This window comes from Lutra lutra, chromosome 8 (genome assembly GCF_902655055.1).
Source record: "Lutra lutra chromosome 8, mLutLut1.2, whole genome shotgun sequence".
In the NCBI taxonomy this organism is placed as follows: domain Eukaryota; kingdom Metazoa; phylum Chordata; class Mammalia; order Carnivora; family Mustelidae; genus Lutra; species Lutra lutra.
In genome coordinates this window covers 42,893,089-42,945,981 of record NC_062285.1, presented here as the reverse complement: position 1 = coordinate 42,945,981, position 52,893 = coordinate 42,893,089, and the positions used below count along the sequence as shown (strand labels likewise).

Here is a 52,893-nt window from a genome sequence, read left to right as displayed (position 1 = left end):
CATGATCCGGGAAGACCGAGAGTCAGGCCAAGGTTGGGCAGATGTTAAGAGAAAGACTCTATGTCACCACTTGCTCTGCAGGCTGTAGGAGTCTGTACGTCAAGGGCGGGGATGGTGGGGGGGCGGAGTTCACAACAAGGTTACCCTCTCCTCCACCTGCTCCCTAGCGCCATGGCTTGAGCCAGCGGTGAATAAAGATCCCAAGCCTCAGCCACTGGGGGGGACTCCAAGGACCAACACAAGAAAAAGGGGACCCACTGCGTGGGAAGCAGTAGTCCCCAAGACCAGGGCCAGGGGAGGACTGGAAGGAGGCAACAAGGAGGAGAGGGAGGTAACTCACTAAAACTCTCTCTCCTACCCCTTTGAGAGCGAAGGTTCTCAGATGTCTGAAGGCTCTACCTATGGAACCACCACCTGAGCTTCTGAGGGCCTCTCGGCTGACCAGGTCCAGCTGCCTCCCACTTGGTATTCCCACAGACCTCGAACCATCAGCTTGGCATCCAGGAGGCTGCTGGGGAGCATCTGCTGGGTGCTCTATGCACGGACCCCCCGAGGCCAGAGGCCACCAGAGCCCCTCCTCCTGCTAATAAAGTCCTCTCTCAGTCTGAGAGCCACACATTATCCCTTGCTCCATATTCATGGAGCTCCTGCCCCTGCGCCGGGCACTGCGCAAGGTGCTGAGGATACAGCAGAAGCTGGCAGGGGAGGCAGATGGGTGCCACAGTGCAGAAGAGAGTGCCATGATGAAGTCGTGATCAAGGGGCACCAGAGCACAGATGTCCTGGAAGGGAGCACAGATGTCCTGGAAGAGTCGACATCTGAATGGAGTCTCCAGGGATAGGTGGAAGACTGTGAGGCGCGTAAAGGGGAAAGGGCACACTGGGCACCAGGAACAGAACATGCAAAGACAAGATGGCACCGGCAGAGCAGGGCGAGCTGGGAGAAGCGCCAGTGGTTCCTGCGACCAGAGCCCAGGGGTAGGGGGTGGGGGAGGCCCTACAAGGCAGGGCTGGAGCCCCAGCATTAGAGGACCTCCCAAGGTTTCAGGACTTGACCCTAGCAGTGACAGGGTCACTCAACAGGAGAGCGGTGTAACCAGAGTTGCACTCTAGAAAGGTCACTCAGACCCAGAGTTGGGCTGGACTAGATCAAGACACCCCGGGACCAGGAGAACAGGTAGGAGGGAGGCTCTTTCAACAGAGAGGCAACATGTATATCTTGAAGAAGTAGGATTTGAGACAGCAGCAGCAATAGAGGAAAGAGAAAGAAAGACACATCTGAGAGATTTTAAGGGGTAAAATTGACAGGGTCTAGTCACATTTGGACAGGAGGTTAAGGGAGAGGGAGGAATAGAGATGGACTCCTAGGCTTCCCACTTCCCCGGTACTCCGCAAAAGGGGAAAGGGATAGGCCACAGGAAGTAAGGAGAGCAGAAATCAGGAAAGGGTGGCTTTGAGGCCCCAGCTGCCTGGTGTGGGGGGGGGGCAGGGAGACAACAATGTGTAGTTGCACACAGGGGTGGGGAAAGGGTTTGGGAGGGAGACACACAGGTTGGAGGCATCAACACAGCTGGTGGAGGAAGCCATAGATAAGATCAGGGCACCCGGCAGGGGGCAGACCAGGCCTGGATGGAGCCTGAGCTGGGACAGTGAGCTCCATCTCCACCCAAACTATGTTCCTGAGAACCATAGAGAATCGCTGTTGCTTAAAGTTCCTCATGGGACAGGAAGGAATTAAGATGTGGATCCCTGGTATTTCCTGGGACAGGGAGGGGACCAGAAGGATGCTCCCAATACAGTTCCCTCTTCTGAAACAAGCCCATCTTGTTCCTGTTCCCCACTACCTGGGAACATGAACCAGAGCCTGTTCTCTTATACAGATAGTGGGGTCGCCCGCCCTCTCGCCCTGGGCTCCTGGGCTACAAGCTACAGGCAGAACCTCCAAACGATGGGGAGGGGCTGACAATATCTCCCCTGAAGCCCAGGCTTCTGGGGCATTCCCTGACTTGTCTATGCTTTTCTAGGGGGTGCTGGAGGAAGAAGGCAGTAGGGCCAATCATGTCACATCCCAGTGTCCTGGATTCTGGAGATTTACCTGGGGGGTGCTCTGATACCCTGTCCCCTCACTTTGGCCCTGCTCAGAAACCCGAGCAGGCCCTGGGACCAGAGAGCCTGCCACCAAGCAGCGCCCACACAGGATGAGGCAGGAGGCAGCTCGAAGAGTTTTTTCTGGTTGTTTTATTTGAAAACCCTAGGGTGTATCCCCTCCCTCACCACACCCATCTCCCTACCCCCACCCCAGGACATGACGATGCCACGCACACACACACAAGGCTGTGAGCTGCACACGGAACACAGGGGCTGCGCTCACAGCAACATGAAAAAATATACATTATATATAATACCTGGGCCCCCCCACCACTCTCCCTCTGCCATCCCCACAACCTGGCCATGGCCGGGTCACTCAGGAAGGGGCAGGGGCTATAGGACCTCAGGCAAGGGGAATAGAGGAAAGAGGACAGAGAAGGGAGGAGAGTGGGCGAGATGAAGAAGAAGGGGTCCCCAGAGTGACGTGGAAAGACAGAGAGAGGAGGGAACAGAAGAGAAGCCATAAAGGCCCCACTGAGGGAGCCCCAGGGAAGGAAGGCCTCCATGGACAGGAGAGTAGGGAAGGGTTCCCTTCGATCCCACCCCTGGCCACTAGTGACGTCCCCAGCCCCCATACAGAGCATGGTTGGTAGGGGAGAGACAGAGACCTGGGCAAGCTAGGGCGTCACTGTCTTGGGGGCAGAGAAGGCACCCAGAGTCTTCCGGGGAACAGGAGCCCAGAGGTGCAGGAGGGAGGTGGACTGGGGGCACAAGGGGAGGCAGATCCCAGCGGGGCCACTGGGATTTGGGGATTAAAGGACGACTCATTCTGAAGAGCTCTCTCCCTCTTGGTCTCTTCTCTCAGAATGTCCTTGTTTCTTTTCTGGGGGTGTCTCTGTCTCACCGGGGCAGAATTCTCTATTCTGGGATAGGTGCAGCCTTAGTAGCGGTGTGGAGGGGTCTCAATGATGCGTCTCTCGTTGCTGCTGGGGGTGTCCGCCACCTCTGAGTCACTGCTGTCCTCATCTTCCTGCTGGCCACCGGCAGCCCCCGCCACACAGGCCTGCCGATTCTGGTAGGACTGGACAAGGTGGGAGCAGAGAGCACGGAGCTCGGGGATCTGCACATAGCCCAGAGCCTCTCCTGCGAGGATCGCACTCCCTCGGGCCCTCTACTCCGCCCCCTCTACACCTTCCTCCTTCTCACCCAGGGCAGCTCAGCCTAGAGCTTTCTGCCCAGGGCCTGGCCATGCAGATGCTCTAGCCACGTCCTGACTGTGGACTTGCCCACTTCCCAGTGCCACTCACCTCCATGGGGTTCACAATAATGGTGAGCGCTGAGTCATCCCAGAAGAGGTCAGGGTCCTTGGGGTCGCTGGAGGCCTCTGGAGGCCCGCCAGCCCCGGAGACACGGCGGTGGAGGGAGTGGATGCGCACGAGGCCCAAGATGACCATGAGCACCAGGAAGCCCACACATACCACGATGATGAGAGTCGCCGCACTAGGGACCACTGCAGGGAAAACATTCGGTGAGGGCACAGGCCAGGCACACCTGCAGGAACTTGGCACAGCAGGGAGTGGGCGATGGTGGGGGGGGGCACCCGGGGGAAGAGGGAGTCCTAGAGTAAGAGAAGACAGGAAACCTGATGGCCCAGAAGGGGGGAATCCCCTGTGCAAGCTGGAGGAGAAATAGAGCCCTACTGAGAAGAGCAGGAGATAGGGAGGAGAGGGGGTCGAAGAGCTGCTGAGGCCAGAGGGACAGAGACAGAGGGAGGGAGGTGTCTAAAGCGGGACACAGGCCAAGGGAGGAGAGCTCCAGGCCCAATGCTCTCATGAGCAGCCCTATTCTCCACAGACAGGGAGCAAGGATTGGCACCTACCCAGGTCATTCTGCCTCTGCCTTCCCCAGGGGTCACACAGACACTCAGCTTAGAGAAGAGGTACCTGGTGCCCAGTGGGGAAAGGAGAGAGGCAGCCACACACGCCCAGTGGTGCAAGAGGAGCGAAAGTCCTCCTGCATCATAAGAGGAGAAGCAGAACCCTAGGCTGGGGGACAGGTCCCAGGGGCAAAGAGCAGACCCTTCACTTACCCACCTGGACTGAGCTCATTCCTGCTCTGTGACACCTCTCTTCTTCTTGTGGGCTCAGGGCTCCTGGGCATCTGGGGCTCCTGCTCTTCCCAAATCTCCCCCCGAGGGATACCCACCTCCCCCTGGGCCCTGTCACGCCTCTGGCCAGGCAGCCTCACTTTGACGCCTAGGCTCAGGGGAGCATGAACCCTGAAAGGCAGTGAGATGGGGAGAGGCGCGTGCACCCACACGCGGACCTTAGAGCTGATGGCGGCAAAGCAGATGTGGAGGCACAAGCACACACCCAGGAAGAGCGTGTGGGCACACAGCTGGACCAGAGCCGCCACACCCTGCACCTGAGCCAGGACTCCGCCGGCCCATACCCCCATGTGCACCAGCCACCTGGCAGCCTGCGCGCACAGTGGGAGCAAAGGGATGCATCTGAGGGTCTCCAGCAGGGCAGAGCAGAGCCATAGGTGCAGCGCCACCCAGCCCCCCACCAGCTGGGCAATCCACGCCACCCCCTGAAGGCAGGTGTAAACAGCACAGACACGGGCTGTGACCGCCACAGTGCTAGCAGCCGAGAGCACAGCCCTAGCCCCCTCCCACACACACACCCGGAGCGGCAGGAGAGCCCACAGCCCCTCAGACAGCACGTGAAGGTGGCGAGCCCCCACACGTGTCCCCAGGCGGAGGGCCCGCATGGGCTGCTGAGTCACTGCACCCCACATGGCACACACCCCCTGCTCACGGTTCATGCGCCCAGAAGCCCAGCCCACCGCAGAGGGCTCCGTGAGGCCCAGAATCTGGACTGTCCCGTGGCTACAGGGATGATTACATGTAAGCGTCCCATACACACATACAGCCAGCAGGTAGATCTCCCAGTCCCAAATTTACCCACAGCCTTTAAGACTCACATGTTGAGAGACAAAGCAGAACACAAAGCACAGGGCAGAGGGGCCGCGCACACCGACTGTTGCAAAACCCCTCCTTCCCAGCCACCAGCACCTGCAGACTGCCACGAGCTCCAGGGCCAGCCAGGAGTGTGGAGAATGTCCCGCCTGAGCAGACACGCCAGCCTCACACCTCCGGGAGGCCACCCTGATGGCCCTCTGCCAAGCTGGTCCCCATTCTGACCCGACCCATAACTCACTTGGGGCCACTTGCCAATGAGAGCCGATCCTGCTAAACAGGGCAGGCAGGCTCCCTGGGTACTGGCTCTAGGGCAGAGATGGCCAGCTCAGCATTTCTCAACTGCCTAGGGGTGGGGTAGGAGGGAAGAAGGGGACAGAGGTGCTTTTTCTGGCCATCTGCAGGAAATGGGAGACCTGGGAGGCCAGGTCTCCACATCAGTGGGCAAGACCCAGGAGCAGTAATCCTGCCAAGAGATGGCCCCTGTGGCTAAGCCCAGGCTCCAGAAGAAGCAGAGAATGCTCCCCTGACTCAGAGAGGAGGCCATCGCAGGCAAAGTTGCTCTAGGCGCCCAATGATGACAAGCCAAAGATTCTGGTTTGTGCCTTAATCAAATGCATTTGTTCTTCTGAGCCCAAAGCCCGGTTAAGAAAACGACAAGTTGATTGCCAGGAATAAAAAATGGCCCCATGAAAGACAAAACGCAGACCCTGTGTCTGCGGGCAAACAAGTAGAGTTAATTAATTTAAAATGAGCCTGGAAGCCAGCGGGATGGCAGGATTTTTAAATTAGCAACAGACAAAAATCAAGAGTTTATAAAAAGTGCAATCAACCTTCCTTGCTGCCTTAGATCCAAGCAGTTAATTCTGGCCTTGAATGACCCGCACAGCCAGCAGGAAGAGCTGTTTTATCAAACAGCCCTTGTGAAATTTCTGGTTTCAGTTGGTTGTGAGGACACTGTTGAAAGCCCTGTCCACAGCCCCGCTTGGTGCCCTCTTTCTGAAGATCCTTGGTAGAAACTTCTCTCTGCTCTCAGTCCCAGAACTTCCCTTGAGATACTGGTCGGCTTATATCATATGACTTTCATAACTGCTCAGGCTTCCTTTTGCTTAAGCTCAGAGACCAAATTCTAGCCCACTCTAGCAACCACATACATCTCAGGGTATGTATTTTTGTGAACGGACTGCACTCCCCCCGGCACCTTATTCTTCTTTCAGAACTGTCCTTAGTTCACTCCCTAGTTCATTTTCTATGCTTCCCTTATTTCCTTTTTTTTTAATGTAGGCCCCATGTCCAGCACAGAGCCCGACATGGGGTTTGAACTCACAACCCTGAGATCAAGACCTGAACTGAGATCAAGAGTCGGGCACTTAACTGACTGAGCCACCCAGGTGTCCCTACACTTACCCTACTTCATTGCGTGTCTTCCTGCAAAGCTTCAGATACTTGTAGGAAACAAAGCAGGGAAACAGTTCCCAAACTTGCTGCACATTGGAATCCCCTGGGGATTTTTAAAACCCACTGATGCCTGGCTCCCACCTCCATTCTGATTTAAATAGTATGGGGCGTAAAGTAACCTAGGCACCAAGCACTTTTACAGCTCCCCAGCCAATCTGATGTGTATCAAATCCAGGATAACTAGATAAATACTGTCTTCATCATCTTGCCTCACCCTTCAGAGACAACCTTATTCTCCCTAACCATGAACACCCCAAACCAGCTGCCCGCCCCCAGTTCTCAAATTCTCATTCTCTCTCCTGCCCAGCCAAAATCCCTTCTACACTTCAGGGTCCAAGCTTAAACTCTACCTGTGCCCCAAAACCTTCCCAGACTGGCCCAATTCACGCCGATCTTAGGAGCTTCAGAGAAATGAACCCCCATCCCATGGGAAGGCACTACTATGTCTCCTTCACTTTCCCCCTGGCTAGTGCAACTGGAAATGGCAAAGCTACGACTCCGTAACCCCACACTTGCAGCTGGGAGGGTTCGGGGACAGTCAGGAGGTGAGGGGAAGGAACACCGTGAAGAGTCAGAGAAGGCGTGTGGAACGGGTACACTCAGGAGATGTCTGTCACCAGTGGCTTTAGGTGAGCTATGAACTCGGCATCCTACTCAGACCAAAATAAAGGGAAAAGCAAAAGCAAGCTGCCTCTCTCAATTGAAATCTCATAAGGAAGTGTGGTTGGCCTAGACATCAGCTCAGAAGAGCGGAGAGGGAAGCTGGATTTCACTCACACCCTGGAGCACCCCCAGGCAGCTTCAGGGGATAAGGGGTAAGAAACACGGCCTGCCAGGCCAGCCAGTGTGGGGCAGCTGGCTGCTCAGGGCACAAAGTTCTGTGGTGGTTACGAAAGGATTCCCTCCTCGAAGAAAATGAGGATTGAGAATCTCAGCCAGCCAGCAGCCATGCCAATCCTTATCTACTCTGAGCCTAAACTGAGTAGCAGGACCCAGTATCCAACCCAGATGAGGTTGAGTGGGACAATTCCCAAGGAAAGAACTGGAGAAAGAGCTAGGGGATCATAATGGGGGAGAGGAGTGGAGAAGCTGACCCCAAGGGTCTTTTTTTTTTTTTTTTTAAAGATTGTATTTATTTATTTGACAGACAGAGATCACAAGTAGGCAGAGAGGCAGGCAGAGAGAGAGGAGGAAGCAGGCTCCCTGCTGAGCAGAGAGCCCAATACGGGGCTCGATCCCAGGACCCTGGGATCATGACCTGAGCCGAAAGCAGAGGCCTTAACCCACTGAGCCACCCAGGTGCCCCCACCAAGTGTCTTTTTAACAAAAATGGGTTTAACTTGCTCACAGGTCTCTAAAGATTTTGTGAAGTTTCTAGGAACCTTTGCAACTTGGTTATGCATCAAGCTCCCTCTTCACCCCTGCTTCCCTTCTCCCTCCACCCCTACCTCCAATTGTTTTGTTATAGTGATTAAGAACACTTAGAGAGGCCCCTGCAGTTGTTTTCAGAAAGAGCAAGGAAGAAGGGAGCCAGTCCCAGGGAAGGGAACACAAGAGACTCTAGTGGTGGCCACCACTTAAGGGAGAAACAAGACAGAATCCCTGGGGGTACGAGGGAGTTAGTCAAAAAAGCCCTAGGAAGCCCTTGGAGCTCCTCCAAATTAGATTAAACTATAAAGTAATGAGAAAAGAAGGGAAGAAAGGAAGGAAGGAAGGAAAAAAGGAGGAAGGAGGGAAGGGAAGGAAAGGGAAGGGAAAGAAGGAAGAAAGAGGAAGGGAGGGAGAGAGGGAGGGGAAAGGAGAAGGCAAGGAAAAAGAAAAGAGAAGAGAAGAGAAAAAAAGAAAAAAGGAAAAGGAAAAGCAAGTAAGCATCAAACATAACTGGAAAAAATATGGAAGTCAATGGTTGGTACACAGGCTCAGGATTCCTCCTACCTGGATCTGAATCCTGGCTCTTACTACTCTCTAGCTGTGTGATCTTGGATAAAGTGCTTAATCTCTCTGGGCTTCCATTTCCTTGCCTTTTTATTATTATTATTTATTTATTTGATAGAGAGGGAGATCACAAATAAGCAGAAACACAAGAGAGGAAGAGGGGGAAGCAGGCTCCCTGCTGCTCAGAGAGCCAGATGCAGGGCTTGATCCCAGGACCCAGAGATCATGACCTGAGCCAAAAGCAGAGGACTTAACCCATTGAGCCATCCAGGTGCCCCTCCCTTGCCTTTTTTAAAAGGGATATCTCTAGTACTTATTTCATTTGTTGTTTGTGAGGATAAAGTTAATGTGTGTAAAAGTCCGTGATCATGGTACCTGGTACACATCGATGTGTTCACTATTCTTATTAAACGTATTGCTAGGGGCGCCTGGGTGGCTCAGTGGGTTAAGCCGCTGCCTTCGGCTCAGGTCATGATCTCAGGGTCCTGGGATCGAGTCCCACATCGGGCTCTCTGCTCAGCAGGAAGCCTGCTTCCCTCTCTCTCTCTCTCTCTCTCTGCCTTCCTCTCCGTCTACTTGTGATCTCTCTCTGTCAAAAAAAGAAAAAAAAAAAAATCTTTAAAAAAAAAAAAAAAAACGTATTGCTAGGAGCTCTGTAACTTTCAAAGTCATGTTTGGTGACCATGGACTTCTTCCAAGGAAATATTTTCAGAATTCCTTAGGGAATTGCCTTCAGAGTCCATGATACACCTTTTGACTTTCTTCAGAAGTGACAAATCTGGGCCCTCTGAGAGTAGGTTGTATGCTTAAAAACTTCAAATGACATCCAGAGCAACTCTGACAAAAGTGTTTGATGAAACTGGGCAAAACGGAAATGGGTCAAAAGCAAAGTGTATCTAAGAGGGAATAAAAATAAATGCAGCGGCACTGGGTGGCTCAGTGGGTTAAGCCTCTGCCTTCAGCTCAGGTCATGATCTCAGGGTCCTGGGATCGAGCCCTGCATCGGGCTCTCTGCTCAGTGGGGAGCCTGCTTCCTCCTCTCTCTCCATCTACCTCTCTGCCTACTTGTGATCTCTCTCTCTGTGTCAAATAAATAAATAAAATCTTTAAAAAATAAACAAATAAAATAAATGCATCACATAAATTGGCTTTGAAAGCAATTCTAAAAGGGATTCCAAAAATCATTTTCAGCATCGTCAGAATCATTTTGCAGCTTTTAATAATGTGGAAGAAAATCATTTTATATTAGGTGTAAGTACCAGGTTATAAAATAGTTTGATCTCACCTTTGTAAACAGAAAAAAAAAAAAATAGGCATGGAAAAAAACTGGAACATTAACAATGACTTCTTCTCTGCGATGGAATTATGGCTGATTTTTCATCTTTATACTTGTAGTTTCCAGTTTATCTACAATTAAGCAACTCTTAAATTTGTAATTAAACTTTGCCTCACTGGTAAAGGACGAGAGCCAGGAAACAAGATTGTTTGGAAGGGCAGTTGTCCATCTAGATTTAGTACTTTGCTGAGCCGCACTTTGGTTTAGAAAGACTTGTGACTTTCCAGATAGCACATAATAATACATGTAATAGCACCAACCTTCTCCTTGAGGATAGAAACTGTATCCAGCATATAATTCTTTTATGTTCCTAATAGCACTTTAAGACCATGCTAGTACACGGTAGGTGCTTCATAAATACTTGATAGCTTCACTGCAGAAGGTCCCTAGGTGCAAGGCTACTTTGACATTGCTGGGGGGAGGCAGCAGGAACAACAAAGGCACCTAAACCTCACACCAACTTTATGATTCTGGGCATGAGAGGCCCCCTTCCGAACCCTGCCATGAATGACGCAGGCTCATAGTCTCCCTGGTGGAAAGTTAGCGGACCACAGAGTGGTCAGTAAAGTCAGGCAGCACAGGGAACAGAACCATAGCTCCGCTAGCCTCCTCCCCTCCCAGTGGTGAAGATGCCCGAGCCCAGCCCATTCCCCACCACCACCCCACCCTGCCTGGCCAGGCTCGGGCTTACGTACTGGAGTTTCGATGGGAGCTGGCCAAGCTATGTCCGGCCATCTCAGGGGGAGGCTGGTGACCACGGTGCAGTAACTGCTGGGAGCTGAGCATGTGGCTGGGGTGTGCCACTCGGTTCATGCTGTGCAGGACGTTGACCTGGGGAGGGAGAGCTCAGTGGGCACCTGCTTCTCTGCTCACCCCACTCCACTTTCTAGAGCCCATCGCTAAGCCTGCCCCACAGCATCTTCTTCTCCGCCACTGCCGGGGGGCTCCTCCATGCTTCGAAGCCCACTCCCATCCCACCACCTCTGGGTCTCGGTCCACTACACCCAGGCTGCTCCTCAACAGCAGGGCAGGGAGCTGTGGAGGGAAGGAGACTCTCTCAATACCTCCACGATGAATTCGTTGCTGGAGTAACGACCGTTCATTTCTGAGCAAGACAGCCGGAATTTCCTGGCGTAGAGGGCAGCTCCGTGTCTTAGCCGGTAATGAGCCTGCCTCAGGATCTCTTCGTACACAGTGATGCTCTCCACCCCTGAGGGAGGAGGAAGCAGCTCAGGGCAGGACCCATTCCCTCAGACCAGCTGACAGCACACACAGCCACAGCATGGGTCTGTCCCATCTCCTCCACAACGGTATGACTTGAGTTCTCCCAAGAGATGTCCCCCTCTGCCCCCACCCCGGCTCTGCCTGACTAGGATAGAGTGACTGGGGTCCATTTCCTGCCCTGCTCTTCTCCAAAAGCTCTGAGGCTTCTGGGTAGGGCAGAAGAGACGGCAATAAGGACACCCTGCAAGACAGAGGGAGGAGGCAAGCAGGAGGGAAATGGAGAGAGTAGAAAATACAGAAGTCCTCCGCAAGGCTCTGGAAGGGGATGGAAATGGGAGGGAACCAGTTATGACAATCTTCTCGCATCCTCCCTCTTAGGGGAAGTCCTGCAGAGAGGAACAGGCTTCCTTTCAAAGCTACCAAGTCATTGCTACTATTCACAAAGATGTGAGCACGTAAGTTAAAGCTCTGGTGTGCGCAAGAGATAGAGAGGTGGAAGACATAGAGAAAGTAGCTAGGACTGAACAGCTGGAGGATTGGAAGCTCATCAGGGAAGACTGAGCCACAGGAGAGGGAAACCAGGAAGAGAGGGGAGCCAAGGTGTGGGGAGAAGCAGGGAGAGAGAACCACCTCCAGGGTGGTTCCAGGGTACCTCCAGAGGCAGTCTGGAAGCCAGAGGAGCTTCCAAGCTGGAAAGGTGCAAGATAGCACTTGGCCATGTCCCTAGGCCTGGAAGGAGGACCCCCTGGACTTGATCATGGGGAGGGGCACCCACAGAAAAAGAAGACAAACTCTCAGTCCCCACTGACCAGCAATGGTGAGGTAGGCGGACGTGTTGGTGAGCTCCAGCCCTCGCTGCTGCAAGGATGCCATGTCCAGGAGCAGGCTTTCCCGCTCGGGGTCTAGGTCATCCCCCACCAGGGAAATCTCACAGCCATCCAGGTTGTGCACGATCTCATCTGACATGCGTGTGTCTGTCACTGGATGGGAGAGAGTCAGCATATAAGTCACAGCCAAAGGGCCCACCTCGTGGCCATTCTTCCTCCCCTTCCAGGCTCAGCCCCGAGAGCAGTCAGCATCATGTTCAAAAATGCCATTACCCCCTCTTCCTCACACCCACAGGTCTCTTCCTGGCTCTCTGTCCTCGTGTAAATGGTTCTCGGCAAGCAAAATGCAGGATGAAGTCATTCACATTTTCTAGCCCCAGATTTTCTCCCTCCCTCTGGTTCCAGACATGGGCCACTTCTCGGGATGACATCATTCCCTTGAGTCATCCTTACCTGTGCCCTGCCAACTCTCATCCTTTTTGGCCTCCACCTGGTGAGAAATGGAGCAAGTGATTTGAAGATCGGGGAACAGAGGGATCCCCTCAGGTCCCTCAAAGTCCACAGCTGGGTGGGCAAAATGAGTAGTGCCACTTAGCAAGATCTGGGGGGCATCAGGCTGAAGAACCACCACATAGCCCTCCACTTCGGGGATGGAGACACAGGATTCCTCACTGAAGCACCTGTATGACAAGAGGGAAGAGAGGCAGCTTGTGACCCCAATATCTCATCCCCTATGATCCAGATTCTGTTTCATCCTTCTGGGCCTCCATCCTACAACAGAGTCCCCCACGTCAGGGAGAGCGAGGGAAGAGAGAGAGACAATGTCTATGCAGCAGCATCACTAGCCCTCCATAGCAGAGCTGGAGGGAGGACAGCCTTCCTGGGAGGATGCCACTGCGGGAAAGGGTCAGGGACAGATCAGGCAACCCCGACCTGCAAGGATGAGCCCATCGTCAATGCCCTCACCCAAGATTATGGAACATCTATCAAACTTCATTCTACAAGCTGAACCTACAAAAATGTTTACACATACACAGTGCTTTACTCAGGAGATTTAAATTAAAACCTGTGTTCAGTAAAATATGTGGCAGATACATGTCCAAAAATATTCAACAGGGGCACCTTGGTGGCTCAGTTGTTTAAGCATTTGCTTTCAGCTCAAGTCATGGTCCCAGAGTCCTGGGATCGAGCCCCACGTTGGGCTCCCTGCTTGGCGGGGAGTCTGCTTCTCCCTCTGCCCCTCACCCCGCTCGTGATCATGCGTGCTCTCGCTCTCTCTCTCAAATAAAATAAATAAAATTTTTTAAAGAAATACTCAATAACAAAAGTGGAGGGCAGGGATATGGTGGGGGAGCATCTCCAAGGATGTCCTCCTCCCTTGGTGCGCCTTCCATCCATTCCCTTCAATATCAGAGAAACCTACTCTGGTAGGTGAGCTAATGTGACTATCTTGGACCAGCGTCCATGGTCCCATGAAGCCTCACTGACCTTGGTGTCAGGAGAGACTTCCTAAAGCACTCGGCCAGGACAACCAACCCACAGGACAGCTCCTCGGGAAGGTGTTCCCAGGGTCACCTCTAGCCCCATGCTTTGCCAATCAGTAAGAATGACACCACACATTCTCATCACACTCACTGGTTTCTGAAGCATTTTTACACATTATTTCATTCACCTTATTGCAACATGGTGGACTCAGGGTAAGAAACCAGAGAAGATTGAGCATCTTGGCCACACGAGAAATACGTGTCAGAGCCAAGGCTTAAACCTACTCTTCTTATTCCAAGGTCACACTCCTTTCACTGAACCACAGCCCACTATTTGGGGTCTGCGTTTGCACCAAATTTGTTTATAAAGAAGCACCCCTTGAACAAGCAGCCTTCACAAGGGAGCTGGTAATTCGAAGTAGGACCAATGGTCCGTATGCTTGTGCGAACTGAGGGAGTGCTACTGAGCGTGCCTGGCTCAACGGCGGGAGCCAAAAGGGGAAGGGAAAAGGGCAACCCCAGCAGATAGATGAACTCAGAGCCCATGATGTCACCAGTGTCCACAGCCTGCTGAGTTCCTGCGCCACAAGGAGTGGGGCCTAAGAATCTACATGGTCATCCCAAGGGGCCCAGATCAGAGCCTCTTGGAAAACATCAGCTGACCCTGAAAGCTCGGACTCCAACAGACATGTCCACCTCGTAATGAGCAATCCAAAGGAGACCCAAAGGGCAACAGGGGGCCGGCCCTGACCCGAAGGCACTAATGATCTGGTCAAGAGCTCAGCTATGGCACACAACCTCAAAGCAATGGCAAATATCGTCATCATCAGGGAAGTGGAACAAACAAAAACCCCTGAGAGTTTAGAGAAGCAGACGTGATTTCTGGCTAGGACGGCACTGGGGCATTTGGCAAGGGAGCGGTGAAGAGTCAAAAGAAGTAGCGGCTGAGCTGCCTTGGAGGGAGGGTAGGACTTCACCAGAAAGAAGGTAGACCCTCGAGTGGATGGTGAGGAGTGTACCAAGGGGAATAGAGGAACATGTGGCAGGAAAGCTGGGGTCAGATGGTTGAGGGCTTTGAGTGCAGTTTCTGAGCACTGGCCGACAAGAGGCCATAGATATCTTCTATGTCAGGGAAATAGAAGGATGAAAATTCTCATGCGTGACCACTACTAACCCAGCCTCCAGGGGAGGGTGACCTGAAGTTAGAATACTAGAGATGGGTCAACTTGTGAGGAGGTTATGGCAATAGGGCAGGTGAGAGACAATCAGAGTCGGGGCTGGAGTCTTAACAGCAGGAATGGGGAAAAAAGGAGAAAGATTCCCTGACACCCAGCACAGGCAGGATCAGGGTGACCTGGCCAACTGATGGGGCGTGGAGGACAGACAGGGAGAAGTCCAAGATGACTCAGAGGTCTCCAGCCTGAGTGATTGCAAAGGCGGAGACACCATCACAGAAATAGAGAATTCAGGGAGAGGGCCTAGTTTGGGTATCAGAGGTCATTATTCCACCTTCCATCTGTTGGAGGGGCTGGCAGAACTTCTAGATAGAGGTTATAGCAAGATATAGGCAGAGTCAAGGGCTAAGAGAAAAGGACAAAGTTAGACCAAAAAATGTGATAACCATTTATTCAGTGGTTAATGTCACAAACTAGATGGGTTTTCCAAGAAAAAGAGGTTAAAAAACCTTAGGGAAAATCTGCATTGACCAAACAGTTGCAAATATCCAGCTCTAAATGGACAGAGATCCAAGAACTGAACTCTAGAACCCAGGGAAGCCACACAGACTAGGGCGAGGTGATGTATCAGAGAAAGGGAGGTAGTGTTAGGCCCCTGCCTCTCCCTCTTTCACAGGAGCATGAACACACACACACAGAGACACACAGACACACACACACACATCCCTCTATTTTCTCCATTGACCTCAAAGAAGTATTAGGCTAGCACTAACCCCATGGTAGCCTCATAAATGCAAAAATGTGAGCTCTCTTTCTCAACCTCCTACAGAAAACAAGGCCTCTTCCCTCTACTAAAAGACCAAAGTCAGGTTCCCAGCCCTTGGATAAGCCTCTCCCTAAGGCACGAACGAAAGAGGTAGGAGGAATTCAGATGAGTCCGTGAACACAGGAGGATGTCAACCCCTCCCGCGATGGGACCCTCCCCTTGCAGAGCCCCACCCTGAGCCAGAGGACAGTGCCCTCCCTTCCGACAGGGTTCCTGAGTCTAGCAAAGAGCATGAGCGAATTGCTTGATCTCTGGTGCGTTAAACCTTATATAACCACGTGACTGCCCTTGAACAGCTAGAGTTCCAGCTAGAACATGGGGAGGGGGAGCGGTGGGGAGAGAACACTCAGCTCTGGCCTATGCCCTCGTGACTCCAACTACCTGCTGCCTTCAACTTCACACCGTGACCACACCACAGGCCCACAGCACAATTCCCAAAAGCTGCTGCCCCTGCCTTCCAAGAGCTCTAATTGTGAGACCTGATAAGCATGCCCAGTCACTCTGCAGGGCTCAGAGTTCTCTCCTCTCTCCTCTCTCAACCCACCCTTCCCAGCACAGGGACAAGTCAGAGATGTTTATCTTTGTATCGCTTATGGAGAAACTGAGGCAGAGCTGGGGAGAAGGGACTGCTTGTTCAGGAATCCTGACTCCTGCACTGTGTAATCCACCCACTAGATGGCAGTATGTCCTAAAAACTGCCCCACAGGGGCGCGTGGGTGGCTCAGCGGGTTAAAGCCTCTGCCTTGGGCTCAGGTCATGATCCCAGCCTCCTGGGATCAACCCACCATCAGGGCTCTCTGCTCAGCGGGGAGCCTGTTCGCCCCCCCTCCGCCCCCCGCCCCGCCTGCCTCTTTGCCTACTTGTGATCTCTGTCGAATAAATAAATAATATCTTAAAAAAAAAAAAAAAACTGCCCCACAAACATTCGGTGTTGTGGGGGGGTGAGAATGCTTGCATATAATCACCCCCATTGGTGGAATAGACGCTCTGCCAGGCGCTGGATCTGGATTATATCATTTAGCTCTGGTAACAATTTTGTGACTTAGATTCTATTGTCATCGCTGCTTTACAGCATTTGCTCAATGTGAATAGACTCTATGTCCATAACTATTATGCCTTCATTATCTCTCAATCTGTATTTTAAACACCTACTATACTTAAACTGGAAATAATGTACAATTTTTATTTTAAAGAATTAAAATTATTTACTTAGATTTCAAAGGTCGGCAAACTTTCTGTGAAGGGCCAGACAGTAAATATTTTTGGCATTTGGGCCTGTACAGACTTTGTCCCAATTACTCAGCTTGGCCATGTTGGTGTGAAATAATATGCAAATGAATGAAGATGGCTGTATTCTAATAAAACTTTATTTACAAAATCAGGCCATAGGCCAGATTTGGCCCCAGGGCCATAGGTTGCCAACACCCAGATTTAGATCATCTTATTTGACCTTGCAAAAACTCGATGAATCAAGACTAAACTAGGTGAAACAGCCCTAGCTATTTGATCAAGTTCATCCAGGCAATTAGTATTGAGTCAGAATTAATGTCAGATCTCCCAGCTCCCAATCCAGAACCCTGTCTGTCCCACTTTATATATCAGCACAGAGGCATAGGGAAAATTAAAACCCCAAAGTCCCGGAAGGGTGGTTGGCAGAAGGAGTAATGAATCCGTTGTTTAACTCTGAGTGTAGTCCAGGCTCTTCCACAAATATTGCTATGTCAACTGAGCAGGTAGGTCCGTTGAACCTGGGGGCCCCAATTTCTCCCCATCCATACAGTGAGGGAGGGGTGTCTAGCCCTGGGGGACCTCGAAGGCCAAGGAGTTCGGACACTATCTGACTCTGCTCTGAGATTTACCCTCCCCACCCAACACTCACTTGACGGCAGTGGTGAGGCGCAGGGGCCTGACGCCGGGCGTGGCAAAGCGCAGAGTGTTCATGTAAGCCACGTGCTGCAGGGCATGGTTGAAGGTCTCCACATCATCCCCCTCCAGGGTGAGCAGGGACTGCGAGGGGTTCACGTGGACCTGGGCCCCAGACACAGACAGCTGAGAGCAGGACCCGGCGGGCCGTGGGAGAGGAAGGGTGCAGAGGAGGAGAGGTGGGCAGGGCTCGGGGGCTGGGGGCATGCCTGGAAGGGCAGGGCTAGAGGAAGGGGCTATACCTTCATGCCTTTGCCCAGGCTCTCGAAATCCCTATAGTCCAGCCCCTCCCGGCATGCATAGAGGCACTCGATGACCTCGCGGCTCTCCAGGCGGCCTGAGCGCACGCTGAAACCAGCCAGGTAGCCGTGGAAGTAGTGGTGGATCGGCAAGGGGTCTCCTAGGGCAGGAACACAGGGGCGGACGGGAGGTGAGAGTGGGTGAGGGGAGAGGTGGCTGGAGCAGGAAAGGGGACAGAGAGAAAGGGCAGAAGGCTGGAGGAAGAGCATGAGAAGAAGAAATATGGAAATGAAAAGAAGTGACCAGGAAGTGAGGCTGGGAAACCGGAGAAAGGAGAAAGGAAGACCGAGAGGAGAGGAGAAGGGTGAAAAACAAGAAGCCACAGAAATGAGAAAATCTCCCAGAAGAGGCAGAAAGGGAAGGACAGGAGTGGAACCAAAAGGAGGAAAGAGGAGCCAGTGGAGGAAAAGGCAGAGAAGGTGAGAGGGCGTGGTCATAGGGCATGCAAGGGGACCCAGGGGGACGTGTGGAGCTTCACAGTTGCCCAGATCTCCCTGCCTGGGACCTCCTCCTGCCTCCCACAGTCTGATACACTATGTGGAAAGCCAGCAAGAGAACTCCTCCACTTCCTTCTGTGGGCAGGAACGGACACCCAGGATGCCACCAAGCTCCATCTGGCCTTACCTCGCCAAGGGAGCCCTGCCTTGCAGTAGTTCGTGCAGGCTCTGCCCCCTGGAGGCCTGGGCAGTAATAACTATGAGACTGACTGGGATTTAGGGTTGGGATGGAATTAGAAGCACAGCACAGAAAGTTAAGGTGAGAACTCTCTGGTCTCCAGTTCTTAATCACAAAGTACCTTGTGTGGTGTCTGTACTGTTGTCTCCTCCCTTTTCCTTCTCTTTGTTCTTTTCCTCTGGAGGAAAAACAAAGTGGCAATGAGTTTAGGGTTGCGGGGACAGATTGGCAGTGAGGAAGAAGAGGTCTTCCCTGCTCTGTCCCCGTCTGCATAGGACTGGCAACCTGTCCACTGATGTTACATCTAATCTCTCCCACCTCCGCTAGAGACCAACCCCCAAGTATGTTGCTGAGAAAACACGAGGTCTCTGGTAAGACACACACACATACACACACACACACACACACACATATATGCACACATGCTCCCATAAGGAAAAAAAGAATGAAAGAAATAATTTAAGGAAAACTGGTGACTCTCTTAATTATTACTGACCTCCAGCAAGGGAATGTACTGCGGAAGTCATCCCTTTGATGAAACAACATGGGCACTGCCCAAAGTTACACAAAGAGAGATTCCAGTGCTGCCTGAGGTGATGACTAGTTGAATAGGTTACAGATTGGGGAGAGGGGGTTCAGGGGAGTCTGTGGTCTCCTCCCCTGGAGATCTCTCTGAATCATCCTGACCAACTGCAAGTCAAGCTGCCCTTGCTCCTTCACCGATAATTCTAAGCCATTAGAGGCTCCAACCTTCAGTGTCTTCACTGAGAAGCTCGAGGGGACTTACCAGTCCAGCAGGCCCCAATCATGAGAGCAGGTTCTCTTCGGGGTGGGTGGATGAGACCATTGTCATGGATGAGGGCAGGGTCAAATGAGATGCCATCGGCATAAAGTGTGACTGTGGGGAACTCCAGGTTCAAAGCATAGTGGTGCCACTCATCATCACAGACCTGGGGGAAGGGCAGCATAAGGGCAAGAACCCTCAGTTACTTTATCTTCAGGGAGCCAATACAAGGTATTGCCCCTTCTCCTGGGAGACAAGGTACAGTCCCTCACATTCCCCGCTCTATCAGCAAGGCTTACTAGTGAATTGCTGCCTACCCAGTTCCAGAAATAACATCCCTACCCAAAATCTATCAGCACCAACCAAGTAAGTATCTAAAATTCCATTCTTCAGGCAAATCTCTAATGCTATAAACATTCCTAAGAGGAGGACCACACTATTTTGTGAATAAATTTTTCCCCAAAAATGTATGTATGTATGTATGCATGCACTGGAAGGTCTAGAGAAGCTTGTAACCCAACAGTAAAACAAAGAGGCTCCCCTTGGAAGTTTCTCCTAAGGTCAGTCAAGATGAAGGTGGGGGATAGAGGAATCAGGCGTAGAGAGTTCTCTGCCTTATCAGCCTCTAAGTGCTGGAATGTCTTATGATTCAACCTAGACTCTTCTCCCTTTTCTTTCTACATGCTCTTCCTAGGAGTTACTAGGAAGTAACTGTTTCCCATGGGCTCAGATACCATAGTTATGCCAATCACTCCAGAATCTACATCCCGAGCCCAGAGCTCTCCTATGAATGCCGGGCTTTCCACTTGATGTCTCACAGGTCTCTCAGATTTAACACATGCAAGATGGAAGTCCACACCCCTTCCCAGTCCCCTCACTTCTCCCTGAGGCAGCATAAACGCTCCATAGTCCATCTAGTTTCTCAAATGGATGACCTGCAGGATAGCTTTGATCCTTCTCTTTCCCTTGCCTCCCACACCCAATCCATCAGTGGCGCTGTTGATCCTAGGTGCAAACAGAGCTAAAAGCTCTAGGTTTCTGTGCAGTTCTCTACACTGCCACGCATCAGTCAAGTCCTCAACCTTTACTGTGGCCACAGCCTTATCTGGGTCCTTCCACTTTTGTCTCTTCAATATATTCCTCCCATAGTTGTCAAGGGTACCATCTTAAAATGTAAATCTGATCAGATCACCTCCCTGCTTCAGATCCTTCAAAAGGCTTCCTGCCTCTCATAGGGCAATATCTAAACAAACTCCAGCTGTCAAAGTCCACTGTACAACCTGATCACTGCTTATCTCTCCAACCTCATATCCAGTCTTTCCCCCTTGTTCACTGTATTCTAACCCCAGTGGCCTTCTTGCCATGCTTGGAACATGCTGAGTGCTTTCCTGCCTCAGGACCTTTGCATCAGTTCTTCTCCCTGCCTAAAGCACTTTCTTCTCACCCATTTCTCATCCTTTAGAGCAAAACTTAAATTTCATCTCTATCAGGTCTTCCCTGAACATCTGATCTAAGGTGAATTCCCCTCTCTTTGCCTTTCCCTCATTCTCTACTTCAGTCCCCTGCTTTCAGAAAGTCCCTTTCTTTCAGAAAATGTATTACAATTTACCATTTGTATATGACTTCTTACTTTTCAAAAATCTACCTCTCCAGCTAAAATGTAAGCTCAAAGAAGGCAAAGATTTTGTTCTATCTTATACTCCATTGTATCCCCAGAATGAAGCAGAATGATAGAGCCTTAATCGATATTTAACAAATATTTGTTGAATAAATAAGGGAAGAGAAAAGAAAAGCAGAGTCATGTTACTAATATTAGCAACAAGGGGGAAAGATCAAGGAGCAGCAAATGGCGGACTCTCTTTCAAAGAGTGCCACAGAAAGCGAAAGCCTTTGTAGACAGCCCTCAATTATCCAATTTGTGGATTTTCTAGACCCTTCCTTTCCTCTTCTCTTTCTCCCACTTCCTGCCTTCTCTCAGCTATTTGCTTACTTGGTGCTCCACTGGGGCTTACAAGAAAAAAAGGAGATGGGAACTCAAATTAGTTCCACTGTTTCTCGTGGTCAGCTTAGAGAATGAATAAAGCACAGACGGCAACTGTCAGCTGAAGAGAGGATTTTACATATTTTTTGCCTGTTTTTATTTATCCTTCATAATCGCAGAGAATAGTAATGAAGATTAACATCCCTTCTGACTTATAAGGCCTATCACATCCTTTAATCCTACAACAATCCTGCAACAACAATTCCTATTATTCCCATTTCATAGGCCAAGAAACTGAGATGTAGACATACCAAGGAAGATTTCGTGGCTAGTTAGTTGCCCTGGCCAGACTCAAACCCAATCTGCATACGCCAGAATTACTTACTTTCTGGTTTACAACATGCTAACTGCTTGAGAGTCAGGGATATGTATTGTGAAGTTTCTAGGTAAGAAAGGGATGAAACAAAACAAGGGAGAAAAGATGTTTGGTTGGGTATGATGTTAGTAGTAATGTGTTCCCAATTTCCTTTTAACCCGGAGTGCTTTCTGCAGGAGACAAGCCTTGGAAAAGGAGAACAAGAGAACCTGGGGGTAGAATGGTCAGGAACTGAAAATGCAGCATGAAGGGGGCACAGGGCAACCCAGAAAATGTCAACCCCTGCCCCATGACCCTCCTTCCCTGGAAGTAAGATACACCTACCCAGCTCTCCCAGGAACCTGGCACTGGCCTCACCTGCTCCAGCTTCCAGAGGAACTTGACTGGGCGGGCACTCTCAAGCAGAGGCCAATAGAGGAAGGCAATTCTACAGCCATGGACGGTCAGTGAGTAGTGAGAGAAGCCATCCTCTGAGGGGAGAGGATGGAGACGGGGTCAAAAACAGGGCCTGAGGCAAGAACAGGTTCCAAGCCCCAGAGGGAGAGGACCCAGGATTCTCATCACTCTCTCAGGTGCTCTCCCTCCTGTATTCCCTGAAGTCTTCTCTCTTTCTCCCCCTCTGACACACACATACAGAGTCCAATCCAATGGATCACTAGGGCTTCTCAAGCATTCTTATTGGCCAAGGTGGAACACTGGCCAGCCTGCTCCCACCCAGATGTCTATAGGTCCTTTGGTTGATGCAAACTCCATGTGTGACAACCCTTTTCAGGTCAAGAGAAGTAAGCTTAGAGAAGTAGCAGAAATAAAAGGTCAGGACAAGATGGAGCCGAGAGGGACTGACTGTGCCACTGCAGTTGAGGGAAGAGGGGAACTTTGAGATGGAGCCAACTAGCCCCTCTAAGAGGAGGACGGGATGGTGGTGGGAGCGAAAGAATGGGGTACACCACTATCCAAGCTTTTCCATTGCAGTGGACAGGCTTAATGAGAGTAGACTAGGGGACAGCCTACCACATGGTGGGATGCAGGGAGACTCAGTGATTGCAGGTGAGAAGGTCAGCGAGTAGTTCCATTGTACTTGGAGAGCAGTAGGGTCTCAACCAGTTACGCAGGCAGTAAGCCACCCAATATTAGGGATCGTCAAACCTAGCACTGCCAAGTTGCAGAGGAAGAGAGAGGAAGTGACCTGTCCACAGTCACAAACTGGGCAGTGACAGAGGCAGGATAAGAAGCCAGTTTCCTCACTCTCAGACCAGTGCCCTGGGGAAGGCTCACCATTCTGGACGGTGTTACACACGATGGTTTCCTCTTCCTTCTTGCCCTTGTTGGGAGTGACACCATGTTTCATCCAAAAGGACAGAGTAAAATGGTCACTGAGGCTGTCCTGGGGTCCAGAGCCTAGCCCAGCCGTGCCACCCAGGGGCACCTGCACAGCTTGGGTGCCATTGAACCAGTAGATAAGACTGCTGTCCTGGCTGTAGTGTACCGAGAGTCCCGCCGTCCAGTTGGCATTGGGGCCAGGCATGGGCAACAGATCTACCTCCCCAGGGGCAGCACCTGCAAAAGCCCCAGAAGGCACAAATGTCAGAGCTGAGAGGCAGCAAATGGGAAGACAGAAAGCAGCCAGGGCAACAGGGACTGAAGGAGAGAGATAGCCCCCAGTTAGTTCCATGGCCTCTTCTGGCCTTTCAAAGACCCCAGAGGGTGGACCCCTCTTCTAGGAATGGCTCTCCAATTCATTCTGCACCTCTTCCTCTCTCCCTACCATTGCTCCACAAGGGACCTGGTGATGGTCCTGTGCTAGAATCACACGTCTTTGCAAATGACATATTGATTTGCTTTGGAGGCCACAGAGTTAACCATATGCTATAACCTCTGCAGATAGCTACCCCTGCGGGTGGGCAAGGGAAGGAGTAAGGCAAGAGTCTTAGGAAGGAGGCAGAGGAGGGTCAGGGAGAGGTCTGGAAAGGGGGAGGGCACACCCACCACAGAGTTTCCGCAGGGCCCGCTCTGAGTAGTTGTCACGGTCACAGCCCTTGGCCACGTGGCTGGTCTGTAGCTCTATGGTCGCCTGAATATTCCAGAGAGGTTCATCACAGGTCTCCAGGCGGATGCCAGGGAACAAAGCCAAGCTCCCTGCACCTGGTGCATATTCAATCCTTTTGTTCCAGCCTGCATAGGGGAAAGGGAGAGGGAAGTGGAGAGAGAGGCAAGGAAGGCAGCCCCTCTTATCCATTCTGCCCTTGTCGTGTCCCCTGACGCTCTTGGATAGACAGCTGCAAGCCTGCCCCTAAATACCTCTGCCCTGGCTCCTAAGCTAGCCCTCTGACTATCAGAAGGGACAAGAAGGGAAACCCAGGGGAAGAGGATTCACAAGGAGAGCCACAGAGTGGAGGTCCTCACCTTGCCAGCTTGGTTTACAGGTAGGCTTCACCTGGATCTCCACCTCGGCGTCATCCGCTGCCCGCTTCTTCCCGCAGTCATAAGCCGTCACCGTGAACTTGTAGAGCCTCTCGCCACTGTACTGCAGCTTCTCCGTGTTCTCAATGTTTCCTGGGATGGGTGTGGGGGGAAGACAAAGAGGGTAAGGAACACTAGAGGAAAGCCTAGGGAGGCAAGGTGAGGGTTTACGAGTCAATTGGGCAGCAGGTGAATTAGGCAGCAGGAAGTTGGGAAGGGGGTGTCTGGGGGGAAGAGGACTCTATACTGGGAAGGAGGTTCTGGAATGAGGATCTGAGGGGCACAAGTGGAGAGCTCAGCGCCAGGGCGTTCTGATGGATGTGGGGTGTACCGGACAGGGCAGCTGGGGCGGCAGGGGATGGACTCACCATCATTGTCGATGAGGAAGGGGGTGTTGGGGGTGAGGATCTCATAGTAGCAGATCTGGCTGTACTGGGGGGAGCAGTCGCCATCGATGGCTTCCACCCTCAGGATGCGGTCATACAGCTTCCCCTCAGTTATGGCAGCCCGGTACAGCCTCTCCACAAACACGGGGGCAAACTCATTGACGTCGTTGACCCGCACATGCACCGTCGCCCTGCGTGTACCAGAGCCGGCGGAGGGACAGGGAAGAGTCAGCCAGCCCCGAAATGCAAAGAGAGGCACAAGTAGGAATGCAGACTGGAGTCAGAGCTGGCAGGAACCAGTGTGCCCTGAGCCTAGGGCCACGGGCGTGCCCATCCCACCCCCCAGGACTCCAGGCCCCACGAGGGAAGGGGTGACTGATGTAAGGGGTAAGGAAGGGGACACCAGGGAACACCAGCAGCTGACTTGGAGGACTCCTGTACAGAATGCTATAGGTTGGATGCTAAGACACAGGGTAAAACAGAATTTTACATCCAGTTGGTTTTTCCTCCACAATAATCAAATCCAATGGGATGATCAAGGAAGACACAGAATAAAAGCCAAGTTAAAACCAACCAGGGTATGGGGTGCCTGGCTGGCTCAGTCAGGGGAGTACCCACTCTTGGTCTCAGAGTTGTGAGTTCAAGCCCCCATTGGGTGTAGAAATTCCTTAAAAATAAAAATCCTTCTGCGGCACCAGGATGGCGCCATCAGTTGAGTGGCTGACTCTTGGTTTTGGCTCAGGTCCTGATCTCAGGTCCTGAGATCGAGCCCCACACTGGGTGCCCCACTTAGCACGGAGTCTGCCTGAGTTTCTCTCTCCCTCCCCCTCTGCCCCTCCCAGCCGCATGCTGTGCGCACCCATGCTCGCTCTCTCTCTCTAAATAAATAAATCCTTATAAAAATTAATTAATTAAAATAAAATAAAATCTTTAAGACCAACCAGGAAAAGGGAAGTGGTATTTATATAAAAGCCATAAATCATCTGACATGAGCACAAGAGGAGTGCTGCCTTCTGTGTATCCGTGTGCAAGGTGCATATCCAGTGTGCCTCCCCGCAACCTGGGCCCCATGGGGCGAGCAGCCTTCTGCCCTTCATGCTGAGCCCTGCCTCTTGCCGAGATCTAGGTGCTCAGGTCTCAGAGGCAGGGTCCTATCTCCAAATGGGAAACTGAATCCCAAGGAGCCCTTTATCACCAATGCCTCTTAGCAGCCCAGGAACCCTGACTACCAATCTTTTTCCCATTCTCAGATGAGAAGTTAGCCGGGCACAGTCATAGGATTCTCAGGCCCCGGCTTCATTCATGCCGGAGCCCTCTCCTGCCCACCCTCGCCTAGCACTATGCATGAGTTTCCCATGCGTGTGAGTATATGGTGAGGCAGGTGGAAGGAATCAGGATGTGGACCGAGGTGCTTATCGTCCTTCTCCTTACCCTCCTCATCATCATACCTCCCATGTGCTGAGCCTTTCTCATGTATCAGTGCTGTTACACGCTTTTTACATAAACCATCTCCTTTACCCTTCACAGCAACCTAGGGAAATAGGGATCATCACGTTCCCCATTTTACAGAGAAGTAAAAGCAGATCCAGAAGGGCTAAGTAAGTCGCCCAAGGTCATAAGAGGCAGAACCAGAATTAGATCCCATGAGCCTACTACATGTTTCTGTCACCTTGAGTGAGGGCTCCTGGAGGACATGGCCCCTGTCCCTGACCCGATGAACAGACAAGGGAGGGGGTAGGTATCAATGAGAGCATGGGCAGAGGACAGTGAGGGGCTTGGGACAAGAGAAGGGGCCCAGCAGCAGGGAGGAGGAGACAAGGGCTTCCTCACTTGTGGGACTTCTTGGTGTTGGCCCCGTCTGGGCCCTCGCCGCAGTCGTATGCCTGGATGGTGAAGGTGTGCTCCTTCTGGGCCTCACAGTCCACTGGCTCCTTGGCCCGGATCAGCCCTTCTCCAGTTGCTTTGTCCAGAATCACGGCCTCAAAAGGCACCCCGGACCCATGGAGCCGGAAGCCACAGATCTCACCTGGCCCAGGGTGGGGAGGGAGGATGAGGCTCTTTCTCCTTTGCCACTTCCAGCATCTTCTTCCCAGCCTCAACCTCCCTGCCTTGGGTTCGGCTTCACCTCTCCCTCCAAACCCAGCCCTTCTCTTGTACATGTGAAAGTGTTAACCATCAGACGTACAGCTCCAACACCAGCTTCCCCCGAGCTGCAACCTCTCAGAGCTACCCAGTCTGAGATCTGACAAAATCTTAGTGTGCTTAACCCCTGCCTTCCCACCTCCTTCTCTCTGGCTCCCTTTACTCAGCCACCACCCTTAAGCCTACTGCTACCACTTTGCCAAGGCCTCTTCCCCGCTTCCACTGCTCTCCCTCCAGGGACTTCCTCCCCTCTCCTACTTTGCCCTCTGCCTTCCCAACCATTTTTCTCTGCCCTACCCGCCTTGCCATCCCCCAACCCCAATCACCTGCATAGCGCAAGGGGGCATCCTTGTCCAAGGCAAAGAGTGGTGGGTTCAGCAGGACGGTGTTGTCATTCTCCATGACGATGCCTTGGTATTCTGCCTCGATCCATGGCTTGTGCTTGTTGGCTGACCCCCACCCAGGATGAGGACAGAAAGCACCTGTGAGCTGACCCTCCACTCCCACGCAAGCCAGACACACTTACACCTGTGAGCTGACCCTCCACTCCCAAGCAACTCAGACACACTCCAGCATTATCACCCTTTCTACCCGCTGCAGAAGCACCTGCAGAAGGAAGGGCTGAGGACAAGAAATCAGCATTAAAGGAGTCAGAGTCTGTGAGAGGTCACAGCCACCTTCTGTGGCAGAATAGGTAGTTTCCGTGGCAACGGCCTGCCCTGGGGGAGGTGGGGGACCACTATCTCCCCTGGGAAATGTGGTCAGAGGGTGGAGAATTTTCTTTAGGGATTTCAAGTGCTAGAGAGTGGAGACTGGAGATTCAGGGAGCAGTGGTGAGCCATCGGAAGGCCCCGGGAAAGGGAAGGCATAGATTAAGGGCAGAGTTGTGATTACAAAAAGATCTAGATGTTTCCTGAGATCATGAGTGTTTATGGTCTCCATGGCCACCATCATCCCATTTCAGTCCTGATCCCTCCACTCTGCACTTCTCCCAGCCAAGCCCCAACCTAAGTCCATTCAACCTAAGAGAAGGGAAAATATAGGACAGAAGGAGGGGGACAGAGAGGGGCAGGGATGGAGCAGGGGAATCAATGCCAAATGACTAGACCCAGCACAGCCGACATCCTAAGGGATTATTGAGCTGGCCTAGAAACAGGACAGATCCCCTCCCCCCTTCTCATCCCTATACCCGAGAGAGCACACTCACAGCCAGCACAACTCTGTGTCCCCCCCAACCCCACACTCCCTAAACCCCACTTCCTATACAGACTCATGACTTCATTTTACTTCTTGCCTACCCCACCCCTCTTCCCTTCAACCACCAGCCAACCAGGAGGGATGCGGGACCCACTCAGCCTCTAGATTTCCCCATCTCCTGCCACACTCAGCTTGCACAATTGTGTCTCCTCCCCAGGACCCAATTCCCACTAGCCTGGTGAGGGGCTACGGGGAAGGCACAGTGTGTTCCCTTCCCCTCTAATCCCCACCAACCCAACTGCCACTGCTTGCTCTATCTAATCCCACCATGCCAACCACCAGGCTCCCAAAGCACATTCATGATGGCCTATCCGTGGAACATGGGTGGAGGAAGACATATCATCAGAGGGAAACTGAGTCATGAAAAGGAAACATGCCCAGTGTGTGACGGTGAATAAAAAAGCCTGATTTCCACTCTTTCCTCCAACCACACCACAGAAAAGCCTTCTGGTACCGGAATGCCTGCCCCTTTCTTACAGATGACCACCAAAACCCCCTTGTCTAATGGCAGAGGAGAAAGCCACAAGATGGTGCTCAGAAAGCAAGCACAGGAAGTGGCAGGAGGCTAAGAAGCTGGGCTGAGGTCGGAGACTGAGGCGAGGAGCCTCAAGATGAAAGGCCTGCAGAGCAGCAAGGCCCTTGTTGGGCACCCTCTCCACAGCTCGCCCCCAGACTGGGCACCCTCTCCACAGCTCGCCCCCAGGTCTCCCTGCTCCTCTTGTCTGGGCCACAGACTCTCCTGGTTTTCATTTCCTTCACTCACTCCTGGCTCCCTGCCCTTCCTTCTTTGACTTTCCCTTCCCCCTCTCCTCACCTGTTCTTCTTGCCTCCCCTTTCAGTCTTCTCTCTTTTTTTTGCCTCCACATTTACTCTCTTCACCCTCTGTCTCACCACCTCCCACGCCCCATCTCCCTCGTCCTTCTCAGCTTTCCCTCTCACCACTCATTAAGCGTCCCCCCCACACACCCACTTCTGCCCTTACTTGCCTTTCTCCACCTACCTGAGCCCTCTTCCCCCAACCCCTCTCTCCCTGCCCTCCTCCGCCTTCGTCCATCTGAATGGCCTCACCCAGCTGAATTTCTCTGCTGTCTGCCAGAGAGGGCAGCTCTGGTAACCCTCAGCCCAGCTGTATGCAGGGTACGGATCCGGAGCAACACGCCAAAACATACGTGCTCCGAATCGCTGAGCTGCAAGGAACTGTTTCTCTCCAGGATGGGATGGAGATGAACCAGATGGATCTGTCACACACCCTGAGTGCGGGCACACCCCAGTGAACACGGAGAACCATCCAGAGATGTGTCTCACCCTTCGGGGCAAGTCCTTCTGACCTGAGATATCTCCCGCAGGCAGAAATTGGAGGGGGAGATGGAGACCCCAGGATGGAAATGAGGACCAAATGGGAGCCAGAGAAGCACATGGGTAGAAACAGCCCAGAGAGGACGATGTGGAGAAGCGGATGTGAGGGAGAGAAGGGGCAGCTCTCAGAAAACGGATGGGAAGGGGAATGGTCCGAAGAACACACACCTGTCATTTGCCAGAGAGCTCAACAGCCCCTGCTCACCCCTACCCCCACATGGCTCTGCCGGATACCCCTCTTTCAGTGCCCCCCTTCCCCCACCTCACTCACCTTTGTTACAGGAGCTGGAGGGGAGCAGGGAGGCCAGCAAGAGGGGCAACAGCAAGAGGGTCATGGTGTGGTGTGGGCAGGGCTGGGCAGGGCCAGGCGATCGCTCGCCCCCAGGAGCCTGCAGCCGGCTGATTCCACCTTGGGGGAGGGATGCAGAGGCTCTCCAAGGAGAGGAGGGAAGACAGCGGGCCGCAGGGCAGGGACAGAAAAGAGCCTGCCGCCCACACTAGTCCATAGAGCAGACCTAGACAGACCCCAACCTGTGTGGCTGAGGTGGGGGGACTTGCAGAGGCTTCCCGTTCGCTCTCCAGCCGGGCGTCCTCACTCTCTCCCTCTTTCCCACCCCATCCCGGCTACTGCAGGATGACGTCAGCACGGCCAGGCGAGGACTGATGGGGCCGCTGGCCAATCGGATGGCTGGGAGGGGCCAGGTGCTGCAGTGGGGGAGGCAACCAATGGGACTGGGGAGCAGGGGCGGGAGACTGTGGTAGGGCTTTTTCCCTAGACTGCAATTTGGGGGAGCAAGGAAACTGCGGGGGCTGGGGCGGAAGCTGGAAAACCGTAGAGGGGGTGGGAAATAAGAGGGGCATCAGGAAAATAGAGAAGCTCTATAAGCCCCGGGGGAGGGAAATGGAGACGTCAACGGAGACCTGAGGGAGGCAAGGAGGGGCAGTATCACGTCACACCCCCACCACCACCACCACAACCAACTCTGCATTAACCTCTTTTCACAGCTCAGCCCATCAGCAGGTCCCTGCTGCGTGCCTCCTAGAAGCAACACCCACAGCCTGAACCCAAGAGATCCTAGAGTTTCCGTTCCCAGCCCCAGGTGTCTGAGAAAGCCATGGGATGGTCAGCAGAGAGGTGGAAAGTGTTCTGGGACTGGAGGAAGAGTGAGAGATTTGTGTACACACACACACACACACACACACACACACACCTGTCCAGACGATTCACTCCTAGATGGGATTTTTTCCACTGCCTAGGGTCCCTGCCTCCCTCTCCCCGAATTTCCCATCTTAAACTATGATGAACCAACCCAGCTGATTCTGAAGCCAGGGAAGTTGGTATGTTTGAGAGAGAGAGAGAGAAAGGGCTGGTGGGGGGGGGGGGGGGGGTGAAGGGAAGGTACACAATAATTTAGGCAGCCCCCACTGTGGTAATGCATCTGGTAAGCATGGGCTGTCCAAAGACTGGGGACTGGAGGTGATGGTACCATTGTTGACTTCAGAGGGAGAGGGAAATCCCTGGGTCCAAGCCAAAATTTTCCAGAATAGCCAACAAAACTCTCTCACTTTCTACTCCAGACTTTGAACTCAACACCTTGTCATGCTGGCAAGCCCTTCTGTGCTTGGGAAGAGCAGTTGCTCTGCCTCCTTCCTAACGGCCCTACAGGACAAGGAGTTGAATGCCAGAGCTGCAGCCCCAGCTCAGGGAAGCTGCCTGAGGGAGTTGTGTGAGGCAGCCCTCTAGCATTTCCTTCACCGTGGCTCCTGGCCAGCTGACTATCCCCCATCTTTTTCCACTTCTTCCCCCTGATACCTTTCAGGATCCTGACTCAGTCTTGGGATCTCAGGATATTGTTAGAACTCATCCCTGGAGGAGCCCGGAAGCCCCCGCTCCACACAGCAAGACCAGACCTCAGAGCTCAGAGACATTTCCCAAGCCTGCTGAAAATGAGCTGGAAGCCAAAACCGACCTTCGAAAAGGGTCAGGTCTTGGATAATGACAGATTCTGCTCCAGGTTCCTTCTTCAGGAAAAGTCGAGGTTGGCACCAAGTGGCCAAGTTCCTACCCCTCCCTCAGGCTCCAGGCACCAGCCCCACCCAAACTCAATATGGGAGAAGGGAGGAAGTCTGGTAGGAACTCTTATTGCAGCAGGATCCAGCCCTATAAAAACCCTGGTAAGCATAGACCTTCACACAGTCTCTCTCTCTCTCTCTCTTTCTCTCTCTGTGTGTGTGTGTGTGTGTGTTTAGGCTACCCTGGACTCTCTCAGCCTCACCTGCCAGACAACACCACTCCCTCCGCACCCTGCCCACTCTAGTCTCCAGAAAGCTCTGTCTCCAACTTGGGAAGCCCAGACAATGCCTCCCAACCTCACCGGCTACTACCGCTTTGTCTCCCAGAAGAACATGGAGGATTACCTCCAAGCCCTAAGTAATGGCCTCATTCTCCCAGACCCCTTTCCCTCCCCTTTTCCCCTTTCCTCCCTGCCTCTCTGTCCCATGGAGAAGAGGGGGTGCTGGGGTTGGATGCTATGGAAGGATTCGGGTGATAGCACTGGACTTGGGATCCATTTGTAGCCAGGGCATTGGTAAGAGTTAGTCTACAGTCCCAGATCCAGCTCAGGGGTGGCCCACAGCCCCACAGTGCTGCTGCCGGTGGGGGAGCCCCACTAAAAGACAGCCCCCACAGACATCAGCGTAGCTCTGCGGAAGATAGCCCTGCTGCTCAAGCCAGACAAGGAGATTGACCACCAGGGCAACCACATGATAGTGAAGACCCTCAGCACGTTCCGCAACTACATTCTGGAATTCGAGGTGGGAGTTGAGTTTGAGGAGGATCTAAGGATCGTGGATGGACGAAAATGCCAGGTACTTCTCCCCAGGCTTGGGGGAGGGCACGTGGGCGAGCAGGCAGGGGGCTCTTAACAATCCAGGGCAAAACGAAATGCCCTTTCCCCCCACCTGAACCAGAGAGAGGGACTGCTACAGCAGGCTGCGAAGTCCCCAAGGTTACAGTCCCCCAACCGCTCATTGCCAGCCAAAAGGATGAAGAAGGCAGGTCACCCCAACCCAAAGAAGAAATGGCTCACCCTCTAGCCTGTGACCCTGTTGGTCACTGTAGAGTCTCTATTCTCTTAGCTTCTATGAGTCCCCTTTCCTCTATTTCTTTCTGCTTCTTATGCCTTCCTTTTGGTCTCCTTTGCAGACCCTAGCTCTCCTATGAATCCCTTTCACTGGGGTTTCCCCAGTGTTTTGTTCTTGACTTTCTCTCTTTTGTCTGTGCACCAAAGCATGGGCTAAATCATCTATACCCATGATTCCTGCCACCATCTATAAACTGTCCTTGACATGGATTCTCCAGCCAGAGCTGCCTCCTGAGCTCCACGATGAAGTTTTCATCTGCCTATATGTTTCCATCTGCATGCCCCAAGCTCAAAGCCAAATTTATTATCTTCCTACCCCACACTGTTCCTGCTTGTATATTTACTGTCTTCATGAATGGCAATAACCAGCCAGACCACAGACCTGGGAGTCACAGGTCTGTCCCCTTACCCCTCCACCCCAACAACCACACACACACACACACACATACACACACATACACACACACCATCTAATTGGTCAGGAAGTCTTTATAACTTCTCCCAGTATAGCCATATACGGCCTTTGAACACTTGAAATGCAACTAACCCAAACTTATAAAGTGTGTTATAAGCGTAAAAGATATAATGGGCTTTTGAGACAATACCAAAAAATGTACAACATCTCAGTAATTTTTATTTTAATCACATGCTGAAAAGATAATATTTTAGCTATTCCACATTAAATAAAATGTATTATTAAAATTAATTTCACTTGTTTCTTCTTCCTTTTCTAACACAGCTACTAGGGATCTTGCATTTTCTAATGGACCTTGTGTTCATGGCCCATTGTATTTCCACTGAACATTGTTGATTCTTCCTAGCCTTTCTCTAGTGCCACCTTCAGTCAAGCCCTCATTTCTCATCAGGTGCCCAAATCTGGCCCCTCAGACTTAATCTTTCTCTAACCCACTCTGCATACTGTAGCCACAAGGATTTACCGAAGATGTAAAAGTGATCATGAATGGAAACCCTCTCAGAGATAATCCTTTACATTCCAGATGAGGTCCATGGCATACAAGGGTCTTTCCTACAAACACTCTAGTTCAGAGCCACTTACAACCATGTGCCCTTCTTTCTTACCTCTATGCTACTCCTTCCCTTGCTAGAAATTGCCCAGTATCTCCAATCTAACTAATCCTCACTTCTGTGAAGACTCAGCTCTTGCCTCCCACTCCCATCCCCAACCCTTGCCTGGCATCACCGGCACCCGTTTCCTGCTCTGTCTGACCAAGATTCGGAGCTCCTTGGTTAGCAGGGCCTATCCTATGGGAGGGTTTGATAAATGCTGGTTGGAATGCCCAGGCTCACCCCACTTTGATTCGGGGGTGGGTGGGTGATGATCTTTTACTCTCAGGGACACTTCGGCTGTCCTTGAAATTGAGAAAGAAGGAGCACCTGGGTGGCTCAGTGGGTTAAGCCTCTGCCTTCGGCTCAGGTCATGATCTCAGGGTCCTGGGATCGAGCCCCACATCAGGCTCTCTGCTCAGCGGGGACCCTGCTTCCTTCTCTCTCTCTGCCTACTTGTGATCTCTGTCTGTCAAATAAATAAATAAAATCTTAAAAAAAAAAAAAAAGAAATTGAGAAAGAGGAGAGATTCCCTGGTGGGACTCCCAACCAATCCTCTTCTTTCCTGAAAGACCCTCTAGTCCAGCTGGAAGTATCCAAAGGACAAGGTCTTTGTTCTTCATCACCTTCCATGCCCCCGCCCCCAAGTTTTACCCCTGGTTATCCTGCTCCAGGATACTTAGCAGTATCTGCCCTAGCAGTCACTGTAGACAAACTGTGGGCCCCCTTCTGTGCCCTTTGGGGGTTGGGGAGGGGAGTCCTGCTGAATCAGAGCAGCCATCTTATTCAGAATGAAGGGGCTGGAGCTAGACAGTATCAGCTGTGGTGTGAAGAGGGCAGCGCAGCCAGAGTGAGTTGGATGCATTTGGGGCGTTCAGCCCCCAAATCTTCCCTTATTCCTGCTTTCCCTATAGACCATTGTAACCTGGGAAGAAGAGCAGTTGGTATGTGTGCAGAAAGGGGAGGTCCCCAACCGAGGCTGGAGACACTGGCTGGAGGGAGAGAAGTTGTATCTGGTAAGCTGGGTGAGGGCCAGGAAGGGGGCCTCCACCTAGGACTCATCCCCTTGTCCAAATCAAATCAGTCCCTCACTCTACTCCCTGCCCCCCTCCAAGGAGGGCAACCAAGAAAGGAAAAACAAAGCCCTGGGAAGAGTAGAGAGAGGAGGAAATCCAGGGGCCAGGTGGGCCTTGGCTACAAGTCAGATGAATGTCCATAAATTGTGACTAGAGATGGAGACTAGCCATTTCACATTCCGTGACCCAGCTCCCTTCCTTCCTCTGGGGTGAAAAGTTGAAGGTGTGGGACAATGATACAATTCCCCATATATCAAATGCTCTAGCTGTTGTATCCTGAAGGACTAAACAGAGCTCAAGGACCTTGAGAAAGGAACTCCAGCTGGGAAAAAACTTCTTTCTCTCTCTCATTATTCCCACTCTGTCCCCAGGAGCTGACTGCAAGGGATGCAGTGTGCGAACAGGTCTTCAGGAAAGTCAAGTAGCCAGAGAGGCACTGAGGGCCCCTCCAGACTGCACTGGTCCCCAGACTCCTCTTGCTCATACCCCTTGAAGCCCAAAGTATCCCAGGTCAGCAGTCCCTTCCTTGGGTCCCTCCTCCCCCCTCCCCAAGTTAATCTATAACTTGCAGCCCCCTGGCCAAAGTCCTTTTCCTCACACTCCATTGCCCAACTATGGCCTCAGATCCAATTCCTGGTGTGGCCTCCTGGATGAAAGAACCAGGCAAAGGGGAAAGACCCCTCGAGAACAAGGATCTCAACTGTCTTTAGTTTATGTGGTCCCTTACTGAGCTTTGAGCATTTGGGGACAAGTGAGAATTCAGTCCTGGTAGACCTTTTGGAAAACTGACCGGGGTTCAAGAATTTAAACAGGAACTACTGGTAGAATCTTTTGTGTGTTTCCTGTCCTTATTCTCAAGAAAGCCGCATGTGCTCAGCAGAACCAGGCCCAAGGCAAGCCCTCACCCACACAGAGTTCAACAGACCTGGCTATCTTGTATTTCCATGCTACATTTTGAGGAAGTGGGATGGGACAGGGCGAGACCTTTGTCTAGTGCTGGAGGAGGTTATGAAGCTTCGGAACAGTGACCTGGCTTCCGTGTCTGCCTTGGGAAGGGTAGGCAGCAAGAAGGCTAGAAAAGATTGAAAGGAGAGACAGATGGAAAACACAAGGCCAAGGCTAGGAAGGTGAGGGACATGGGGGTGTAAAGGCAAAAGCAGGGAGAAGAAGGACATGCCTGGTTATAGCGACCCTCTGCTTGAAGGCCAGCAAGGCTGGAACAGAGGATAAGAGGGAGAAGGGAGAAGAGGAAAGCCCCTCCCTAAGGGTCCCAGAATACACTGGAAAAGAGCCCAAACGGCAGGGCCTGTTCTGGGTCAGGGCCTTTGGACACCTCCCACCTCCAGGGGCATTGGTCCTTTCAGAATACAAGTCCTGTGAGGCAAGAGTCAGGGAGAAGAGGGCTCAGTGCGGGATGGGGTCAGAGCCTGACTGTGTGGGAGGTAGGGATTGCTGGAAAGTCCCTGGCCTGTGCTTATTACATGATCACCCCTGCTCCTCTTCCTGCAATGGCTAAACCCCTACACGTTCTAGACAATCACTAATTTGGAAACACTGATCTTACTAGACGCCCTGAAATGAGTTTGGAAAAGGAAAAGAAAAGAACTCAGAATGGAACTGAATAGCTCATTCCCCGCCAGCCTCTCGGCAGATGTTCCCAGTGGAGTGGGGAGTAGAGAGCCCTCCTCTGGACAGAGCCACCCAGCAGGAGCTCTGGGGACTGCTGGATCCTACCTTGACCCTTTCCAAGGCACAGTGAAGCCAAAGGAAGATGCTCCACGTGTAGTTACCCATTGCCTAAGTCACGAGGGCAATGCTTTGTCCTCGCCCCTCTGAGTTCACAGGGCAGGTTCAAGCCTCTCCCCACAGGACTGTGCTCTGTGCCCTTCATGTTGGCCCAGCGCTCCTTGATGCAGTCTTGCCAGAGGACCTGACCTGGAAGCTTGGAGGCCCCCATGGTGACTGCCAGGTCCAATCTAAACCCCTTCAAATCTCCCGTGACATGAGCATCAAGCCATCCACACTGCAAATCCACATCCTTCACTTGACCTTACCTCCTCAGGAGCCGGGGTCCCACAAGAAGTCTGGAGATCCCCCAAAGGAGCACAAGCAATTAGAGGAGAACTGAGCAGCTTCAGAAACATCACCAAGAGGGTGGGTGGGAGCAAGGACCTACCTGTAAGCCCACGCTGCTGTTTCCCCTGTGGACCGCAGAGGGGCGCTGATCACCGCAGTGGGAGTCAAAGAAACACCAAGTTTAATCCTCCTTCCAGCCACCTTCTTGAATATTCCATTTCCACCAATACACACACACACACACACACACACACACACCCCGTACCACCACCACCAGTTCCCAACCCGCGTACTCACCCTGACAAAACCCCAACCTCTCATTCCAATCAGCCTTCTCCATCTGTCCTCAGGTGGAAGAGATGATTACTAGGGCATCAGCCAGGAAAGAAGGGAAGGAAATAGCCCTCCCCGGCCCCAGCCTGTCCTGGAGCACCCCACACTGCGGATCCAGGACCAACTTTGACTACTTTTTTGACCAGTGTCCTAGCCCCCAGGGAGGTGGTCAGCGATCCAAAATGTATATTTCCACGTGAGAGGGAATAATGGCACCCTTCTAAGCCAGCCCCACACCAGGCACCTACCCCACTCCCTCTTCCTCAAGCCCAGATAGCACCATATGCTCACAAACTTTTAGCCTGAACTTCAGATGATCCTTTGGTCTCGATTCCTTACGTCACTACAGATCTCTCTTCCCAGAAGAAAGTGAGCAACGGTGGAAGCACCAAGAGCAGGTGCACGCCTGCTGAAGCAGAGAGCCGCACGCTGCCCAAGGCCTCGGGCTCCACATTCTGGTAGGAGACCAGGAAGTAGGCAGGAGCAGCAAAGTCTAGCCAAGTACCCCTCCCCACTGCGCCTCCCCCCTTGAGCCACGATCTCCCATGTGACCCCCCACCCCACATGCTCAGACCTGCATGTTGAAAAGAAAACTCAGGCAAAAGAGGACATTCCTCAACTCTAAAGCACAAAGGCCATCCCAGCCAGGAGCTCCAACCTATAACACGGTTGGACCCCTTACTGGCAGCAGGGGACCCTCAGAAGCCACTGCAAATCCTGGGATCCCAAAAAAGAGCAGAGGCCTGGCCATGTTTACCCCTTTCCCCAACACAAATGTTATCCCCTACAAGGCAGGAACAACGTCTGGCCTAGGTTCACATACCCAAAGGCTACTATGAGGCCAGAAGTTCCCAATATAGCTAAGGATGGTCTGCTCCTTCCCTCCTGCCTCTCCGTGCCATGGGCTCTTCCTCTTCTGGAGAGTGCTGCTCCTACCCAGCCTGGGAACCACCTCTAGCACCGCCACTCAGCTCTCTGGGATGTCTCCCCTGACTTTCCTGGGCTATAAGCCCCTCAACCACAGCAGGACCCATGCCATCAGGGCCCCTAAGGACTGATCTGGAGTCATCCTAGTGTTAGACCCATGATTATGGACAGGTGAGGATGGGAAGACCTTGTAGGTATAGCAGGGTGTGAAAGGGACTCGATGGCCAAATCAGGGAGCTCTGTGAAGGACTCTGAAAGGCTGACCTGGGTTTGCATCAAGGGAAGGAAGGAAGGGAGGGAGGGAGGGAAAGAGGGAGAAGGGAGCGAGGGAGGGAAGAAGGGAGGAGGAGAGGAAGGAGAGAGGAGGAGAGGAAGGAAAGAAGGAAAGAGAGAGAGGTGGAGGGATGAGAGAGGAAGAAAGGGATGAAGGAAGAAAGGAAGGAAGGAAGGAGCAAGCCAAAGCCACTGAGACCAAAAGTGCAAGCAGTGACCCTGCCGGACCAGGGGCCAGAAACAGTACCCATCAGGCCCTCCCCCTCCTCCTCTAGATCTCTGCCAACAGGATGACTCTGGGCCAGCTCTGTGGGTACCTACGCTCCACACTATACACCCACCCTCACCAGAGGCCATTTAGATTCCAGAGGCATCTGAATTCTAATTGGCCTCTGCATGAGATGGAGCTGACCTTCCAGAAAGAACAAGGAGACCACTGTTCTCTCCAGGACTTCCCAGCCCACCACCTAACTGGGGATAGACCTCCTGCCTTCCTCCACCTACCCAGTCCCACATTTCACTTCCCTCTGCCCTCCCTTTTGTTCTGGCCCCTGAAGAGAGGGGCAGCCCTGGGAGCCTCCTTTCTGTCCCCTATGGCCAGTGCCTAAGCAGAGAGGGTCAGCAGCCTAGCCAGGCCACTGAGTTTGTGGATAAATCACTTGACTCAGAAGTTCTAGGTCAGCCTCAAACCACACCCAAAAACTGGGGAGGAGTATTATGCAGTGGTCAGGGGAGTAGGCTCTGGTGTCAAACTGCCCCGTCTTACTAGCTGTATGAGTGTATCCAAGCACCAATTAAGCCACTGCAGTAAAAAAGACACCTTTGCTGGTCACACAAAGCAATTCCAAGAGCATTTCCTTCCTCCGAGGAATTTTGTGACGATTCCATGTGAAATCACTCAGCATAATGCCTGGAATAGAGAAAGAACTGATGAATCTTGGCTATTATTAGTTTTGTTATCTCTTACCTCTTCACTTGCTGATTGAAATTCTCTTTAACTGGAAGCAAAGGAAAAGGCGTCTCCGCCAGTGCCTCTGAGGTCACGGAGTGGCTTATATTTATACCAAAGTGTTCAGTGATACCAAAGATTTAGAGATAGTATCACCTTCCCCTTGGCTATTCAGGCAGATAAAACATCGGTCTACTCCAGAGTTCCAGAACCAGAACCTCCCCCTCTGTCCTCTGTCCCCCTCCTCCCCATGAGGACAAATGGGCCATCCCAGACTGGGCCATTCCAGTGCTGGAATCTGGACGGCTACTTCTCCTTCTGCCCTCTAGGCTTCCAGAAGCCTCCGGTGGCCAGCTGCAGGTGTGGCCACTTTCCCTTGAGCGCCCCCCACACCCCGGTCCTCACTCTTCTTGCCTATGGATGCCAAAACCAGCCAGCACCTTCACCCCTGCCCTGGGGCTTTTTCTCACGCTTCCCCTTTGCCTGAGAGGCCACCATCCACCTGCCCCAGGTCCCCTGCAGAATATCTCAGACCCTCCTGGAGCACTGGTGAAGCCCCAGCAACCACTCCATTCAAGCCTCAGTAGGGCTTCCACAGCTCTGCTGACCGTCAGATGAGCCAGGAGGAGGAGGGTCGTGGCAGCATTAATGGAAGTGATCCTTCCACGCAAACGTGCACATCCCTCCTGAGTCTGTCTCACAATGTCTCTTCCGCGGAGGACAGTGTGTGGGTAGAGGTGTGTGTATTGCCCATGTGGGCCTTTTCATCCCCTGTTCTACAAGACTGCTGAGAGCCAGCCCCTGCTCTTCTCTTTCCTTCATGCACAGAACAATAGCCGTGGGTATTCATTGACCTAAGTAGACAGGCGAGGCAGAGCTAAAAGCCCTACTTGAGGAGTCATTTATTGCCACCTCGCTGTGTGATCTCCGGCAAATTATTTCATTTCTCTGTGCCACAGAACTCGTTCTGTTCAGCCTCGATGTTCTATGACTGATCTACTATCTTGACTTCCACACCCACAGCCTCCCCTTGGCTTCCTTTCTCTTTCCCCCACTGTTTTTAGAAAAGCTTTGCTCCCTGCTCTTGACCCAGCAGTCAGAAAATTGTCATCCTTCATGTAACTGAAGTCTATCCTGCAAGGCCCCGGCGGGAGAAAGAATCCCAACCTGGGAAGGAACAGCTAGATCACAGAGCACTCTCTCTTCAAGTTGCCCCCCCCCCACCTTGGCTGCCACTCACCGCCCTGTTCTGCTTCCCCACCACTCAGTTCTTGCTGAGTAGCACAGATCGGACAAAGGTGAACCATGTAAAATAAGAGTTTAGGAAAATCTTGGAGAAAACAAAAATGAAATAGAACAGAGAGTAATATAGGAGTTAATTATCTGAGGTACAAATGCAGCCTCACCCATCAACTCATTGTGGATGGAAGGGATGGTGCAGAAGACAGCAGAACAGCCTTGCTATTAACAAGCAAAGCACACACACAGTATGCTTAAAGAGTTCTTTACTAAAGGACTTTATTTCAGGCTTGAAAGTCCACACAAAGCCCATGGGACATGGGAGATTTGGAACTGGAATCTCCAGCCTCTGAACTTGTCCCTTTAGACAATCTGTTGATGTGGGACAATTGTCCTAGATTCTTAAGACTCATGCTACGGTTACTGTCCCTTAGGTTGGAAAAAGCATTCTATTCAGGGCTTCTCCTTGCTTCTCTTCCTTTCTCCTTCTCGACAGCTTCTTGGTCCTTTTTAACTCCTTGCTTTCTTCCCAAAGCCTCACCTCTTTGGTGTTTGGTCTCCTGTAGGTCATACTTTGATCTGTATGGTCCTGCTACTTGGTGGGGATGAGTGAAGGAGCCCTTCAGGTCTTAAGGTGAAGGAGAGAGTCAGAGCCCCCAACGGCACTCTGGCTTCAGGTTAATTCATCTGAAAACAACCATACGTAGCAAAAATAACTTCCTACTAATTGGTCTTCGGCATTTATTGTACTAATATAATATGTCTATTTATATGATACCCGACCAATCTCCAAGATGGCCCCCAATGATCCCTGCTTCCTGGCATTCCCATTCTTGTGGATTCTCCTCCTACACTGCATCGGGGCATGGGAGTGACCTGCCCACGATCATGGGAGGGAACCATTGTGGAAGCAGAACCTCCAGCCCCAGTCACGCCTTCAGATGAGTGCAGCCCTGGCCAGCACCTCGACTAAAGCCTTGTGAGAGACTCGGCCAACGTTACTCATCGAAGCTGCTTCTGGATTTCTGACCTTCAGAAACTATGTAAAATAATACATGTTTGCTGTTCTAAACTGCTAAATGTATGAGTGATTGATTATATAGCAACAGGTAACTAACACATCTCTTCAGCTTTGAATTTCATCACAAATGACCCTCTTTCCAGCACCATAGCCTCAATATTTGCCAGGTTGGCTAAAGGACATGGGCAAGTAACTTAGGGCATTAAAAACCTGTCCAGCCACAAAAAGGTCTGGCTCTACACTCAGTGTCCTAGGCTCTTCCATCCCAGCCCTAGGCCCACACACCACCTGAGTCTCCAGTGCCAGGAATCCACATTTCAGTGTCCGACCCCCTAGAAGTCTAAAGAAAATGAAGTTCAGAGGTAGGCAGGTGCCTCCTTTCTTTCCTCTCTTAGGTCCACCTGCCAGAATACTTTCTGAGAATCCACCTTTTCCCTAGGTAATTGTTAAAAAGAATGTCCAACATCTTTAGATAATACCCCCCATTTTCACATATGTGTAAACTTACCTTGTGGCTTTAATAGGACAAATGCAGCAGAATACAACTCAATAAGCCTCACAGCATTAGAGAGACTGTACATCCAGGGTCAGGGAGAATATCTCAGATAGCATCAGATCGTTGCTGGTGGGAAGCTAATTGACAAATTCTGCAATGACAGAGCATCAGGGTCCTGAGGACCAGCAGCAATGAGCAGAAGGTGGTGTCCAGACATACAAGGTGGAGAGCCACACCTGGGTGGCCAGCCATCCCTTCCAGAGTAAGGAATCTTTGGGGTCCTCCCTAGCCCTCCAAGGCCAGCCTGGTGATACCGGAGCCAAAGATTTCTTTGTTGAAAAGAGGGAGGGTGAAACGGAGAAACACAGATGAGAAAGGGCTATTGCAGAGGCCAGCAGGTTTAGCCAAATCTGATGGCTGGAAAGAGGGGGACACCAGGGAAGGTGTTTTAATGGCTCTCTGTTCTGCCATGCTCTCCCCAACAACCTTGGCTTATGGGCAGCCACTGAGCCTGCCGTACAGTAATCTCTGCTGCCACCGAAGAGCAACAGAATGCACCTCAGGTCCAGATCTACTACCAGGGCCCAAAGCCCTATTACTTAATGAAGACCAGAAGGGTTGTGGGCCCCCAGGGAGGACCAGCTGAGCCCTCTCAAGGACTCCTTGTATTCATAGGCCTGCTTTCTCTACCCAACAGTGGGGAGCAGAGTCACCTAACAATGGCCAGAACTCTCGCCACAGAACAGTAAATGGGGCAGGGCTATCCTCGGGGTAAACTTCACTCCCTCTCCCTCTAGATCAGGAAAACAGGAAAGGGGCTCAGACATTCTCTCTTGGAGCATCTGCCCCCACCGTCAACCTCAGCTCCTGGACCTGCCTATCTACCCCCTGCTCTCTTCCTCCCTGGGCATCTTCCTTGGAAACTCCAATGCCTGGCCCATCTTCTTCCTCTCTACCTCATCCATGAGCTTATCCTACAGACACAGGCTCCAGGCATCATGCTCAGTCCTGGGAATATTGAAACCAATAGAGCAGTCCCTCCCTCAAGGAGCTCACGGTCTTGTAAGAAAGATAGCCACGTGCACAGGAAGTTATGGTACACCAAGATGAGTGCTAATGTGTGATAAGCACAGGGAAGTCATCTAACCCTGACTCCAGGAGGGCTTCCCAGAGGAAGGAACCCACGAGGGGGAAGTGATAATAACGGATGGCCTTTCAACTCATTTACTTCTCTCAAGAATCCTATGACATAATGTTATCCTTACTTTACTGGTAAGGAAACTGTATTGTCAGGATTCTCCAGAGATTTAGGATAAGGTATTGGCTCAAACAATTATGGAGGCCGAGGCAGGTCTCAGGATCTGCTGGCTGCAAGATAGAAACCCAGGAACGTGGACAGTGTAATTGTACTCTGAGTCTGAAAGCCTGAGGTCAAGGGAAGCTGATGGCGTAAATCCCAGTCCAAGGGCACAAGACCAACATCCCAGCTAATCCTCCCTTCTTCTGCTTTTTGTTCTCTCCAGGCAGGTTCTCCACGGGTTGAATGATGCTTTCCCATAGTGGGAGACCCACCTGCCTTACTCAGTCTCCCAACCGAAATGCTAACCTCTTCTGGAAACACCCTCACGTATACACCAAGAAACAATGTTTAATTAGCTTTCCGGGCATCCTTTGACCTGGGCAAGTTGACCCACAAAATTAACCATCACAAAAATTAAGGAACACAGAATCCCTTGCTAATTTGCCAAAGGTCGCCTATCAAAGGCAGAGTCAGGTTTCGAACCCAAAAAGATTGGTTCTAGAGGAGCCTGACCACTTAACCCACAACTTCTCAACCTCAGCACTATGAAATTTGGGGCCAGATAGTTCTTTGCCATGAAGGTGCTGTCTTGCGCATTGTAGAGTGCTCAGCAGCGTCTTTGGCCTCTGTCCACTAGCTGCCAGGAGCACCCCCACAGCTGTGAAAGCCAAAAACTTCTAGATATTTTCAAGTGTTCCCTGGGGAGCAAAATTGTTCCTGGTTGAAAACCACTGACCCAGTGATTTTGCTACTATCCTGCCTTTCTAAGTAAGATATTTTTCGAGTGTTTACCAAATACCAGACACTGTCCAAAGACATTTTGGTTATTAGCTCATGTAATCCTCACAGCACCCCAATGGGTACAATTGTCTTCATCTTTCTTCTACAGCCCTACAGGTGAGGGCTTTTCAAGGCACAGAGAAACTGCATAAGCTGGACATGGTCACAAAGCTTCTAAGAGGCAGGGCCTGGATTTGAACCAGTAAATCTGACTTAGAAGCCGACTCCTTTAGCCTCTGTGTTATGCTATCTTTTGGTCTCTGAGACCTGGAAAACTCTGAGAACTGGCCAAGGAGTCATGGGTGCAAATATAAGGCAATGTTTAGCAAGAGAAAGATCACCAGTGAGGCTAGAACACATATGACAGGAGGGAACCACAAGACATAAGGCAAGCAGAGCCCAATTACGAATGAAGAATGGGCCACGACGGTCAAGTAGCTTGGGCTTCACCTTGTGGATCAGAGGGTGCATTCGTTGAAAGGTTTTAAGCTGGGGAAGAGCATGATCCCTTGATGCTGTAGACAGACGGCTGACAGAGGAGGGAAGGTAGACTGGAGGGCCAGCACAAGTGGCTGACACTCCTTCGGGACTGATTTATCCTCTGCCCAAAGATCCCTAACCTATGGGCATCGAGGCCCTAACTTGCATACTTGAGAAGACTTGGGGAGAGTGGAGCTTGCAGGACAGACTCAACTCTTATTAGAGTCACTCCCATCCCCTAAATATCGTCCACAGCACCATTTGTTGTTTTTTTTTTTAAAGATTTTATTTATTTATTTGACAGAGAGAGATCACAAGCAGGCAGAGAGGCAGGTAGAGAGAGGAGGAAGCAGGCTCCCCGCTGAGCAGAGAGCCCGATGCGGGGCTTGATCCCAGGACCCTGAGATCATGACCTGAGCCGAAGGCAGCAGCTTAACCCACTGAGCCACCCAGGCGCCCCTGTTGTTGTTTTTGTTTAAGATATTATTTACTTATTTGTCAGAGAGAAAGAGCACAAACAGGGGGAATATCAGGCAGAGGGAGAAGCAGACTCCCCCGCTAAGCAGGGAGCCCGATGTGGGACTCGATCCCACGACCCCAGGATGATGACCTGAGCTGAAGGCAGACGTTTAACCAGCTGAGCCCCCAGGAGTCCTTGCCCACAGCTCTAGTGTCCATTAGGAATGGAAGCCCAGGATCTCAGTCCAGCTGACCCTGGCCTCCTCAGCCCCCTCTGCTCTCCACACATTTCCTGTACCTCTCTCCTTACCTGATGGGGGGCATGAAAGCCCCAATGTGTCCTGGCCCAGGGCAAGGTGTCTAAAGACAGGAAACTGCATCCCCCTCCCCCCGCCAACCCAGGGTCTCCCATGGCTGTTTGGATTTCAACAAAGAGCAAACTCCTCTCCAAATGCTGGGGTCGAACGGAGGCTGCAGGAAAACTTCCTTGGTCTGCAAAAGCCCGCCCTGTTCCTCCTAGGCCCATCCCAATGCAGAACAGCAGGTGGCAGCACCAACAGGAATTTCAAAATTTAAAACTAGAACTAAAAATCCAAACTGAAAATGTTCTACACTCCTGCATTCATAACATGTACTCTCTCTGCTTCCTTTCAGCCCTTTCACAACTTCAGAGACTATGCCCCTCTCTGCTTCTGCCCTCTGCCTCTCCTTGGTTAGTGAGAAACAAAATACAATGGACCCAGAAGCAGGTGCAGAAAATGTGAGAATCAGAGACACAGCAGGGAGACAGGACAGCAGGCTCTCAGCTTGTCTTTAGGTAGAAGCCCCTCAAGGCTTAAAGGATCTATGCCTGGCCTGAGTTTCTATTGAAGGACACAAAGTCCTTCTTCATTAATCATGCAGATTAAACATGCCCCCAGAGCCAGGGTCCAGCACCATCTTCAGGATCCATGGCCTCACCCTTCTGATCTTGTCTGGCTTAGAAAGAGCCACCTGGACAACACTTATGACTGTAAACACATTTATTTCATAATTATTAAAGTGATTTAATAACATTAAACAAATTTCACTAAACAGAGAAACCATTTTAGTTTTTTTTTAAGAGTTTATTTATTTATTTGTCAGAGAGAGAGGCACAGTGAGAGAGGGAACACAAGCAAGGGGAGTGAGAGAGGGAGAAGCAGGCTCCCCGCTGAGCAAGCAGTCTGATGTGGGGCTTGATTCCAGGACCCTGGGATCATAACCTGAGCTGAAGGCAGATGCTTAAATGACTGAGCCACCCAGGCGCCCCCAGAGAAACCATTTTTAAATCACCCACATCCCTCTGTTCTAAGACGGTCACGTTCGTTTCCAATTGTTCTCATGGATGTTTTCTATTTCAGTGAACGTGGTGTACTTATAATTCACAGCTTGCTTCCTTTCCCTCCTTCATCCGGTCCTCTCATCTGTCAGGGGCCCACACACAGCACAGATGAGGGTTTTGCTCTTCAGGGGCTCATGTTTGGCCAAGGGAAAGGGGGACAAAGTAGTTGATTGAAGGACTAGAAATGACTAATTGTCCCAGTTGGCGTGGGGCTGAACCAGTTTTAGTCGTGAAAGTCCTGTGTCCCGGGAAACGGCTCAGTCCCAGACCAACCAGGACGATTTCTATAGGTCACCCTGTTCGAAATGGTCCTGCAAATTAAGCCAGTTCAGAATTCCATTTCAATTTAATTGATAGATTGGCTTTGTAGTTCTACTTCTTTTCTTTTTTTTTTAATTACTATATTGTGTTTTATCATATTGTATTCAGTGTATTATATTTATTGTGTAGTATTTCTAGTGGTTGCTTTAAGGCAGCTTTTCTCAAACTTATTCCCCTTACAAACCGAGACCCTCAAAGAGCTTTTGTTTATCTGGATATATCTATTCATAGTCACCATATTAAAAATTAAAACAGTGAACATCTTAAAATACAAGAATCACAAATACACGTCAGGGGATGATCTCACCACACCACATGTGGCCTCTGCTAACTCTGTGGTTCTCTCATGAGAGAAAGAGAAAAAAGCAAATAATATCTGGGTATTATTGTAAAAATAATTTTGACCTCACAACCCCTCCCCAACCCCCCACTGAAAGGATCTCAGGGACCCCCAGGGCTTGCCAGACCACATGCTTCGAGCCACCACCCTGGAGAGAATTGCTTCTCCCCATCCTTAGCTTTCCCATCTCCTCAGAGGAAATACTGAAGAACCCCAGAACTGTAGGGGTCCACCACTCTCCACCATGCTGTGGTTTTCATGTATGTACGTCTACCTATGTTATAAGCCCCACGATACCTGTTACAATGTTTGCTTTGAACAGGTATGCCTTTTTTATGTAAGATGAAAAGTCAGATTTTCTATTTAGCTACAAACTTACCATATAAGTCGCTTCACTGCTCCCTGAAGCTCTGTCGTCCACCCCGGACTCCTTGCCTCCCAGCCCGGACACTCCCTTTAGCATTTCTCATCGTGCAGGTCAGCAAAGTCTCCCAGTTTTCTCTGATCTAAGAATAGTTTTATTTCATCTTCATTCTGGAAGAATATTTTCACTGGAAAAACAATTCTGAGTTGACGATTTTGTTTCTTCCGGAATTTTTAAAGACGTTGCATTGTCTTCCAGTCTGCCCTGTTTGGGATTAGAAAACAGTGACATTGAGAATGTTTTCTCTGTGTGCAGTGTGCCCTTTTCCTCTGGGTGCTTTCAAGATTTTCTCTTTACTTTTGGTTTGTAGCACTTTGACTGTGATTGGCCTAGATGTGCTTTTGTTGTTGTGATTGTGGTTGTTGTAGTTGTGATTGTGGTTGTTTTTCCATTCTGCTTTGAGTTTACCGAGCTTCCTGAACCTAAAAATGTTTGCTTTTCACCAAAGGTGGGAAATTTCCAGCATATTTCTTTGAATAATTTTTCTGCCTCATTCTCTCTCTCCTCTCCTTCTGAAAACCAAGAACACATGTCTTAGAGGGTTTGGGTTTATTTGTGTGTGTGTGTGTGTGTGTGTGTGTGTGTGTTGTCCCACGGATCCCTGAGTTTCTGCTCATCTTTAAAATTTTTTCCTTCTGGGGGTACCTGGGTGGCTCAGTGGGTTAAAGCCTCTGCCTTCAGCTTAGGTCATGATCCCAGGGTCCTGGGATTGAGCCCCGAATAGGGCTCTCTGCTCAGCGGGGAGCCTACTTCCCTTCCTCTCTCTGCCTGCCTCTCTGCCTACTTGTGATCGCTGTCTATCAAATAAATAAATAATCTTTAAAAAATAATAATAATAAAATAAAACAGGGACTTTTTATGAGCCTGGGTGGCTCAGTTGGTTAAGCAGCTGCCTTCAGCTCAGGTCATGATCCCAGCGTCCTAGGATCGAGTCCCACATCCGCCTCCTTGCTCAGCAAGGAGCCTGCTTCTCATCTGCCTCTGCCTGCTACTCTCTCTCTGCCTGTGCTCGCTCTCACTCTCTCTCTCTCTCATTCTGACAAATAAGTAAATAAATTTTTTTTAAAAAAAAACTAGGAATAATAAAATAAAATAATTTTTTTCCTTCTGATCTTCAGATTCGGTAATTTCTATTTATCTATCTGCAAGTTCATGGATTCTTTCTTCTGCCATCTCCATGCTTCTATTAAGCACCTCCAGAGATCTTTTTAAATTTCATGTAGTGCATCTTTGAATTCTAAAATTTACATTTGGTTCTTTTTAAACGTTTTTATTTCTCTGCTTATGTTTCCTTTTTCCTTTAACATGGGCATATTCTTCCTTGTGTCTTTGCATGCCAAATCCTTGTGCACAGATTCCAACATCCGGGTCATCTCAGGGGACATCTCTGTTGTCTTTTCTCTTGAGTGTGGTTTGCATTTCCTGTTTCTTCATATCTGGAGTAATTTTGGACTGTATCCTGGACACAACTGGAGGTACATTATAAAGACTATGGACTCTGTGTTCTTCCTCCAAAGAGTATTGATTTTTTTTTTTTCAAGTAGGTAGTTAGCTTGGCTTAAATCAAACTGCAGAGCAGTAGTTCAAAAACTTTTTTAAGATTTTATTTATTTATTATTTGGAAAAGAGAGACTGCACAAGCTGAGGGGAGGAGCAGAAGAAGAGGGAGAAGTAGACCTCCTGCTGAGCAGGGAGCCCAGACCAGGATGGGGGCTCCATCCCAGGACCCTGAGATCATGACCTGAGCTGAAGGCAGATGCTTAACAACTGAGCCACCCAGGCAGACCTAGTGATAATAATATTAAGAGGAGTGTTAGCTCTTCCTCAGACACGCTCCTCTCCCCAAGGCTCCAAAGCCCAGGTCATCAACTCCTGGCATTCGTCCCATGTCCCCACTCCCAGATGTGGACAAGGGTACCATCCAACACAGTGCCAGCCCTGAGGAACCCTGTATCTGTGTTGATGTCATAATTGCTTGGGTAGCCACTTCTGCTTTTCCTGCCAGGCTACAGACTACAGAGGCCACCCAGCTACTCAGCCCCAGCCCCACACAGGCCTGTGGCAACCAGCTGCACAGAGAGCCACCAGCCTCCTGCTCTACCCCAAGTCCCTGGAGGCTTTGTCCCCTGACCCCCAACACTCACTGCAGCCACATCACCTATGTGGGACGAGGGCAGGCCTTCATATTCGAAGTGTTAGATTCTTCTGAACAGGGTCCATGTCCAGGCTCCAGGCTGCTCAAGACACCAGAAGCTGTATGGCCATGCCTCTTCCCACCCAGCCTCCACCCAGCTCTTGAACTCCACTAGGAGAGATTATCCAGGTGCCCCCAGAACTTGCCCAGTTTTAAAACTGAAGGGTCCACATCCCAGGCAAGCCCTCAGTCCCGGGCAAGTCAGAACAGTTGGTCACCCGGTCTGCCTTGGAGTTCTCTTTTAAGACCTTTCTCCTCTTGTCCTCCAGAGCATCTCTAAGAAAGTCTTCTCAGAAGTGCTAACCTCCAGAATGGGCCCCTCTTAGAAGGGAGAACAAGCTGAAGAGCAGAGTCTGATGCTGCCCATTACAGACTCTCATGAAGGAGGGAAGGATGCTCTGAAGGGAAGCGACGGATGAAGCCCCAGCTCTGACTGGAGCCTTACCTGGTTTCTTCCCACCAGATGGCTCACAGACAGGGACCATTGTTCACCCCTGTGGATGTGTCTCCGGTTTCCCAGATGCTCCACGTGACCCTAAGAGTTATTACATAAGAGGGCAGGTTTCAGTGCTCCCAGGAAAGGGGAGAAACCCTGGCCGGGGTGGGGGGGGGCGGTCCTCAAAAGATGGATGAGGCAGATCATTCCCCGGTGTGGTAGGTGTAGGTGTATGAAGGCAGGCAGACTTGGTACCAGGGCTGCACCTGGGAAATTGTGTCTGTCTTGACCCTCTCTCTCTTGCCATCCCCTGACAGCCATGAAGCATGGCTCTCCCGAACCCTTTCAGCCTGGAAAAAACAAAGTTCCAGAACATACCTTGTTTGGGTCTGTACTTGGCACATTTGTGAGGAGTCATAGTACAAGACGCAAAATGGAAGAAACAATGGATTCTTCTATGAAAGGTGTCTGTGTGTGTGTGCGCGCGCGTGTGTATGTGTGCGTGCGCACGTGTGTGCGTGCGTGTGTGTGTGTGTCTAGAATGTAGGACCAAATGCAATATAAGAATTTCCATACAGCCCACATACCTGGAACACCTGGTACATAGTAACATTCAAGAACTATTGGTTGAATAAATGAATGTGTCTACATGGGCATGTTTCGGGGTCTGAATGGTAAGTTCTTCTTAGGCCTGGGAGAAAAAGGAGTTGAGACAGTTTCCAACCCATATGAGGAATTCCCTCTAGAACAATCCAACTGCCAAACGAATGCTTTCGTTGAGCAACCTGTGGGGGAAAGTTCTCAGCTTCAAAACCCCCACTCTCTGATGATGACTGTTTTCGACAAGACGGTCTACACTGCTGCGGAGAGGCAGAGTGAGGCGCAACACTACTCCACCACAGTGGCTTTCCTCACACCAAACATACTGAAAATCTCTTGCACAATCTTATTATTATTTTTTTTTTCTGTTTTGAGACTTCTCCTGCCCTCCCTTCCAGCCTCTCTGGCAGGGTAAAAGCAGGAGGGTTCTTTGGAGGATATTCCCAGTCTCTTTCTCGTGATGAGTTCTTAGGGGTTGGTAGACAGACGGGTGCTTGGGTGGCTCAGTTGGTTAAGCGACTGCCTTTGGCTTAGGTCATGATCCTGGAGTCCCGAAATCAAGTCCCGCATCGGCTCCCTGCTCAGTGGGGAATCTGCTTCTCACTCTGACCTCCTCCCTCTCGTTCTCTCTCTCAAACAAGTAAATAAAATCTTTAAAAATAAGGAGAGAGGGTTTAGTAGTCAGACCTCAGAACTTTGGGACAAAGCCATCCCCTCCCATCTATCAGACCTGAATACCTGAAGATGATATTTTTTTAAGTATTAAAGCAAAGGGAGGCTCTGATTTCGGTGGAGAGGTGGGGAGCAGAGGTATGTTGGTGAGCACGTATCCTCCGTGTGATTTCAGAGGGGTATCGTGTTGCCCATAAAAGCATGCTAACTGATGTAGTGGGCACAGAGCTGCCAGAAAGGGCTCTGGGCACTCAGGGCTCAGACTGGGATAGTGGTCACAGTGACAACAAGTGACAGTGAGTGGGGCTGGGGACAGGGAGGTCTCATGCAGCAGGGTCACCATATTGAAAAAGTTGCAAAGCATCTTGCCCACTGATGACCAGACACAGCTTATTGTCTAAACCAGGACTCTTGTGAAAGGGAAGGAGGACATTAGTAATAATTACACCTAGACAACCAGCGTGAACTGGGACTCTTCCAACCAAACTGAGACATATGCTCTCCCAATAGATGACCCTATAGAGTGTTCTGGAGGTTTAGTCCACCAAAGCTACAAAGAGAGGGAGGGTTAGTGCCCTCGTGGGTAAAGCACTAGCAACCTTATTAGGGTCATCAGACCTCCTCAGGGAGAATTTCTTCGAATAGAGTGAATCGGGGTGGGTGAAAATAAATGCAAAAGTCGCCAGTGTTTTCAGGGCTGATGGGTGGTTAGGTGGGCGTGTGATGGAGAGGCCATAGTGAAGCATGATCAAAAGAATATGACAAAGAACATCAGAGACAAAGAACACAATACTCGGTCCCTAAGCCTTGTGATCCAGTGGCTGGTTCAGTGCCCCTTCCTCCGAGGGCAGATCCCTGGGGGCTCCTGTCAGGGTCCCTCTTGTTCCTGGGCAGGTCTTGTAGGTCCTAGCTTTTTGCCGACAGGGGGCAGTAGAAGGCTTCCTCTTCTGGGGCTGCTTTTGCTCCTCCCTCTGCGGCCAACGGCACCAAGTGGCCCAACCTGGACTCCTAGGGGCCCTCGTGCTTCTCTTCACATGCCAGGCAGACCGCAGTCAGCCTCTCACAAGCTCTGACATCCAATGAGCAGGCAGGACCTGAGACAGCGGCTGTATCTCAAGATCGCCAAGTCAAGGCAGAGTGGAGGAGGGCAGGCCAGAAACCAAGGAGGGGTCCACGGAGGTGAATTCTACTCCCTCTCACCAGAGCCGTCCTCTCTCCTTTATGAGGCAGTGGGTGTCCTGGGGCTTCCATGTGCCATCGCTCCTCACCCCAGAGCACCCAGTCTGGAAAGGAAAGGCGGGGATAGAGACAACCACAGTCTGGAGAGTGATTAATAGAGAACTGGGAGTATAAAGAAATAGAGTCTTTGAAATAGAGAAGTTTAAAAAAATGAGCAATTGGCAGGACCCCCCACTGAACTTTCCTTCAGCTTCTTCAAGTTGAGTCTGGGTGTTGGTGGGTAAGAGGGCTTCTTTCTTTTTTTTTTTTTTTTTTAAGATTTTATTTATTTATTTGACAGAGAGATACCACAAGTAGGCAGAGTGGCAGGCAGAAGGATAGGAGAAGCAGGCTCCCCGCTGAGCAGAAGCCTGATGCGGGACTCAATCCCAGGACCCTGAGATCACAACCTGAGCTGAAAGCAGCTGCTTAACCAACTGATCCACCCAGGCACCCCTGAGGTCTTCTTGATCTCAAAGATATCCACCCTCAACTGGGGTAAAAAACTGTCTCCAATATTTTAGCTATTCCTGAGCCAAATGGCAGGGCTGTCTACCCTAGAGACTTTGTAAAGGTCATGCTGGGAATTACTATGTTCTTCTGCCTCCTTCTGGAGCCTTCCCCAGCCACAGCCCCGTTGCCTGGCCCTTGCCCTGGAATAAATGCACCTGTCTCCCAATTATAGGTGAAAACCAGAATGTGTCTCATTTTCCATTTGTTAACTTTCTCTTTTGC

At 51.1% G+C, this 52,893-nt stretch overlaps 2 protein-coding genes across 3 annotated transcripts; one reads left to right on the top strand and one right to left on the bottom strand.

Moving 5' to 3' along the window:
* Positions 1–2,206: 2,206 nt before the first annotated feature.
* On the bottom strand, positions 2,207–29,612 carry CLSTN3 (calsyntenin 3). The gene is made up of 18 exons (XM_047739950.1): positions 29,244–29,612; positions 26,686–26,808; positions 26,048–26,243; positions 24,200–24,408; positions 23,775–23,924; positions 23,358–23,543; positions 22,647–22,928; positions 21,729–21,841; positions 19,018–19,180; positions 18,352–18,408; positions 17,498–17,655; positions 17,212–17,360; positions 12,301–12,527; positions 11,830–12,000; positions 10,861–11,006; positions 10,492–10,627; positions 3,395–3,597; positions 2,207–3,168 (listed from the first exon to the last, which is right to left on the bottom strand). Exons 1-18 carry the CDS (start codon positions 29,305–29,307, stop codon positions 3,028–3,030), a joined length of 2,874 nt encoding a protein of 957 aa, XP_047595906.1. The 5' UTR covers positions 29,308–29,612; the 3' UTR covers positions 2,207–3,027.
* Positions 29,613–31,166: 1,554 nt separating this feature from the next.
* On the top strand, positions 31,167–41,074 carry RBP5 (retinol binding protein 5). 2 transcript variants are annotated; one of them, XM_047739955.1, is made up of 4 exons: positions 31,167–31,403; positions 31,662–31,840; positions 34,096–34,197; positions 40,849–41,074. In XM_047739955.1, the coding sequence occupies exons 1-4, from the start codon at positions 31,331–31,333 to the stop codon at positions 40,927–40,929; spliced, it is 435 nt and encodes a 144-aa protein (XP_047595911.1). In that variant the 5' UTR covers positions 31,167–31,330; the 3' UTR covers positions 40,930–41,074. The 2 variants fall into 2 exon arrangements, with proteins under 2 accessions (XP_047595911.1, XP_047595912.1); XM_047739956.1 differs by lacking the exon at positions 40,849–41,074 and adding an exon at positions 34,629–35,089 and having other exon boundaries at positions 31,172–31,403.
* The last annotated feature ends 11,819 nt before the right edge of the window (positions 41,075–52,893 follow it).

Coding starts and splice junctions, on each gene's coding strand:
- CLSTN3 (XM_047739950.1), bottom strand. CDS start 29,307: ATGACCCTCTTGCTGTTGCCCCTCTTGCTGGCCTCCCTGCTCCCCTCC. Junction 26,244..26,685: donor TGCCCCCTTGCGCTATGCAG/GTGATTGGGGTT, acceptor ACCCTGGGCCAG/GTGAGATCTGTGGCTTCCGG. Junction 10,628..10,860: donor GCAACGAATTCATCGTGGAG/GTATTGAGAGAG, acceptor CTCCCTCCCCAG/GTCAACGTCCTGCACAGCAT.
- RBP5 (XM_047739955.1), top strand. CDS start 31,331: ATGCCTCCCAACCTCACCGGCTACTACCGCTTTGTCTCCCAGAAGAAC. Junction 31,841..34,095: donor TGGATGGACGAAAATGCCAG/GTACTTCTCCCC, acceptor CTTTCCCTATAG/ACCATTGTAACCTGGGAAGA. Junction 34,198..40,848: donor AGGGAGAGAAGTTGTATCTG/GTAAGCTGGGTG, acceptor CCAATCTCCAAG/ATGGCCCCCAATGATCCCTG.